A 72089-nucleotide genomic window follows, 5' to 3' on the forward strand; every position below is an offset into this window, starting at 1 on the left:
TCACTGTCTGAGTATCCATACAGCATTGTTTTATCATCGTATGGATAGAAAAGACTGAATTCCATTATTCCTTTGATGTACCTGAGGATTTTTTTTTCCAGCTAGCTAGTGTGATTCTTTTGGTGCTTCCATGTACCTGCTTAAAAGCCCAACACTGTAGACGATATCTGACCTTGTGATTGTGAGGTACCTTAAGCTTCCGATTTGGCTTTTGAATAGGGTTGAGTCGACGTTTCTTCCTTCTCCATCTTTTGTGAGCTTCGGGCCTGTTGTAACAGGTGTATTTACAGCTTTATAGTCGACCATCTGAAACTTCTCAAGAAGTTCCTTTGTGTACTTCTTCTGAAATATGTAAATGCCGTCGACTTGTTGCTTCACTTCAATGCCCAAGAAAAAAGACATCAATCCACCATCAGTCATCTCGAATTTTTTAAACATAGCCAGCTTGAATTCTTCAAACATCGCTTGGCTGTTCCCAGTGAACAGCAGATCATCAACATATAAACAAGCGATAAGCATATCACCACGGGCATTCTTTTTTGCGTAGATGACATGTTCATACGGACATTTGACGAAACCATTCTCTTGAAGATAACCATCGATCCGTGTATTCCAAGCACAGGGAGCTTGCTTCAACCCATACAGGGCTTTCTTCAGCCGATACACCTTGTGTTCCTCCCCTTGCATGACAAAGCCTTCAAGCTGATCAACGTATAGTTCTTCTTCGAGTACCCCATTTAGGAATGCGGATTTCATATCCAGTTGGTAGATCATCCAACTGTGATGAGCTGCAAGGGAGATAATCATTCTTACAGTGTCAAGACGAGCAACTGGGGCGAAAACTTCTTCATAGTCTACCCCATATTTCTGTTTATAGCCTTTTGCTACGAGCCTTGCCTTATATCGTTCGATCTTACCATCGGCATTCCACTTGATTTTGTACACCCATTTGAGACCAATGGTCTTCTGGCTTTTGGGGAGTGAGGTCAACTCCTATGTTCGATTCTTCTCGATGGTATGAATCTCTTCTTCCATAGCATTTCTCCAACATTCTTCATTCATAACCTCCTCAAATGTGAGAGGCTCGTGGTCCGCATACAAGCAGAGTAAATTTACTTCCTCAGTTTCTGCATAGATGTCGTTGAGGCTTCTCATTTTAATAAGAGCCAAGGGTGAAGGAGAACCGGATGAAGATGTGCTGGATGAATTCTGATTTGATGAAGTACTTCCAGAAGAGATGGAGCGTACTCCTGGACTTCTGCGATCCGAAGGGGGTGATGTGGGTGTCTGCTCTTGCTTCTCATGTCTCTCTTCTTCGTATTCTTCAACCTCGACTTGCTTTTCTTTAGCTGAGTTTCCCTCGTTCCATTTCCATACTTCTTCCTCACAAAATACCACATCTTTACTCACCACCAGCTTATTGGTTAGTGAGTTGTAGAGCTTGTATGCCTTTGACTCTTCGCTGTAGCCGATGAAGATGCACTTCTCACCATGATCATCAAGCTTTTTCCTTCTTGCTTCTGGAACTTGAGCGTAGGCGACACACCCATAGATCTTAAGGTGTGTCACTCTCGGCTTGTATCCACTCCATGCTTCTTGCGGTGTTTGGAATCTAACACTCTTAGTCGGACACCTATTGAGCAGATAGGCAGTATATGCAACTGCCTCTGCCCAGAAATTCTTTAGCAGACTTTTCTCCTTCAGCATGGTTCTTGTCATATCGAGGATGGTGCAGTTCTTCCGTTTCACAATTCCATTTTGTTGTGGTGTATACGCTGTAGTATGTTGTTGCTTAATGTCATGTTCCCTGCAATATTCTCAAAAAACATTTGAGGTTTACTCCCCACTTCTGTCAGATCGAAGGGTTTTGATTTTAAGACCACTTTCTTTTTCAATAAGGGCCTTAAAATTTTTAAAAATAGTAAAAGCAGCAGACTTCTCTTTGATTATATACACCCATAATTTTCTACTGAAATCGTCAATGAAGGTAATAAAGTATTTATTACCTCCAAGAGAGATTGGATCTAATGGTCCACAGATATCAGTGTGAACCAACTGCAATGGTTCTCTTGCTCTTCGGGATACTCCACTTGGAAAGGAGTTCCTTTGTTGTTTCCCAAGTGTGCATGCCTCACACACATGTTCTGGAGCTTCAATAGTAGGCAAGCCATGGACCATGCTTGATGAGGACAGAAGTTTCAGGCCACTGAAATTTAAATGGCCAAACCGAAAATGCCGCATCCAGGAATCATTCTTTGCTTTTCCATAAAAACACTTCTCAAGCATTGTGTTTATATGGAGAGGAAACATACGATTCTTCGTCATCTGGACTCTTACAATCAAACATCTATGCATATCTCTAATGGAAAGAAAAGAGTTCTCCATGTGTATGACATACCCTTTTTCGAGGAGTTGTTCGAGACTCAGTATGTTACTTTTCATGTTAGGCACATAGTACACATTGGAGATATAGTTTGGAACACCATTCTTCTGAAAGATTTGGATTTTACCTTTACCTTTCATAGGTATTTTTGATGAGTCTCCAAACGTTATATCGCCATGAACTCCTTCTGTGAGTTCTATAAAGAGTTTCTTGTCGCCACACATGTGATTACTTGCACCCGTGTCGAGATACCATACGTCCTGCTGATCACTACCTTTCTCTTGTGCAAGGAGAAGTGTGGAGCTTTCTTGTTCATGACCTGATGCTTCAACATAGTTGGATAACTCGTCTTGAGTCACCGGCTTGCTCCAGCAATCAGATGCATAGTGGCCAAGCTTGTTGCAGTTATAGCATTGGATGTTCTTTGTACTTCCTCGTCCACGCATAGATCTACCTCTACCATTTCCTCTTCCACGGAAATTGGTATTTTTTCACTAGTTTTGGCAATGGCTTTGTTGGTATCCGCGCCCTCTGCCTCTTGCTCGATTGTTAGCAAAATGTCCACCACGTTGTGAACTTCCACGTCTACCATTGTTATTATTCAGAGTCAATCTTGACTCTAAAGCTTGTTCCATCGACATGGAACTGGTATTCTTCTGCATTCGTTGCTCATAAACTTGCAACGATCACATTAACTCCTCAATAGAGAGTTTCTCAATATCTTTTGATTCTTCAATCGCCACAACCACATGCTCAAACTTGGTTGTGAGGGATCGAAGTATCTTTTCAATAACTCGGACATCTTCAATCTTTTCACCATTTCTTTTCAAATTATTGACAATTACAAGCAAACGTGAAAAATAATCAGTAATATTCTCACCTTCCTTCATGTGAGTCACTTCAAACTCGGCTTTTAATGTTTGAAGGCGAACCTGCTTCACTCGATCTACACCCTTGAAGATGGTGCTAAGGGTATCCCGTGCTTGCTTGCTTGATATTGCTTCAGCAATCTTTTCGAAGGTGGATTCATCCAACTCTTGATAGAGGAGAAACAAAGCCTTATTGTCTCTCTTCCTTTAATTTTTTAGAGCGATCTTTTCTTCATTGGTGAAGGTGGCTTCTTCTTCCATAGTGGGTTCTTCATACCCATCGGTGACGATCTCCCATAGTTCTTGTGACCCGAACAATGCCTTCATTTGGATGCACCATTTTTCATGGTTGTCCTTTGATAACTTAGGAACCTACGGTTGGATGGTGCTGGCCATCTTTTCCTATTTTTAAAAAAATGGTTAATTTTATTTTTTTGGCTGAAACAGTGGAGTCGTGAACAGATTCTTGGCTGAAACGGTGGAGTCTTGATTTTTTTTTTGAAAACAGATTTTTTCAATCTGATTTTTTTTAAAACAGGTTTTTTTCTCTGCTGCAATCTGATTTTTTTTAAAACAGTTAAAAAAAAAAACAGATTTTTTTTTTAAAAAAAAAAACAGATTTTTTTTGCAATCTGATTTTTTTAAAACAGTTTTTTTTGAAAAACAGATTTTCTTTTTGCAATCTGATTTTTGAAAAAACAGATTTGGAAAAAAAAAAATTTGTTGTAGCTGAAAACTTGCTAGAAAACTTTTTACTGGGAAGCTCCTTTTTTTGAAACTTTTCTTGCTGGTTTTGTTGTTGGGCAATTGCAGACACCTAAAACTGGTAGAGGTACAGGACCTCCTTCTTACGGCTGATGAGGCCCAAGGATCAGCAGCTCCTTCTCACGGCTAATGAGGCTCTCACGGCTGAAGAGGCCCAAGGATCAGTAGCTTTAATACCACTTTGTTGGGTTGTAAACCCCACCTTTTGCTGACGAGTGGCTGTAGCCACCACAAAAATCAGAAAGCTTTAAAAACTGAAAGAAGAAGAAGAGCCTTGAACTGCTGTATTGGAATTGAATTAAAAATCGTATTACACTGTTACCTATTTATATGCTTTCTTATTGTGTGAAATTACTAAACTATCCCTGTCTAGATTCATCCTAGGGGTAGCTAAAGAAAGAAAAAAATAATCCAGAAAAATTTAGAAAGAAATCTACACAACTAGCAATCTGATCTTAGAAAAAAATCTAATCTAACAGCTTGCTCATAAGATATGCATACGGTTTTGGATTTGCAGAAATCACCGTATCCAACATGCACCTCAAGGTTTAAGGCATGGCCTGAAACCAATGCCTATCAACTGCGTCCATTACTATATTTGGCCGATGTGGGGTGATCCAAGCGCATCATCTGATGTCAAAAAGCTACCTGGGTAAGGATTTTGAAAAGAACCTCTCATTCGCTCACATCATGATAGGTTAACATAATATTTAAATATTATTAGAATGAATTAGGATGTTATTTTAGATTAAGATACTATTCCTCTCTTGTTAGTATGTCTATTTGCTACATTCTCTGTACATCTCACACAGATTTTTCATATCTTCTATATAGTCTTTTTTTTTTTAGAGAAATAAATAATTTTACAGATTTCATAATATAGTCTCTTGCAATTTAACGCCATTAGAACTATGGTAAAATTCTCGCTTTAATTTTATCTCTTTACATTCCTTATTATCTTTAGCAACGACATCATTATTGGACTGGGTAGCACCACTACATCTCCCCCATTCATTTCTTCTAACGACGATGGACTCACATCACAGCAATGGTTAACCCACTGCATTTTAACTCGACAGATCTCATTGTTGTTGTTATTGGTTACCATCATTGTAAACTGCTCCAAACCAAAGGGGTCGTTTGGATGATGGTAAATGAGGCAAGTTGTAAATCATTTACAACTTACGTTTGGATGCCCTAAAATGCTTGTAAATCATTTACTAATTATAAATAATTTACCACATTTTTTTCCTTTTTCATTTGCTAATAAACAATTAAGGTTTCATTTGTTAGCAAACTGATTTACCAACAAGATCTTTCATCACCTTGGTCACTTCAAATATAGCATCGCATGTAAGGTGTTTATTTGTGGAAATGAACCATTAGCATCAATAAACGTATGAGCAATTGAGGAGTAAATTCAACTATGAGAGAGCTTTGAAAAAGTAACTTAAACATGACGCGTCAAAGGGACTCAATTCAACAAGTATCGTGTATAAGTTCATACTCTCTTTTCTTGTGTAAGATTGAAGGTAAGAATTTATAACATAAACTCGAATATATTCTTGTTTAGGATCTAGAATCGGGCCGAATTCACTGGACATAAGTGCATATATGTTAGTATTTGTGAGGGTATTAAGAAGATCTAAACATAGGTCTTTGGAATAGGACCAAGGTTGTTGGTTAGCTGATAGAAAACTAATTAAGTCTCTGAAAGGACCTCCGACGGAAGTGTACGTTAAGTTCTTGTGTAGGACTTATGTCCTTGAATAGGGCTGTAAAGATTAGAAGTAAACCTGTTGAAAATATTTGATGATGAAAAACGATATATTCAAAGAAAGTACGTTCACTGGGAGTAGAGTATGGTTGTGTTTGAGATTATCATTTGAGCATATTTTTAATTCTACTTATTTAAATATTGTTTGGTTAAATTATATGTATACATGATTAGATGAATAATGAGAATTGAATAATTAGTACATCTCACACACATATACACTATGAATTATATACTAGTTGTTTAAATTGGAATATCATATGTAGTCTATGTAATTAGACCCACTATTAGCTTAGAAGCCTTAGTATTAATTGACTTAGTTTAATAGGCAATTGAATTTTTAATTGGTAAAATTTTAAGTGGTTTTATTCACCCCCTCCCCCTTCCCGCGGACATAGTCATTCATTACTTAGCTTCGCTAAGTTTCCGTACAAATAACCCACGTGGCCTACCAACTTGCATAATTTTATTTACATGTTATCAAAATACTATAAATTATTTAACTAAAATCCAAATAGACAAGTTGTAAATAATTTATAACCTACAGTAAATCATTTATAACTTAAACCATTTACCACCATCCAAATTACCCCTAGCATTATTGTTGCTACTCTGGCAATCCATCTTGCATGTTTTTAATAAAACCTCTCTTAAAGTGATCGAACCCTTGCATAGACTTCTTCAACAACGCCATCAAAATACATTTGACATCCTACACCCAAGTTAGCCCCACACTCTTGACAAATTCAACCCTATTGCATTCTGATATCTAATACAGCAGCTTAGAACCTAAAATCCTCTCTTCTCCTGAACCAACAACCATTAAATTCGATCATAATGTTGTTCGATCATTATCCGCTGCAAGTAGTCTCTTCTTCTAATCAGATCTACCTATCAAATCATGTTTTTATCTCCTATGATGCTCCTTGGATGCATCAGTTTTGATGCTCCGCATAAGCATTTTCGATAGTGCACTTGCCTTGTCTCATTAACCTCATAGACATTGATCAATTATATATTTTGTATACATTCATCAACGTATCTTTCTCATACCAAGTCTTTTGAGAAAATGTATTTTATATTTGTGTCAAACATTTGTGTTGGACTTATTATTTTGTCAGGTTTTTGGACAAGATCTATTACTATGTAAGGTGTTTGTACCAGACAATTTGGACTAGACTAGTTATTATGTTAAGCGTTTGAATTGAGGTTGTTATTATGCCAGGTCTATGGACACACTTGTTATTATGCCAAATGTATGGACTAGACTTATATTTTACGCCGGGTGTATAAAATAAACTTATTTTTTCTTTATTATGGAAAAAGGGCAATAATTGAACTCCCAACCATAGAAAGTATGTATCCACCAAAAGAGTAATGGTCAAAATTCCATCTACCAAAAATGTCATTCGATCATCCATCATTTATTAAAAGTGTCAATTGTTTAAATGTGAAGAGCTCAAGCATGCATGCTTGCCTAATAATATGCATTGTTTTATTATCACATCATTATTAAATGTTTCTTTTACTTTTGAATAATTACGTACTATACCTTTCAAACTCAAGTTACTCATTTCCTTGTATATTAAGTTTCAAGATGTTAGAGTAAATTAGGATAATCTTTTACATTAATATATTCTATTTTGTTAACATATGTACGTATCTGTTAAGATCCCTCCATCTTTCATACGGATCTCCCACTTCTTTTGTATATTTTTTGTTATTTTTAGTTAAATACATAAGTTACCGTTTTCACAATGCAACTGTAATTTTACAAATATAAAATATTAATCTTCTTTACACTTAGAAAGAAAATTCTACTACATGTTGAACAAATTCTATCCTTTGGGATCTTTATCTTGAGATGATATTAATCATATGCATATGCAACATTGACCTTTCAACATTAGGAGCCCAAGTGAATGGCATGACCTTTCATACATCTCATCTCGTACACATATATACACTGTGTATGGAGATTTCGTACTTGATAATTAATGCATCGCAGCGAAAAGTTTTAGCTTATGTGGAACGCTTACATATGGTACTGATGCCACTAATATTGTCAATGGCATGGACCCACATCACGTGCACATACTACATCCAACCTGTCCAATGTGCTCACTCTACTGTTGAAGATTAACCCACACAAAAATCAGTAAAATCCAACCATCAGGTGGGCCACACCATAAAAAAAAGGACAATTACCCAAAATATCAAAAGTTTGTGTCCGAGAAACTGGACGATTGGACTGGCCTGATTTTGTACCAGGTGATCTTCATGCTAGGAGAACCTATTGATCAGGCTGGATCTCATAATCCCATGAGATGGGCCACATAATAACTCAATACGACCACTAATGAACGTGGTAATAGGACCATGTAAACGTTCCTAGAAGTAAAAATGCCCTAATACAACCTTCTTTTTTTTAATACCATGGACGGTCTAAAAGGATAGGTGGTCCACAGTCCACACCTTCACAATCACTAGAGATGAAAACCATCCGCACATACAACAGAGCACAGTGTCAATATCAATGAACAACCAATGGTATAACTTAGTGCATTGGTAGGTTAACAATACACAAGGAACCACCCGAGGCATGATGGACGCTCAAGATTAATGGAAATAGAATGGGTGGCTCCCATTGAAGTTAAGGACTATACGAGGACACTATTTTGCATTAGAAATTCATATGACTCTCTCTAGAACATACCTCTAACCTTATTATGACGGAGAATGTAGAAAAATGCGATGTGAATTAGAAGGATGGTTGAACTTGGGAAGAACGGGCATGCTGTCTAGGTGCCATGCATCACACTGCCCCTCCATGCATATGCCATCTGTCCGCTTGGATGAATTGCACATGTGCTCTGGCTCATGGTGAGGTTGGATGTGGCAGCAAATGGCTGGGAGACGACTATCAAATTAGACCAGGATGCCATGCCAGCCACATGGGGCCTATACTGCATTGGCCTGGTCCAATATTCAATGAGTAATTAAACCTGCCTGATTTTTTGTACCGTGTGATACCATGGTCTGGCCCACCTTTTGAGCGGATGGTATCTTTTGAACACATGAACTTTTGTGGAAAAATGGGGCCGGTCGTACTGCAAGCCCCGGAATCTGATCATTTCATGATGAAAATGAGCTGGTAGGACTTTGCTGGCCTCACAAGCGTCATGTAAGTGTCAGTATTTGACCCCAAAACACGTTGCTTTGAAATATCTCGGTTGATTACGATACTCTGTGACGTTTGTAGAAGAAGCTTATTCTACCACTCCCCTTGTGGACCCACTATTGTTTGTCTACGGAATCAAACAAAGACCATAATGGTCACACCGCATAGAAAGTGGACACCAAAAATTAAGGATGATTCAACCATTATGCAAGCTACCGTATGAATTTTGAAAAAAAAAAATATTCATATGAACCGTTACATGAATAATTAATAAATTTTTAAATGAATGTATATTATCTTTTATGGTGTGGCCCACCTAATGATCACATAAACTTAATTTCTAGATCATCACATCATCATAGTATAAATTACTTAAAAGACCCCACACAAGTGCAGCCGAGTAAGTTCTTCCCATGTTAATAACCTTTGCTAAGCAAGTGGAAAGCTGTAGAATACACCTGGCATGGTAACGCGGCAATCCAGCTGTCCCGATTGCTGGCCCAACTGTAGTTGGAGCATAACTTAAAATTACACAGAAGATAGCATTAACGGTCAGATTATCTCTTCAAATTTGGACCACTCGTTATTTTACTTTTTTAACCTTCCTTAATTGGATGGTTAGGACTTAGGATTGATCAGTTCAAAATGGACCACAATTTGGAATGATCTGGATAAATAGACAACAGTGTTGGATGTGAGGAGGCCGAGTCACCACCATTTCTAAACAGTGCAAAACTGTGACAGGAGTTTAGCCCAGATTTTTAGAGGAGCAGATTAGGTGTGACCCGGTAACACGTCAGTGGAGTTGCCCTGACTGTGCGGCCTCCCTTGATGTGTGTCTTTTACTTGAGTGTATTGCATACTGAGTAAACTCTGAGGGGCCAATGTGATTTATGTATTTTATCCACTCCGTCTATCTAGCTCGAGTAGGCCACACCAGAGAAGAGAAACAGTGTGAATTAAACATCTAATGTCGAAATTTTCTTGAGGGCTACGGAAGTTATAAATCAAGCTGATATTTGTGTTTTCCTTTTATCCATGTTCGTGTGATCTTATGAACACGTCATATGTAAATAAACATCATTGTAGCCCTAAGAAGGTATCAACTGTGGAAATTATTAGTCCCAGTATTGTTTCCCGTGGTACAATCCACTTTAGCTTTGGATATCCTTCAATTTTGGACTCATCTCCTAAAATGACCTCCAGCAATGGATGGATGCCATGGATAGACCACATGCATTGATCACAGTTGGCCTAATCGGATTACATGTCTTACTTGCTGTACATCAGTTTTTCAAGCTCATTTTAGAGCATGAAGGAGATCAAACTCTCAAATGGACCACACGGTAGGGATGAATTCCTACCATTAAAAACTTCCAAGGAATTACAAAAGTTTTGGATCAAGCTAATATTTATGTTTTCACTTCATCAACAGGTCTGCGTTCAAGGACCGTTGTCTGTGCAATAACATCTACGTGATGTTATCAACAAGTTGGATCGCCAATAAAAATTAATGTAGATTGTAGGAAATTTTTAACAGTTGGCATTCAATGACAACTGTCTCCTGTGACGTGGTCCACTTGAGATTTGATTCCACTTATTTTTGGGACCACACCTGCAATGAACTTAGAAAAATTAGTAAACGGCGTGGATATAGAACACATATAAAGGTGGGCCCGACGGTCGGGCAACACCCATTAAATATTACCCCGGTCACACCGGATGCGGATGGGGTACCACTCCAGCCTGTTTCCAGCTCCCAACAGGCTGGGTCTTTGAGTGGCCTACAGTGATGTATGGATTTATCCACACCATTCATCCATTTTTCAGTATCATTTCAGGGTATAATTTTAAAAATAATATATATCTATTGCCCAATTGAACCACACAAAGGGGATTGAATTCCAACCATTAAAAACTCTTAAGGAGCAGCAGAAATTTAGATAAGCTGATATTTATGCTTTGCCTTTATCACTGTGGGCCTAGGTAGGTTTTAATGGTAGACATCATTATCACTGTTGCTTCCTATTGTGTGGTCCACTTGAGCCTTTGATCTACGCCATTTTTTCATCTTATACGTTAAAATGATATATTAAAATGGATGGACGTTGTGGATAAACTCGTACATCACGTGGGCCCTCATAGCCCCAGCCTGCTCCATCCAACCCCGCAATAGGCGGGGTAGTACCAAATCTGCGTCCGGACACACCTAACTAGGCTGTCAACGGGCCGAGCATGGGTAAGTCTCTACCCCGATTTCGAACTATTCGGGCCGGGCCGTCGGGCCAAAATATTTAAAATTCAGACATTTCACGCCCAAGCCAGCCCATTGACACCCCTACACCTAACTCGCTCCCGTTTTTTACGGGAACGGATTGGCTACTCCCCTGCCACCAGCCAATGGCTGATAGTCGGTGCTCTGTGGGCCCCAAAATGTTGTATTTGTTTCATCCATTCCGTCCATCTATTTTTTCCTATCATTTTATCTTAAGATACCAAAAATCAGGAATATCCCAATATCAAGTGGATCACATCAAAGGAAACAGTGTTCAATGAGCGTCAACCATTAAAAACCTTTTGGGGGCCATAAAAGTTTTGAATCAATCTGATCTTTATTTTTTCCCTTCATCTGGGCCTGTATGACCTAATCAACAGATCATATACCAAATAAACAGTACAGTGGGCCTTAGGAGGATTTTAATGATGGATATCCAATCACTATTGTTTTCCTGTGGTGTGATTGATCTGAGATTTATATCCCCTAAATTTTGGCATCAACACCTAAAATGATCTTAAAAAATGGATGAACGGAATGGATGAAATACATATATCATGGTGGGGCCCACAGAGCACTGACCACAGCCACGGGGCTGGTGGCAGGGGGAGTAGCCAATCCGTTTCCGTTTATTACGGTACTTGCACGGACGAAACGGGAAGGTACGGATTAGGTGAGGCAGGGCTGACAGCTTCGTTGGTGAGTTCCTGATCATGGGACCCACTTAGATGTATGTGTTGTATATCTACGCCGTTCATCTATTTTCCCAGCTCATTTTAAGGCATAGTGGCAGATCCAAATCTCAGGTGGACCATGCTACAAGAAAACGTTGGTGATTGAAACCGCCCACGATTTAAAAAAACTTCTTACGGCCCGCTGTAATGTTTATTTGCTTCTATACCAAAAAAAAACTCTAACGGTAGTAATCCAATCGTTATTGTGTGGTCTATCAGATATTTGGATGTGTCTCATTTTAGGAGCCATGCCTTAAAATTATTGGGCAAAACGGATGAACGGCATGGAAATACCACACATATGTGGAGGTGGGCTCCATGGTCAGGGCGTCACTTAAGCTAGTAGACCTCTGTCTCACCTAATCCGCGGCTGAAAACGTATGCTTACGTGGCAGTGCGGGTCTAATGAAATCCCGCTTTCTCTGATTTCCCCGAAATCCCGATTTTCCAAAGGCGCGTGTGACGGGAACGGATTGGCTACTCCCCCTGACACCAGCCCCGTGGCTGGTGTTCAGTGGTCTGTGGGCCCCTTCATGATGTATGTGTTTCATCCATTCCGTTCATCCATTTTAAAATATCATTTTAGAACTTTATTCTATAATTTAGAGGATATAAATTTTAGGTGGACCACACTACAAGAAAACAATAGTGATTGGATATCCATCATCTAAATCCTCCTAAGGCCCACTGTACTGTTTATCTGACATCCAATCTGTTTATTAGGTCATAAAGACCCAGATGAAGGGAAAAATAAAAGATCATCTTGATCCAATACTTTTATGGCCCCTAAAAAATTTTTATTGGTCGACATTCATTAAACATTGTTTCCTATAATGTGGTCCATTTTAGATTGTTATATAACTCATTTTTGGTGTAATGCCATAAAATGATCTACAAAAATAGATCGACGGCATGGATGAAACACATACGTCATGGTGGGGTCCACAGACCACCGAACAGCAGCCATTGGCTGGTGGAGGGGGAGTAGCCAATCCGTTTCCACGTGGACATGGCATGGGGCAAATAATTGAAGTGATTTACGGCGTGCATGGAATGTACGTGATATTTCACATGCAGCCTGTCCATCTCTACCATTGTGTTACGTGTGTTAGACATCCTAACCGTACACCCATGAAGATCACCCAGCAAGATAATCAGTGTGATCCACTTGTTATGTGGGCCCCACCCATGCAACGACTTGAATCATCAGCTCTCCAGTAATTTGATGGTGTGGCCCCCGTTTGCAGAGCTGGGACGTCCAACACACATGACACGTGGGTGGAAAAGACGGTTCTGCACACGTATATGAGACCAGAATCCTCTACAACACCCAAGTTATGCGCGGCCATGTAAATCCACTCCGTCCATCAGGATATAGCCATTATTTGAACGGTGTACACTAAATATCTGCCCGATAAATGGACCACGAAAAAAAAATTGTTAAACAGCTCATAAGAGCTCTGACTTCACACAGCGTGGTATTCGGATCTGGCTGACTTTTGTATTTTCACTTCATCTGGTAAGTTACACCCGGTTAATGGGTTTGATGTAAGATACGAAATCGGATTGCGTACCGAGTTACTCGTAGGCTGCTATTGTATCGAGTAAACTTAGTTGGGCCCACCGTGAATGTATGTGGTTTATCCATGCCGTCCATCCGTTTTTTCAGATCATTTAATGAGTTGGGCCCTAAATTTAAGCATGTCCAAAGCTCAAGTGGATCATAACACAGGAAACAATGGGAATAATGACTTTCACCGTTGGAAATTTTCTTGGCCTCACCGTTATATTTACTTGTCATGCAACCTGTTCGGAAGATCTTACGGACATGGATGAAGGGAAAGCACAAATATGAGCTTGATACAAAACTTCTGTAGCTCACGAATGGTAGATGCTCAATTCACACTGTTTCCTGTGGTGCGGTCTATTTAACATTTGGATATACCACATTTTTTGGTTCAAGTAATAAAATTATTAGATAAAATTGATGGACGGAGGAGATAAAATACATAAATGAGGCTGAAATTTACAGAGTTTACTCGGTACGCTAATAGTAATGAGTTACTTAGTAAGCAATCCGCTTCCGGAAGATACACACCATGGTGGACCCACACACAAACCAGTGGTTGTCAACCCATTGCACTGTTCCCTGTGGTGTGGCCCACCTGATTTTCGAAGGTCGCTGATTTGTTTTAAGGCCCAGAATCGAAGAAAGCACCTGATGGACGGAGTGGATTTTACATATACAACATGGTGGCCCCATAAGAATGGGTATTTTGCCCATTGTAGGGTATTCCAGTCCACATGCATGGGATATGATGCATGTGATCACTTCACGATTTTTCTGATGGGAGACGGCCAATTTGTATTAATTTGCTCAGAAAAGACGGCAATTAAATGGTTTCTCAATCTTAAAAATAATATATATAAAAGTCAAAAGAAACCTCGTGGTCATTAATTAGTAAAATAGACATTTTCCACCAGTTATTTGATACTCTGGTACTGCATGCGCCTTCATACACAGGCACTCGGAAGCTTTACATATTATAACTCAAAATAATGTAGATTGCTGTTCTTGAGCCCCACTCTTAAAAATCAGATTGCTTAATAATACTGGCCTTTGATTCGAGGACAAGTTCGTTTGTTGAAATAGAACCGTTGGATATTTTTCATCTTATACATCCGATGACCAAATGATAAAATATTCATGATTTTTGGTTTATGATACATCTAAATTAAGATTCATTGTTTGAGCAGCCTAATTTGAACTACGTGTTGTTAAGATGCAATTTATGATTAACTTCTAAAGTGCTGAGTATGGCCGTGTGCCAGAGTATTGGTTTTTTTTTTTTTTTTCCCCCTCTTTTCCTTATGCTAATGGCATCAGAATCAGAACAGTGGAAATATCTAAAACAAATCTGCTATTAGTCAGAACACTAGATCTCATGAAAATATTACAAAAGTCCCGTTTCATTCCTACCGTTCATGTGCTTTTCTCTCTTTCCTCAATTCAACATGGACTGCGACGGAAAGTTAGGTGGGCCCAACATGATATTTGTTAGAAATCCACTAGCTCCATCTGTTTTTACAGATCATGTTAGGATGGATCCAAAAATAATGCAAATCTAAAATTCAAGTGGACCGTGGACCCCAGGAAAGAGAATTGAACGTCCACTGTTGAAACATTTGTGCAGCATAGAAGTTTTGGACCAGGCTAATGTCCTTATTTTAGCTCATCCTAGTAGAAATGACGTTGTGAACGGTATGGATGGCATATAAACATTACGGTGGACCCCAGGTAGTTATCAACTATAGGCATCTACCAACCCACCTTTTCTTATCGTTTGGTCCACTTAAGTTTTGGATTTGCATTATTTTTTTGCCAATATCTTAACATGGTCTGTTAAAATGGATGGACGGGATGGATTTTGCACAAACATCAAGTGCGCCCCAAGTAGCTTCCCATCGCTGGAAGTTCTTGAAAAAGGCTTTTGCGAATCATCTTACATTTTATTTATGTTGCGTGTTGCACCAAATGTTATGAAATATCGTGATATTTTGTGATTAATCGCTCCGTGCACACTTTCATGTTTTTCGTCGTAGAGATATGGTCCAACGCTATCCTAAAATACTTTGATGGTTTAATCCATTGATCTAGACTGTTCATTGGGTGCATGTTTCATGAACTATCATGCAAACATCACACTGATTTGACGAATCTTAACCATTTGATTTATAGCTTTTAATATGGACGGTCAATATCATTTACACAATATAGGTTTAATCAGTACTATGATCCATCTATTTTTGTAGGGCCCACCATCTCTTGCTTATGATTCTAAAGAATTACTTTTATTAGCCAATCTTAATCATGCCATCCCTGCACGGAAAAGGGTGGCTATAGACAAAAAGGCTAAATCAAGGATGAATTAGGTCATCTTATCCGTACAATTTTTAGAAGAGAATGATGAAATGTGTTCTGAACTTAACCGAGAGTTCAGATCGATTGATTGAAATATTTTAGCAACCCAATGCAACGAAAATTGCTGTTACTTGTAGTGCTCTAAGAGCATGGTAGCGTTTCTCTTCATTGAATAAGGTCGAACCAAACGCCGCCTTAGAGAAATATCATTCCACCACGTATTTCTATAGTTGTAATTGTAAAAAATTAATAAAAAGCTATCTGCTTAATATAAAAATTATATTTTGATACGTTTTCTAAAGTAAATCTCAATCTCATTAATTTAACTAACATACCAAGAGTACCTCAGGTCCACCGTGCTAACAAAGTGTCAGCGGCTTGCATGGGTCCCACCGTGATGTTTATGTAACACTTCAACCACCGGGTGCTTCACTCCATCTTAGGCTAGGAAATTAAAAATCACATCCATCCGTGATTTAGTTAGACCACATGATTAGAAACAATGCATAAGGCAACCCCAGTACTCCCAACTATTTTCCTTGGTGTGGCCCACCTAAATTATAGATGGGCCTGAATTTTAAATCATGAGCCTAAACTTTGGTGTGCTACTTAATGATTGAGAATGATTTCATATAGTCATCATGGTGGGCTTAAAGTTGAATTTTACACACCCATCTTGCACGCCGTAGCATGGCAACCCCTCTCCCAACTGTCTCAGATTTTCCAGATATATTAAGGAAATTTTACGACACCTACCCTTGATCTTTGGTAGGGCCCACCTGTTGAAAAAGAAGCAGTTAAAAGATCGCAACAGACACATCATCCATCCATCGAGACGTAGCTTGTCTTTATCATTCGTTTATTAGAATTTCTTTTCTTAGTATATTTCTTTTTGAATAAGGGTTGAATTATCTTTTTGCTTGCTATAATTTTAATATAAAATAAAATAAAGGTTTGAGGGCATAACTCATCTCTCTCTTTTTTTCTCATTCAAGCTATCAACATGATATCAGAGCAATTTCGATCCCTCCTCATCACCACCACAGCTGCCTTGCCACCACCTACCTTCACAGCCCACCATGATATGTATGTGAGATACATTTTAACCATTAGATGTATAATTTCACATGAAGTGTATGGCAAAAAAAGTTAAGCTTACATGTGATTCAGGTAAGCTAAGCTACGCAAAATGAAAAAGTTGGGAGACAGGCTTCCAGCTTTGATTTTTAAGGGCCAATTGTGATGAATATATGAAATCCATTACAACCATTAGATGTTATATCAAAATTTTGGACAGGAGCAAAAAATAGGTCATTTGATGATTTAGGTGGGCCACGTCAAAAGAAACAAATTTGAGGGTGACCATGGCCTTTATACTATTTCCAAACGTGGGCTACACGTGAATCACTGGTGAACCTAACATTAGGTGACACATCTGGTAGTCCGCATATATGTCACATGAACAACACGGGTCAACAAAGCTTGAGTGCTTTACCCACCACGTCCTCTTCTGGTTCCCACGGAGGATGGTGTTCCGTTTGACATGCCACAGGCTTTCTCCCCTCCCGAAGAACTGTAGTCATACAAGCTAATTTTTCTTCAGCGCTTGCATTATGCAATTGCCAAAGACTCAGATTCATGCTGGAGGACCAGATTACTAATGCATGTACACCGTACGTTCCACCTGATGAACGGCCTGGCACTTGCCACATTTATGGCAGTACGCAGCCTTTGAGGTGCAATAGAGGTGGGGAGAGCAGAATGGGGAGGAAATGGATTGCCTGGTGACCTGGTCATGGGATATCCGTGGTGACGTGGTATGGTGTAATACTCACACCTGCAGCATTCATTCATGTAACAACTTTCAAACATGCTTGTAGATGGTTCTATTTTTGACAGGGGTATGTTACTCAATAAAATCCTGACGTGTTCACCAATCAATCCATTCCCAATCAAATACCACCATATGTGCACTTTTCTATGATCTAAAAGATATAAATGGCATCGATTACTACCTAAGATATTATTAAGCTTCCCACGACTTAATTTCCATACACATGACACATATTTATGACATCTGAGCCGTGCATTGCATGATGGGGCATATCCCAAAATCAGATTGCTTTGATGACACTAGCCACAGGTTGGAACTCTTAGGATAATGATTATTTTGATCTTCTTCCATCTAAAATCTATTCTTAGAAAAAAATAGAGTAGAACAGATAGAAGAAAAGCTTTGCCAATTAGATCTTTGGATTTCCTTAAAGCTCTAACAAATCTAAGAAGAACCCATCTCGAATTTCTTGGGTTTCTCGCCTAAGAAGTAGATCTCAAGAGATTGAAATCATACTATTGTTGGAGCTGAAATGAAAACTGACGTGCGACTAGCAGTGGGTATAGAAAGAGAAGAAAGGGAAAGGGAAGGTGGTGCGTGCGGTCCGATAGAGACACTAGGGTTTGTTTTTTATTTTTTTATTTTTAAGTTTAAACTTAAAACTTATATATGCGCGGACACATACAATATATATATATATATATATATATATATATATATATATATATATATATATATAAAATATAATATAATATTTAATATTTAATATATTTATTAATTGAGCCGAGTCGAGTCAAGTTCAAGTCGAGTCGAGTTGAAATGCCCCTTGGTCGAACTCGGCTCGAACTTAACTCAAGCTTCAAATAATTACATTTATGGCAGTACGCAGCCTTTGAGGTGCAATAGAGGTGGGGAGAGCAGAATGGGGAGGAAATGGATTGCCTGGTGACCTGGTCATGGGATATCCGTGGTGACGTGGTATGATGTAATACTCACACCTGCAGCATTCATTCATGTAACAACTTTCAAACATGCTTGTAGATGGTTCTATTTTTGACAGGGGTATGTTACTCAATAAAATCCTGACGTGTTCACCAATCAATCCATTCCCAATCAAATACCACCATATGTGCACTTTTCTATGATCTAAAAGATATAAATGGCATCCATTACTACCTAAGATATTATTAAGCTTCCCACGACTTAATTTCCATACACATGACACATATTTATGACATCTGAGCCGTGCATTGCATGATGGGGCATATCCCAAAATCAGATTGCTTTGATGACACTAGCCACAGGTTGGAGGACTCTTTAGGATAATGGATTATTATTATTATAATTATTTATTCTTTTTTAAAGTCCGGCCCAAGGAGAGAGATGGATAGCTATATATGTCCTTAGAATTCCCCATTTATAGGCCCACTTAAAACTCACCAACCTCAAGCCAAACTCAACCCAACCCATTTAGTTGAAATTGTGTTCAAGGTTCGATATATCTTAGATGCCGGTATGTATCGATACGTGTTAGCTTAGTCAATGGACCATATGATTATGGCTTCATTGGCCTGAAACACCCTGATACAAGAGGCGATGTGACCCTCTTTTAGTGGTGAACAAATCAATATGTAAAACTCCTCCAAATCATGCTTGAGTCAGCTCACCCACCCAACCCAAAATAGCACTGCCCAACTTAAGTTTAAGAATGAAATATGGAGCTTAAACGCAAGCGCAACCTGACCAACTCACTTAGAATGTGTTTGTTTTTTCAATTTACATTATACATAAGGTAGGCATGTTTGGGACGGTTCTATGTTAAAGTGGATGAAAGAAGATTTTTACCCACTAAGATTTATGGGGCCCACTGTTATGTATGTATTTGATCCATGCCGTCCATTTATTTTACCTCATCATTTGTCCATTTATTTTACCTCATCATTTTAGAGCATGAGCCAAAAAATGAAGTAAATCTAAAACTCAAGTGGATTGCATCACACAGGTAGGGCTGTACATGAGCAAAGTTAGCTCGGTAGCTTACTCGACTGGACTTGAAAAAGCTCGATTTGACTCAGTTCAAAATTGAGTTCGAGCCAAGTTGAGCTGATTTCTTGAGCTCGAAAAAATTTCAAACCGAGTTCGAGCTTGCCCGAGCCCGACTCGACTCGGATCAAATCGAATTGGAATTGATTCAGCTTGGTGACTCGATTACTTTGATATTGTTGTTGATCACCAAGTGTTTGATGAAATGACTCAATGAAGTGTGGTTGGTGGCAAAGAAGGTACGTATATGAAACAAATACCTTTTTTTTTTAATTTTTATGTTGATTATAAGGTATTTAATAAAATATTTGTAAAACCATTATTGTTGTTTTATATACAGTGAGATTTTGAAGGTGTAGACGATGTGCTTGTGAAAATGCCGCACAAGCAAGCTCATCTCGATCTTCGCATGAACTTGGCTAGAACTAGCCCGAGCTGTTGACTGAACCAAGCTAAGCTGGCCAGTCAGGGTTGAGGACCGAACTGAGCCAAGTTCAAGCTGGGGTCAACAAGTGGCCGAGCCAAGTTGAGCTATACCAAGCACGACTCAGTTCAACTTGTGTACACCTCTACACATAGGAAATAAGGAGAATTGAATGACTACCATTCAATTCTTTTCGGAGTTAAAAGTTTTGGATCAAGTTGGTATTTGTGTTTACCTATCATCTTTGTCCACGTGACCTTATGAACAAGTTCGATGATAAATAGAGGGCTAAAAGTCAGGCAGGTTGGGTCGAGTTGGTGCTCAACCCTACCCCAACCCAAGGTTCTTGTACCTCAACCCTAACCCAACCCAACCTAACCTCGGGCTGGGAATTCTCGACCCAAGCTCAACTTAAGCGGGCTCGGTCGGGTGGATACATGATAATATTTTCATTATTACATTAGTCTATTATATTTCAATACATGTCTTATTTTTTGTATCTATAATTTTTTTAATTATATATGTAGTTATTTATTGTATATGACTTCATTTTTTTCTAAACAAACAAGTTAAAATATAAGACAACTATTTCTTTAAAAGTCATGTTGTGTAGATGCAATCTATTTGGGAGAGAAAAATCTGACAGATCTTATTTGCGTAAGTCATCAAAAATGATGTGGACCAATGAGACCCAACAACACTAGAATTTCTTATGCCTTCTTCAACACAAATGATCCACACTATTATAATTTATTAGTAACTTATATATTGATTGGGGTTGGGTTGGGTTGGGCAACCCAAGACCTCAACCCGAGGCCGACCCAAGTTTTATCGGGTTGGTGTTTGTATAGCCCAAGCCTAAGATCGAAATCGATACATCCTGCCCGAGCTCCACCCAATGTCGGGTTGGTCACGGGTCGGTCAGGTTGAACCTGCCCAACTTTCAGCCCTATTAAGTACACATCCATGTAAGTCATAAGCTTATTTCGACTTTCAACAATAACTACTTAATTACTCTCATTTCTTATGGTGTGGTTTATTTGAGCTTTGGATATATCTCATGGATGGACAACGTGAATCAAATAGATGCATAATAGTCGCCCCCTATAATTTTTGCAAGTGTAGCTCTAATTATAATGCATTTATGCCTGCGTTTTCAAGACCTAATGACCTTGTAATTCTCTCTCTTTTAGTTAGGTGTGTGAAGTCATCTTTACTCATTTACACTTATATAGCATAAATTTAAAAACAAACAAGCCTTTGATGAATGCATATATTAAGGGCATGACACATGCAAAGGAAGAGTGATAGAAAAAGAGAGAAGGCAAGGTGGGATGGAAGGGGTGTCGTACGCTGGCCTGCGCTTTAGTTGTAGATCTACCCAGCTTTTTAAATGACATTCTATCGTAAGCCAACACAAGCATGTCCTGATGACTTTAGAGAGTTGTTATTGTACATTCTCTGTTATCTTATGCCCCTCGGGCTACCTGAATATTCTTACACTTCCGTGCGGGCCACACCAAACCAGGAGAAAAAGTAGATAGGCTACATATGCAAAGAAGAGAGCAACAATTTTTTAGAATCCAAGCCACTGTATTGGCTGGAAAAATATCTAGACCGTCCTTTTGTGAAGGGCTACCTTTTTTAAATGAGGATTTTGCCCTCAATGTGAAGAATACATCCCTCTCCTATGCTTCCACAACGGACGCTCAAGAATCGTCCAAAAACCAATATTATTTCCCAAAGGGTTAAAAATTTTAAATGACGACTTTGTACACTGTGAAGACTAAATTCCTCTGATGTCCTCTCATAATCAAAGCTACTGAGACAATCAAAAACTAATATCAAGGGTAATTTTGTCCAAAAATGAGTTTTTGTTTTATTATTTTGTTTTGGACTTTGAGTCAGTCAAGAAAATCTAGCCAGATCATTGATAATATACGGGTGGATCAGATCGGTTTGTAGCACTCGGGCCCATCTAAGAAAAGCGGGTCTGGTCAGCAGAACTTCGGGCGGACCCGATCCATCAACTTCCCTTGCGTATCCTCCGGTAAAGAGAGAAAGAGACAGTTACCAAATGCCGTTGATGTGCTCTAACATCCCAACACGGCACACTTGTGTGAGATCCAATCAGTTCGTCAGGTGTCCCACCATCCAAAATCCTGGACTAAGAATCGCATACAATCAGATCATCCAGTGGACCCCACATCGACTTTTGGTAAGTTATTAACCGTCCATTTTTTTTTTGGACACATGCAGCTCCTATAGCGAGCAGATCAACCTCATTTCCGAGACAGGCCAACTAGACAGTGTTTCCCGCCTGATGAACGGTTCAGTATCTCGAGCACGTGTGCGACACTAATACACGTGAGCCAAGAGGGCATGAGGAGTGCAGTCGCACGAGTGCACTGGAGCGCCCTCGTGAAAAATATTCCACCATCACGAATTCAATACCGAGGTTAGCGGTTATCCTCGGTTGCCTACGCAAGAAAACTCACGTGAATCCACGTGTCACTGCTCGTCTTTTTTTTTTCCTTCAAGGCATTGCCCGTCTTTTTCACCGAAAGGAAGCCACACGATCGCCTCGCAGGCGCATGTGCAATGCCGCACGCGCGAATGCAAACGTGTGGATGGAACGCTGATTTTCCTAGCTAACCACAGAAAAAGAGTTTTAAACACGGAATCCGCGCTCCCGTAAACAAAAATCCCAAAAAAGCGAAGGAAATTACTCATTTTCCTCAAAATAGAGAGAGAGACAGAGAGAGACAGAGAGAGAGAGAGAGTCTTTCAGCAGCAACTGCAACGCGCTTCGCTACTCCGTCGTCCCTTCTTCCCCATGGATTCTCGTATTCCCAATTTACCATGAGATCCACTGCAATTTCCACCATTTGAAGCGCACGTTAAGCCTCTGCGCATCGCCAATCCACGTTAGCTTTTACCCTCTTCCTCTGCGCATGCCTCCTACCGTATTTATCCTCTTCTCTTATCTCACATGCACTGAATTTCAAGTACAGAGATTTCACTGAGAAATCCTACGCCTGTGAAAACGTAGCTTTTCTTCCGCTTCGAATCCGGTCATTCACTCGACAACGACGACGACGACGACGACGACTACAATCTGCCGTCCGTTCGATGATGCCAAAGCACCGGGACCGGGCCTTGAAAGAGCTCTACGATCTTACCGGCAAGATTCGGGGACCTGAGGCATGTAATTATGCTGCCTTTCTTCTCTAATTAGGGTTTCCGATTCCGCCCGGTGTTCTTACTAGAGTTTCTGTTGACTGGTTGTGTTTTCGATTCTTTGATGTGGTCTCCGATCGGATTTTCTCAGTTTCCTTATCTTCGATCTGGCTACGGATTCGGATTCGCTGAAATTTCTTGTACTTGAATCAGACCCTTCTCATTCGATATCTTAGTAGTATTTTTAATTGAATCGAGTTTTTGTTGGGTCTGTTTGCTAGTGAAGTGGAGGAAGTCCCATTTTATGTTTTCAGAATCTGCATTTTGTTTTTGCAGGTATTGATTGTCTTTTAATGTTTGTGGTTTTTTAACCTGATTTTAGATCACTCCAGTCTTGAGAGGGAGATGCCGTATACAAGGGCCTGTGGAGGAGACCGACCATGGCGTTCGGACAGTTAAGGTAAGGCGGATTTTCAGGTTCCTAATATATGTGTTCTTTATATTGCCATTGATTCAATCTGTGATCCTAAATCAAGAGCTGCTTATGTATCTGTCAGGATTTTCAGGTTCCTAATATATGTGTTCTTTATATTGCCATTGATTCAATCTGTGATCCTAAATCAAGAGCTGCTTATGTATCTGTCATCAGTGATCCACTATCAAGATTTCACCATCTTATTGCCCTAGTTTGTAAATCATTCGTTTGTCATAACAAAGCAGTCTTGAACATGTCGCATATTTGTATTCAATACAGTATAGGTCTCCTTCCCTAGTTATATGAGCGTTTGCAGCGTAAGACATGCCCAACCATGTTTATGCAGTTTTGTTTGGCAAATCGCCCCAACAAAGATAGTGTTCCACTAACACCGAGCACTTGGTTTTCCCCTTTTCTTTCTTATTGAAGCGTACCTGTTAATTATTAGAAAGAAGAACACTGTTCAATCTAATCAAAATGACAGCAAAGGTCTAACAAGTTGTAAAACAGAAGTAAATGATACTGATGTAAATATTAATAATAAGCTTGGTGGTAGAAAACCTCCTAAAAAGGAGGATGGTGATTCCTAATATATGCATAATTTGTATGAAAAACACAGAGTTGGTTAACCATCTTTTCATTGTGCCTTTGCGGGGGATTTGTGGGATGTGTTCTTGGGTCTGTTTAATGTTTCCTGGGTAATGCCAGTGTCAATAGAGGTTTTATTTTATTTTATTAGTTTTTTAAGTCCTGCACGGGGGTGTAGGCAAAAGAGGGAAGATTCTTTTGAGGATGGTTATGGTGGCAGTATTTTGGGCCCTTTGGAAGGAGAGGAACAATAGATGTTTACAATATAAGAGTGGGCAGGTTGCTGAGGTTTTCAGATGGGCTAAGTCGGATGTAATTGGAAGGGCCTCCAATATAAAGGCCCTTGCCAAGTGTTCTCCTGTGTCCGGCTCTTGGTTGGGGTTGTAATTGCCTTGCCTTGCTTTTTCTTCATTTTTATAAAATCACCACCTTTCAAAAAAGAAAAAAAGAAGTAGCTTGGTTGTATTGCTAAATTGAAGAGTTTGTCATAACTTGAGTTTGTATAGGCATTGAGAGTGAAATCCCATAGATGATAGATGGAAAATTCTGTGGCATGCTTCATACAGGCTGGGGATCACATGTAGTCAATGAGGTGGAGTGCTTGTCACTGTGTCTACACTTGTGATTTTTCTTCCTTTCTTTTTATTTTTCCTTTTATTTTTGAATGAATAAATGAGATTACTTGTAGGCATGGCCATATGGCAGGCTTAGTCCGCGTGTACTATTAAAAAAAAAAAAAGAAGCTCGGTCAATGTGTCCCCTTCCCCCTGTCTGTTAGGAGAGTTATCAATGACTTCTGGAGGCTGTCTCTTAGTAGTGGCCAGTGGACAGCCCCTCCCCATGGTCGGTGGAAGCTAAATGTTGACATGACTTCCTTAGGCAATCCAGGGTGTTCCGTATTGGAGGCGTGTTAAGAGACGAACCTCGATCAAATTTTGTTTAGGTCAGGCTGGCTGGCCAGCTCCAGTTCTTCTAATCAGGCAGAACTGCTTGTCATCAACTTTGGATTGGAAATTTTTGCTTGTTGGGTGGATGAGTCCTTAGTAGTGGAGGTGGATACTCAAAATGTGATCACCTGGGTGTCTGGAATTAGTCCTGCATATTGAATCTAGCTTCTATTTGCAACAGCATTAGGTTGTTTTCCCACACATTCTATATGAGCTTTCACCATGTTCCTAGGGTGGATAAGTGTAAGCTGTCAGCTGATTCTCTTGCAAAGGGTGGAGCCTGTCAATCTTCTCTTTGTACAGGGGATTCTTATCCATTGCCTGATGGATCGTTCTTCTCTTTAGCCCACTGGGATTTTTCTCAATAATTTTTTTTTTTTTATAATTGATTAAAACAAAAGTTAGCCGACATGTCAACATTCTGGTCATCCAAAATGTCCTTATGGTTCAAGGATGCTTGGGAGCAGAAATTTCATGTTAATACCAATATACCCTCAACTGTCAATACACATGCGCAGCACCCGCACACATATCAACGCACTGCATATCCATGGTATTTTTTCTTTTTTTGCTGCTCGAACTGATTTATTTTGCATGTGATTAAAAAGATGCCTCGTATGGATGTCTTTGGAGACATGGGAGGATATGTTAAGTATCTATCAGCATTTGGTTATCCGTTGGTAGTAAAGTCATATCCCATTTGCACTTATATCTTAAAGGAAGACTCTGATCAACTTAGTTTCACAATCCTTCTAGCCAGGTGATGCTCCCGCTTCCACTTCCTGAGTGCTTATGCTTGCTAACATTTTGCTTCCCCACTCCCGCACCCGAATTTGTTGCCGCTTCACCTTTCATGCAACTATGCTCTGATGTAGTTTCACTTCTACTCCTGTTTAGTGTATCGTAATTTTCAAGTATTAAAATTTCAATTGATAGATCTCAAGGCTACTTTGGAAAAATATGGTTATCATCATCATCATCGTCGTCGTCGTCATCTAAGCCTTATCCCAACTAACTGGGTTGGCTACATGAATCCTTTTCCGTCATTCCACTCTATTAAGGTCCATAACTTCAGTTAGACCATAGGCCATCAAGTCTTTTCTTACTACCTCCACTCACGTCCTGTCAGGCCTTTCCCTTGCTCTTTTAGAGTCTTCAACTTGTACCAACTAACTCCTAATGGGCGCAGTTGTTGGTCTCTGTTGCACATGACCAAACCATCTAAATCTCATTTCGCTCGTCTTACGATTGGAGTTACTCCTAATTTCCCATAAATGGATTCATTTATAATTTTATCCTTCCTTGTCTTGCCATTCATCCATCTCAACATCCTCATTTCAGCTACACGCTCATCCTATGAACATGTTCCGTGACCGTGACTGCCCAACATTCTGTCCCATTATGCATGGTAAAATTTCCTTCCAGTTTGAGTGTTACATGACAATCACATAAAACTCTAGAGGCACATCTCCATTTTCCCCGCCGAGCTGGAATTGGACAACATCTTTATCAATCTCTCTACTCATGAATTATTGACCCAAGATATCAAAAGTGGTCATTTTGGGGTTATAGTTACTAAATTACTGATTTGTATTGTTAGACATTTGTATAGCAGCAGTTGAGAAGCACATGATATTATATTCTCTCTTTTATCTCATTATCTTCTCCAAATTTGATCTTTATTGCTTCTTCTTCATTTTTTTTTTGTCAGCAGGAAGGATCGCCATCTGAAAAAAGAATTGTTAAGGGTGCCATTAATGAGAATTTTCATATGAGATTGGAATCTGGAACGTGTAACGTTTGTGCCACTCCTTGCTCATCTTGTATGCATTTGAACCAAACTATATCAGTAATGGAATCAAAGATTGAGGGTGAGTTTTCAGATGATGCTGATATGGTACCACTTTCCAAGAACAGAGCATGTGATGGCAGGCAACGTACAGCTAGCGAAGCCAGTAACTTAGTCAGTGCCAGTTCAAGTCATGATTCATTGTGTGAAAATGCTCAAAGCAAAGCGACTACGAGGACCTGTGATGCGCCTGATGGGTTTGAAGATGTTGAGATGCTCCCAAAGTTGTCATCAAGTAAAACCACTGTGCAAGATGTGCTCCTTAATGGAGGACGTGATATTGCTTCTCAAAGAACCTCAGGACGGCATGAGGAGCAGCACGGATTAGAATGTCATGGTGATAACATATCATGTGTTACTGGAGCTAAAGGTACAGAAACATCAGTTGGTAATATTGGAATTAGCTAGATCAGAAGGATGTGTCATTTAGTTCTTCAACTATTATCTTTCTAGTGACAGTCTTTGAAAAGGATTCACTTTTAAACTACTCCCGGTTGTCTGACTGATTTTCTTTGTGAAACAGAAGAAAGCCAGCATGGTACAACAACTAAAGAGTCTCTTCAGAAAAAATGTTCTGGTATTACTTCAGAAACTGCAGATATTTCCAACAAGTCTGACCCATTGGGATTTCCACCCTCAAATAATGTCAATGCACACAATAATTCACCAAAATTGCAGCTTCCACATTCTCTTTCTCAAAGAGGCAATTCATTATTTTCTCGTGGAGATTCTAAAGATTTGGAAGACAATTCAAGTTCCCAGCTTATGGCAGAGACTCCTGAATGCTCCATAGAACACACTGATTCTTCATTGGCAGAACCTCCGACAAGTAAGGCTGTTGATGGCCAGAAATCTGGTGGACTTCCACCTGTTACTATCGTTCCAAAAATTGAAGGTAGTAAAGCAAGTCTCATCAAACGTAGTTTTTCTTCATCCACTGAAACTGGAGGCCACAAGGATGGTAACCCACCAATGAAGTCTATAAAATGTTCAGATAATAAGCAGCAATCTGGAAAGTCAAGTGCCTCTTTGGAAGTTTCTGATATGCAGGAACAACCTCCACAATCTCAGCCCATCGCAGAGTGTGAAAATTCTGGATCAGACATTCTAGAGGATGATGTGAGTATTAATTGTCTTTATGTATATTATTTCTGAAGTCTCATAAATCTAATTGATTTCAAGCATGGGGCTCAAGCTGGTAGATCAATGCACTTTCTGTGCTCTGTCTACCTCTTTGCTCTAGTAGAGGTTCTCTCTTTTTAGTTCATTCATACTGAACATAGAAAAGTGGTTGACGATCCAAGTCAACACTAAATGAAACTGTCACAATGAGAAAGTTGATGTTTAATCAAGCACGTGAAGCAGTGGGAGCCAAATGTAGCTGGTTCATTTTTGTGAAAGATAAATAGAGCTGGTTCATTGTTTTTCCAAAAGAGTTCATGAGTGCCTGAAGCTTATACACCTTCATATTTGTTTGAATCAATTGGTACATTTGGAGATCCCATAAGCACACAATAATATAATGTGGTGAAAATTTGTCTGACCTTACATCATTTATTATATCCAAACATATCACCATCTACCAGTACCATTGGCATAGCTTTCTGTTGAGCCGCTGAGAAATTCTTTGATAAGCTTGTGTTGGTAAGTGGCTTAACACGTACGTTCTACAAATTAGATCATGGGGACATCGTGAAATAACATGTGAATGTCCAACATACCTTCTGGAATATCCAGCACACCCAGTGGGAGTATTTTGAGGTCCTTCTTGCCCCATGTTATCTATTATGCGTGCTTTTCTGCCCGAAATGTTTCTTGCATCTCCTATGAAACCTATGTAAAAAAGAAAAAAAAGAAAAAAAAATGCTGTTTATCTGTGTTTTTGTTTTAAAATGAAATTTATGGATGTTCAAGTTTGTCTGTTGCAACTTTCTAAGAAAAGCGATATTTTACACCCTTCTCTGATGTCACTCAAAGAATCTTCCTTGAAAGATTTGAAGGTCAAGCTGTTGCTGCTGTAGTCATAACAGAAGCCATTGGATCACAAGAAGCTAAGCATTCATAATTAAGCATGATGTCTCCCTGCAAATTTGGAAAAAAAATATATAGTTGCATGTATCCTCAAAAGTAGAATTTCTGTCTAACCAATTGAATAAATAATTATATGATGAAAGTGATTTGATACAATTCTGTTGTCCCTACGACACTTCAGATACATGCATATAATGGCTGCTTCATTTGTTTTTGGAACATTCATTTCATGACAACTCTGTATCTGATAATCTTTTTTTGCCTGTTGCATCTTTAAACAGGTAAAGGTCTGTGATATATGTGGAGATACAGGCCGGGAGGAGATGCTTGCTATTTGTAGCAGATGCAGTGATGGCGCAGAGCACACGTAGGCCATGCTAAATCTTTAATTTTGAAAACTGGATAATAACCCTTAGCACCTAGTTTAGGTCCATTTATTGATTTTTTTTCCCTGTAAGGTAACACAACAATGTTCTGTTTACTTTCAATCAGCTATTGCATGAGAATAATGCTCGATGAACTTCCAGAAGGTGATTGGCTATGTGAAGAATGCCTCCTGAAGGAGGATGCTGAAACCCAAAATGTGGATAAAGTGGAGGGGACATCAGCAACTATAAAAGCACCATCCTCAAATGAAAAAAATCAAAACCATGGAGGCACCTTCAATCCTAAGCTTCTCTCTAAGTTGGATATCAAATCTCAGGAAACAGAGGGAAACCAAGCTGTAAAAGTAGCCACAAGTCCACAGCTGTCTGCTAAAAGACTAGCAGATAATCTGGAAGTTCCTTCAGTGTCAAAAAGACAGGCCATTGAAATGAGCACTGGATCACCAGGGACTACCAGCCCTGGCAGAAGACCTGCACTGTCTCGAGAGAATTCATTCAAGAACTTCGATGTGGGGAAAGTCAAGCCGGGCCATTTGTTACCTTCATCTGCAAGTCGCTCGGGCAACAGTTCTCAAGAGGTTCCCCGCTCCCTTACTTCTCCAGGTCCTAACTCATCCAGGATGCAAGCACTCCTTCAGTCACCTCGAGGTAAGATCACATACCTCAGTTTTGCCTCAGCATCTTATTTTGTTCAAAAGATGGCAGCAATGCAGATTGTCGAGATCCTTTCTAATGCTCCAACTCTGCCGTCATTCATAGGTGTACTTTCTAAGTCAGCTACTTTCAACAACTCAAGCTTGAAACCAAAAGTAAAACAGATATTTGAAGATGTTGCTCAAAAGAAAAAAATGGAAAGACAATCTTCTATAAGTAGCACAAGAAAGGAGAAATTGAATAGAAGTATTGACAGATCTATGTCATTCAAAACCACAAGCTCAGGCCACTCAAATGCCAATGAATCAAGAACTAAATTGCAATCTCCAAATTTATCTCGTGCTGAGGATCCAAGAGGCTTGAAGCAATCAAAAGAACATAATCTAATAGAGAGGAAGAATTCTTTTAAATTGGATTGCTCATTGGTTAGTTCATCACCAATGGCCAGTCCAAAGAGCATGTTCCATGATGAAAGTATGTCATTGCTTGGCTCCATGAACAATTCGCGTGATCCAAAGGCTGCACGCCACGACAGGAAATTAAACACTCCATCTGACCCTGCTACTTTCCCTGCTAAAAGAGGATCAGAAAATCCAACTACTCCAGGTATAAAGCAGTTCCTTTTTGGGCTGTTATTGCTAATACCTGCTTTCGTTATTTATCATTCAACCCTTACTGTTTTTATTCTCATGGTGTTGCTTATTTCTGCTATTGGGTCTTCGATGAATGTGGTGTAGTGAAGAAGCAGCCATCATGCTTATCCAGTGGTTTTGCTGTTCCATCTTCAAATGGGAAGTACAGTTCTGAGGGACAAAAGCCATGCCAAGTTGGCCCTAAGGAAGACACAACAGTTTTTTCTCGTGCAGCTGATGGATTGTGTGGTGGTCGCGATGTAACTTTGCAAGATGGCTTGCTTCGATCACAGGAATCCACAAACCAAGATAGAAAAAGCAAGGAGCCTTCCTCTTTCAGCTTGTCTGGGCAGAATGTTTCATCTGGAACTGCAAGTAAACATGTTCGATGCCAAAGATGTAATGAAGTGGGTCATACTCTACAATTTTGTCCAGCTGTGAGCCTTCGTGTTTCTGCTCTCAAGGCTTCTGCTGTGAGAAGTTCAAGGGAGGTGACCCACAAAAGCAACAAGTGGAAAGATGCTGTAGAAGCAGCCATGACAAAGACTAGGCTACATAAAAGTAATAGATTGCCTGATCAATCAGAGGAATTATCTTTGTCAAGTACTGATTTGAGCTTTGAAGTAGCTTCTAAAGATCAATTATCAAGTTCTTCAAGCTGTTTGAGGAATTTTTCCCCAGAAGGCACATTTGATGAGCAAGAGGCTTTGAGGAGCTCCACTGCTGATTCTCGTGGAACTGCAGCTGCATCTACTATCAATTCTAATCAACAAACTGCATATTTGAAAGAAATAGCATGTGCTTCCAGAGAAGAGAACTTGAATGGTCCTCTTTTGGATGCAACTAAACCAAAGCCTTACATGATAAATTTGCCAAATCAAGCTCCTACACTTGCCAACCCTTTCAGAATTTCAGCCATTCCGGAGTATGATTACATATGGCAGTATGATCCTCCTTTCTCTTTGTTTGAAGTTTTGAGTTGTAATTTATTAGCGGGCATGTCAATTCAGTCACACTATGCTGTTTTTCTTGCTTTTCACTTTTGGAATGCATGATATGCTGAGTTCCACTGCCGCAGGGGCGGCATTGAGGTGCAGAGAAGTGGAAGAATTCCTGACTTCTGTGATGGGATTCAAGCACACCTGTCAACTTGTGCATCACTGAAAGTTTTTGAAGTAGTGAAGAAGTTCCCTTGTAAACTCCAGTTGGAGGAAGTTCACCGATTGAGCTCATGGCCAATTCAATTCCAGCACGACTGTGCCACTGAAGATAACATTGCTCTCTACCTCTTCGCTAAAGATATGGATAGGTTTGTTCATGTGCTTTTTACCTTTTTCTTTTCCCTTTTTAAGCTGAAGTAGCAGCTTTTGTATGCTGATGCACTTCTTCAATTTTGCTTTATGTTTTCCATGGAACAGTTACGAAAGGAATTACAAGAAGTTGTTAGAAAATATGCTAAAGAATGATTTGGCTCTTAAAGGGAACTTTGAGGGAATTGAGCTTCTCATATTTCCATCAAACCAGCTCCCTGAGAAATCCCAGCGTAAGAATGATATTTTGCACATTCATGCATTACCTTGTACTTTATATATATATTATACTGCACTACATGTTTGTCCTTTCCATTTACTGAACATGTCTACAGACATATGAACATGAATGCACTTCCTTGCACTTTGAATCTGATTTCTAACTGTGCATATATTTGAGAGAAATCCATGTTAAAAGATGTATTTTGCTTTTTGCAGGTTGGAATAGATTATTTTTCCTTTGGGCCGTATTCAAAGTAAGGAGTACAGATTGCTCAAAATTGAATCCTGGTTCTCAAAAGAAGATCTGTGGAGCTAGTTCGGATCTGGACCCTTTGGCCCAAGATTTGGCCCGCCCTGCCATGACTGAGGCTGCTATGTCCCAGAACATATGTTCTTATGGGCATATGGATCAGGAATTGTCCAACCTCAGATCACCCAAAGCACCAGAAGTAATCAAATCTACTTCTGTGGATTTGCCGTTTTTATCGTCTTCTGGTGAAGGGGATGGTAATACTTACATAACAGGATCAACTCTTCATCCAAGGTCCACTTTTCATGAACTCAAAGAGTCAGCAGTTGATGACACACATTCATCTGACAAGAACACTTCGTGTTTATCGTCTTCTGGGAGAGGGGATGGCAATACTTACGTAACAGGTTCAACTCCTGATCAGAGACCCACTTTTCATGAACTCAAAGAGTCAGCAGTTGATGACACACATTCATCTGAGAAGAACGCCTCATGTTTAATTCATGGATTTCATCCATCGGCGAGTGTTAATCAGATGACAAGTTTATGTGAGACCTGTTCTTCATCGAAGATTCCGATGAAAAGTCCGCAGTTGTGCTCAGAAGTGAAAAGCAAATGTACCTCTTTGGTAAGCTGTTCATTTTCTTGCCAGCATGCTCAAGATCTAATTGGCATTTTGCTATCAATTTCTTGGATTACTTTAGAATCCTTATCAATGGGTACGCCACATATGAGTCTGAGCCAATAGTTAACAATTTTACATTTGAATGCATGTACTATAGCGAACTTGTGTTATTGTTGTGGAACATTTTAAATGGAGGGGCAACAGCTCCTCGAAATTGGAAAAAATAAAAAATAAAAAAGATGCAAAACGATCAAAGGAAATGGCAATTGTGTTTCTTCCATTTCAAGTTTGATAAGTCACATCATCAATTATGGAGATTCCAAGGATGTCCAGTTCAATTCAGGGCATAATCACATGTCATGGATTCATTAATTTCTCGTCATTTTCTTTTCTTTTCTTTTTTTTTTTTTTAAAAAAATTACTGCCATTCCCACATTGCGGATGTTTTAGATTCTGAGTTTTTTTTTTTTTTCTTCTACGAGTCTATTTTTCTACATCTTCATGTGAATGTATCTGTTGCTTGTGTCTTTTCCTGTCTAGGCTATGGAAACAGATAGGTAAGAAAGATGAGAAACTTCTAAATATGGCGTTGCATAGTTTGCGGGTACAGGTGATGGGGGATTAGGTATTGAGTGGGAATGGGGATTGCGATTTTGGGAAGATTTGTGGGTAGGTGAAGAGGTCCTGTCATTAGGTACCCTATGTACATGGACTAGTGTCAAGGGGATATTAGGCAGCAGTTGGAATAGCATTTCCAGCAACAGTGGACAAGACTATCAGTCTTGACCGTCTACTGCAACAGGCAGCGAATGGTTTCCAAATGTATCAGCAAAATATTATGTCCAGTGAGTCATATGGTCATTTTTTTTGGGGTGTATATGTGTTAGTTTTATTGTTAAAAATAATTTCTCCTACAAATCCTGCACACCTGCTTAAGTAGATCTTCAGTTGTTTATAACAAGAATATCTAGCGCACTAAATTAGTAGGTTCTTAAGACGTCTTGCTTACATGGTTAGTATCTTTTTTCAACCCCCTTTTCTTTCTTTCATATTTCACTAAAATCACATGTCTAGGTATCTCATCTAACCCCCAAGAGCCAATGTGGTACCTCAAGTAGAGGGTCCGAAAAGACCATCTACAATAACCAGCTGGGCACACAGGAGATGAGCTCCATTTGGTATAACGATGGCTTACTCTAATGTGAGATTATACTAAGGGTGGTGGAGGAAGACATCTGATTACTCAAGTGGATCCCACAGCCAGCAGAATTGGCAGGTCTGGCCATCAAATCTGACCGTAGGCCTAAGCAATAGTTTCAGTTACCATATGAGCCTTGTATTTGCAATTGGATGGTCTAAATAGTGTTATATCACTTGGTGGGCCCCACATTTGATCCAACATGTGTGAAACTAAATCTAGGTCAAGCCATAGTCTTCTAAAGTCTATACAGTTGAAGAGTAATGCTACGGCGATTCACCCTATTATACCGGCATGCGTCATCTGCTCTGAATGCTGAGGCAGTGGGTGTGACATAAATACCTATGGGGTCCATCATGATGTTATCTTGAAATCCACCATGTTGATCATTTGTGAGAGATCATTATAAGACTTCTCCCATAAATTAGGCCCATCCAAAACTCGAGTGGGCCACACCGCAGGAAACAGTAGGATAGGATGCACGCCATTGAAATCTTTTTGCAACCCACCAAAGACTTGGATGACTAGATATTTGGTTTTTCCCTACATCCTCTATGTTGTAACCTTATGAACGGGTATCTCACACACACACACACACACACACACACAGAGAGAGAGAGAGAGAGAGAGAGAGAGAGAGAGAGAGAGAGAGAGAGGAATGTTCAGCTACGCCCCAGTTCACAAGAGTTCTCGTGAGAACTTTTTGGGAACTCATTTATGGTGATATGAGCTCAAAATCTGAACCGTCCACCTAATGCAGCACCCCATGAAACCCGTAGGGACCAACTTTTACCTTGATCCAAAACTCTGGTGGGCCATGATGAAAGAGAGGCAAATCAAGTGAGGAAACTATTTCCTTTTGCCATGGCCCACCAGATTTTTGGATCAGGATAAAAGTTGGGCCCTTAGGGTTTCATGGGGTGCGGCATCAGTTGAACGGTTCAGATTTTGGCTCATATCACTGGAAATGAGTTCTCAAAAAGTTATCATGAGAACTAGTGCGCAGCTGAGCATCTCTCTCTCTCTCCTCTCTCTCTCTCTCTCCCTCTCTCTCTCTCTCACACACACACACACACACACACATACACACACACATATTGAAGGGCCTCCTATTTATATTAATAATAAGCAAGTGAAAAACACCCTTAAGTAACGAAAGCAAAAATTCACCTTAAGTCCTAATCTAGTTTATCTAAAGAATAGACAAGAGGTGCTAAGTGGGCTGTACGGCCCACATCTATATCCATTAGGTGGGCTGCACAGCTATATGGCCCATATTTCTCATGTGTTAAGTCAGGTTTATCTTATTATTAGGTAGTTACCTTTTGTTACAAGTCTTTGTTAGAGTGGAACTTTGCTTAATCGATAAGCCATTGTACATACATATACATTTATGTATCACAAATAAAGGAGTACTGGTATTCGGCTGAACAAAAGCAATTCCTTTTGTTTCTGCGAGCCAACAAATGAGATTCTTCCAATTTTTCCTCGGCTTTGCTCTCTCTTTGCTGGTGTTTGAGCACACAAAAATATTGGAGAAGTGAAGTGACAAGTCACTGCAACTTGCTGCTTTCTTTCAGATTCTAATCTCTTATTCAATGTAAGCATCTAAATCAATCTCATCCTGAAGCTAACATGGAGTTTGATTTTCAGAGGTTTTCTGTCAGATGGCTTCACCGCACTACCAATGCATGAATGGATAAGAATCCACCCTATCCAAAGTGTAGATCTATGGACCTCCTTCCTTTGCTGGAGCTCAGCAATACAATCATCCTCTAGGCCTTAGGAATTTAATGAAAGTATATTCTTGGTAGACCTCTTTTCATCTTTCTTTTTTTCTTTTTTTCTTTTTTATAACTTTAGGTCATCTAAAACAAGAGATAAATCCACTACACCTCCCAACACTGAAGCAATTACAGACGCCAAGTCTCCTTCAACCATCAATGGCCTACCAAATGGTTTTAAATATCATCTGATATGACTTGATATCATCCGAGTTATATCGATTTGGTCCAAAATGATGGGAGTCACCACAAAAAAGGGGACCGAGTTGGTCGAGTTATACCAATTTCGGTGCCTAGGTAACTCGCACTCTGAAATCGTACCTAAATCCATGAGTGATCAACTCGATCAGCAAAGATTGCCACCCCAATTTAGTAGCTGACGATTTTGCCCTATTCGAATTTCTGGTCACTGCAGGCCCCAAGAAGGTTAAATTTGATGACACGTTCTTGTCCTTTAATACTTGACTCCTGATGCACTTGGGTTGGCACAAGGAACTCCCATCCACATTCAGCCTCCAATGGCCGCACGAGGGAGGCATGCCCTACTTTAATGGGGACACGTCAAGGCACATCTATGACTGTAACTCCTTTGCATTTACAGAGAAGATCACATTGGGACCCCTCCAAAACATCTGAGGCACTACCCAACTTTCCAATGATACCATCTTGTCAACTAGGCTTGCCAGAATCCATACTGTCTTCAAATATTCTTTTGTTTATTTCCTTACAACGCCGTCTTCAATATTCTTGTTTCTTTCCATCCAAATTCCCCAGAACATTTTCCACATAATCTTACCCCGAGGCTCGAAGGGCCCTGCCATTCCAATGATCCATGAGCTCCATAGTCGATCCTGGGAGGACCCAATTGGACCCAATTGATTTCAAACAAACAGAAGAAAGTGACCCCAATGAGCCATGCTACATCACACTGAATGATGAGGTGGTCCACTGATTCCAAATCTCTTCTACGCACATAGTATTCATTGGGCATAGACCAATTGCATTTTTTAAGGTTACAAGCTGTAAGAGTAGCCCCACCCTATATTAGACTGTTCTGATTATTAGGCCACCATGTTTACACGGTAGGTCCCACCCAGTGAACAAATGGAATCTCAACAAACTGGCAATGTTGGCATGTCTGGAGGTGTCTTCCCTGTGTGTATATCTGTCTATTGCATGGATACCCTATTAGTTTTCCTGTGATAATTTTGTGGCAAGTGCATTTTAGTACTCGTTTTGGGGACATTTACCCAAATTTCATCTCTGCTTCACTGCAAGCAGCAGCAGCTTGGAGCAAGTGTGTCTGTTTTTCATCAGTCTTGGGTGCATCCTACTTATCAACTGCAATTCTTGTATCCTTCAATCATTCACTCGTTTGTTTGCATTCTGCGTGTAGAAAGAAGTTTATAGAGATTCCCAAAGCGGAATGGATGTGAGGCTCGAACCTTCTGTTCAAGCAGCAGCTGTGCAAAGTGTTCTTAGTAAAGGTAAAGCAGCGCCAATGTGCTCAGACAGTTCTAATGGCAGACAAGCAGGCCTAGCTTCAGGCTCACGAGACAGACAAGATACTTCATCTGTCTCATCCAAGATACTTCCAGTCACAACTCATGTTCCAGAAGTAGCTGCTGTGGGTGGCAGAGATCAGGAGGAAGTGGACTCGGACAAGGAGAAATTGATGCATTCTGTAACTTCCTTGGAGGTGGATGTTTGGAGGGAGCAAACAAAGCAAGAAGAGAGCACCTGGGAAGTGAGGGCTGGCAGGAAACGCTCACACTCAATTTCTTCCGAGACAATCTCAGAAGCTTCTGGTGAAACGTCGATGAAGACTAGTGAAGCGATGGTGCACAAAGAGATGACCGATTGTGTTCTGGTTGATGGAGAAAAGCAAAGGAAGAAAATGAGGACAGGTTCTCATGAACAGATTTTGAGGGATGGATTTTCTCCTGAAATAATTGAGCTGGACTCTAGCATCCTAAAGGAGGAGCAGAAAGGACATTGTGCTGATGACAACACCATTGTCTCCAAGAGCTCCAGAACAACCGAAAGGTACTTATTTCCGGTGAATTCAGGTCCTGTTAGAGACTTAATATCCGGCGACTCCATACCATGTCATATAGTTTCGTCAGACGATGAGGACTTGCCTGATTCTGACCTCCCAAATCTCGAACTTGCATTGGGGGATGTAAAGAAACCATCGAAACGGGGGATCTTGCCTTTGTTTGTGCCATTGGTGGATGAGAAAAGCAACCAAAGCAAGCTTCAAGATCCTATGAAAGATGATGGGTGTGATGACGTGTCAGCTTCTCTTTCTCTCTCCCTTGCTTTCCCTTTCTCCAGAAAGGAAGATACTGCAAATTCTGCTCCGAAGAAAGACCAGCTCCTGCCTGAGAGGCACAATCATGTCAGCACGTCGCTGCTGCTCTTTGGTGGCTTTCCTGACACTTGAATCCATAGAGGGACGTGTGCCTTGTACATTGATCACCATCACTCCATGGCATTGTCAGCGTATACTGGGATCATTGAGCATCAACTGTGAGATTGATAAGAGCCCCTCCATTTGTTCATAACCACACAAAATCCACAAGTCATCTTTTTCTTCTTCTTCTTTCTTCCTCCTACTCTTCTTTTCGGGCTACAGAGTCGAGGCTGTTTGTACATATCAGAGAAGGCCGCGGTCCAATTTCATGCGGGTCTCTGGACAGGTGTCTGTAAGTTGAGGGGATCACACATTTTCCTTACATCCTTTATATCTATGTTACTGTCAGCATATAAATACTCCAAATTGTGTACTGTTCCACCAGGATTTAGGTTGGTAATGGGAACTTGCTTGTGACATCAAAAAGAGCTATCGGCGATGGAAGTGGACCACTGCGCAGCATGCCAAGAAGCCATGCGGTGAATCTACGTCCTCTGCCTAATCAGATCTATGGTATGTAAAACTAAAGCCTGCTGCCACTGCCTTACTAGCATCTCTTGGTCTACAGGAGCTAGTACCATATGTTAGGGAAGGATTCCTTGGCTTGTTAAGGGGCTATGGACTGAAAATGTTCAATTCTCCGTATCTTGGTTTGCAAAAGCAATCACTCATCTAAACTGTTTTCTCCAAGAGTGTATCAAATGCATTGAATGGCAGGAAGTAATTAGATTGCGGGTCCCATTGGACGGCCTAATTACTTTTGGCAGTGAAGCCTTGGGGCGGTGATTAAGATCATGGATCTAACTCAAAGATTAAGCATATGCCACCACTCTCCCATACTCTGCAGTGCCCTTGAAAGCTATTTGGTCCCCCTAACTATCGATGGAATGAAGCATGCATCTATAGATATGGAGATAGACGTGGATTATCAAGATCCTTTGATGTGATTATCAGGCCTGTTGAAAATGATGGTGCACTATGGAGCTTCCCAGGCAGAATGGGGAGGAATTGGATTCGATCCAACTGATTGTTAAACCATTGCTTTGGCATCAACCATGTTCTAATAGCCTGTGCACAAGCTCTTCTTTATTATTATTATTATTATTATTATTATTATTAATATTTTCAATCTATTTTATTATTATTATTATTGACAGTTGTGGGATGTGTATTCTTTCACCACCAACACATGACATTCTATTTTGCTTTTTCTGTGATCGAATGTCATGACACGTGGAGACTGGAAGTGGTTTGCAAGACATGCCATAGAGGGAATACCCAACACCCATCGGGTGTGGGGCCACCCAAAAGTAAACAATTGTAATGGGACATCAATCATATCTGTGTGGGGGGAGCTCACAATAATCTGTTCCATCTAACCTGTTCATCTGGTGTTAATAACCTAGATGAAGAAATTCCTCATAAATCAGTTTGATCTAAAAACTCTGAAGGGCCTGTTTGGTAACGCTTGGAATTTTTACTTAATGCGGAGTTCGAAAATCATTCTACGTTTAGTGTTGTTTGTTAACACCGAACGTGGAAAGCGCTCCATAATAATTGCTGATATTTATTTATTTATTTATTATTATTATTTTTTTACAGCAATGGAGGCCTGGCTTAATGCTGAATCCAGAATGCATTCTTTTTGAAAAATTCAAAATTGCCCTCAGCTTTCTCCTTTGCACAATACATCACCCAACTTTTAACGTGTGACACTTCCTTGGGCCCACTATAATTTGTGTTAGATCCACACCGCCCACCAACCTTTCTATCTCATCCTAGAGCATGATCTCAAAAAATGAGGCACATCCAAAGCTCAAGTCGACCACACTATAAAAAGTAGTGGGAATCGAAGGACTACCGTTAAAACCTTCTTAGGGTCCACTGCAAAGTTTATTTGTCATCTAACCTCTTGATAAGGTCACACAAATCTGGATGAAAGGAAAACACAAAAATTAGCTTGATTAGAGGCTCATATGGCCCTAAGAAAATTTTATGGTAGGCACCCAACTCCCAATATTTCTTGTAGTGTGGCCCACTAAAGCCTTTGATCTGGCTTATTTTTTGTCTTATTCCCTTAAAATGATATGAAAAAATGAATGGACGGTGTGGATAAAACATATACATCACAGTGCGCCCCATCCAGCCCTTCGACATCCATCTCTAGGTATATCCAAGTGGGGTGGCACGCGATCCCACCCGGTTTGGGGGGAGCGGATTAGGTGAGACCCTGGATACACCGAGGTGGGTGGGACCTCAAACTATGGGCCCACTGAGATGTATGTGGCTACATCCACACCGTCCATCCATGTTAAAAGCTCATTTTAGGGCATAATCTAAAAAATGAAGCAACTCCAAATCCCGTATGGACCATTTTTACAGGAAACAGTGGCATTTAACCATTAAAAACTTCTCATGGGGCCACAAAAGCCTTGGATCAAGATGATATTTGTGTGGCCTCTTCATCTAGGTGTTTGCATCCTTATCAACAGGTTGGATGGTAAATAAACATTTTCGTGGAATCCATGAAGTTTTTAATGGTAAGAATTAAATCATGATTGTTTCCTATGGTGTGTTCCATATAAAATTTGCGTCAGCTTCATTTTTGGAATAATGCCCTAAAATGAACTTTTTAAATGACTGGATAGTTTGGATTTAAGGTGCACACATCATTATGAGCCCCACAATAAGGGGTCCCACCCACGTGGGTGGATCCGTGATCTCACCTAATCCACTCCCGAATTTTGGTGTATAGCAGATTCCACGCCACTGACTTTGGTCCTTACCTTGGGCCCACCTTGATGTATATATTCTATATCCACTGCGTCCATTCATTTTTTTCAAATGATTTTAGGGCATTATACAAAAAAATAATAAATAAATAAAAATAAAAATGAAGCAAATCCAATTATCAAGTGGGCCATATCATAGGAAACAGTGGTGAGTAACCATTAATCGGCCACAAAAGTTCCTGGCCACAAGAGATTTGGATCATCCTCATTTTTTGGATCATTACCTAAAATGATTTGGCAAATAAACGTTCCTATGGAATCCATGAAGCTTTTAATGTGTCATGACTGGTCAACAAGGGCAAATGTGTCAAATTAACATATTCCAAATATTTCATATGTTAGTTAACAAATGGGTTGTTCTATATTCAATACTATGTTTTCGACTTCATATTCAAACTTTAGATACATATTTTAGATTCAGAATTCAGATTTAACAAACAAGCCCTAAAAGCTAAAAAGGAGAAAAAATCGTGAGCGGTTTTCACGTCCTAGCCACACTGACTCATTCAAGTAATAACTCGCATCAGAGGCGAGTTTGGACTCTGTTTAGCCATGAAGAGAGAAAGTAGAGAAGGAGAAGGTAGAAACTAGAGAGAGAGAGAGAGAGAGAGAGAGAGAGAGAGAGAGAGAGAGACGAGTGTGGCGCCGAGTTTGGACGACATCAACTCGTTCAAAGAGTGACCGAGTCACGATGGCGCAACGTCTGACCAGTCCCAGAAGGTCTGAGCAATGTTGGAGAAAGGAAGAAGGAAATGTGTGTGTGTGTGTGTGTGAGAGAGAGAGAGAGAGAGAGAGAGAGAGAGGAGAAGATACTTGGTGTGCAGCAGGACCCGACTCGTTTGGAAGATGAGTCATTTTGCTGAGTTGCAGACTGAGTTAGATCAATGGCTGGGTCTTTAGCCAACTGGAGAAGAAGGGAGAAAGGGAAAGAAAAGGGGAGAGAGAGAGAGAGAGAGAGAGAGAGAGAGAGAGAGAGAGGGTAGGAGAGAGATTAGGGAAGGAAAGAAGAAGAAGAGTGCACTGAACTCAACTCATACCAGCCGAGTTGACTCAGTCACCACTTGAACGACACCAACTCGACCCAACATGGCAGCCTTCCTCAGAGCAAATCCAGTCCACCCACACCATAAGACGAAGGTAAACCCGCAACATTGGAAGAAGTTGGGCAAGTTAAGCCTCCCAATCAAGTGCAATTGGGGATAGAACTTATCATCACATTGTGCCACTCCGATTATAGCAGGAAACTTCCATTCAAAGTCAATCCAAATCAACTGTCCCACTCCTATCAAAAGGGAAATATTCGATCTTAAGAAGTACCTGCACCATCTAAGAAAAACACTATTTAGCGAGCCAATGCCTAAGGTGATAACTTCTTCCCCTTGAGCTTTCCTCTTTCATGTTAGCTTAAGTAATAGTCTAATGTATGATTACTTGTGCTAGTTATTGAATCTGATTATCAAATTATATGCTCAACATTTATCTTATATGAACATTTGTATGTTGTACTTGTGCATCTTCTCATGCTTGTGGATTGCTTAATGGGCCGACTGTTGGAAATGCCCATTCTCTTATTTAATGGGCTGACTGTTGGAAAGGCTCATTCTTTTGGTTAATGGGCCGACTGTTGGAAGAGGCCCATTTACTTGCTTTATGGGCCGACTGTTGGAAAGGATCATTCTCTTGCTTAATGGGTCGATTATTTAGAAAGGCTCATTCTCTTGTTTAATGGGTCAATTGTTTGGAAGGCCCATTTTCTTTTTTAATAGGCCGATTATTTGAAAAGCCCATTCTCTTGTTTAATGGGCCGACTGTTAGAAAGGCCATTCTCTTGCTTATGGGCCGACTGTTGGAAAGGTCATTCTCTTGCTTATGGGCTGACTGTTGGAAAGACTCATTCTCTTGTTTAATAGGCCGATTGTTTAGAAAGGTCATTTTCTTATTTGGGACAAGCCGACTGTTTGAAAGGCTCATCCCTATTTATAAATGAGTCGACTGTTTGAAAGTCTCATTCTTTGCTTTCGTGAGCCAACCATTTGAAAGACCCTCTATCTTACTTGAGCGGATCCACTATTTGAAAGACTCGTTTATTTGCAAGTTGAATGAGTCGACTATTTGAAAGACTCATTCTCTTGCCTAAATGGACCGACTGTTTGAAAATGTCCATTATCTTATTTGGAATGAACCGACTGTTTGAAAGACTCGTTCTTTGCTTTAGTAAGTGGACTATTTGAAAGACGCACTAGCTTACTTGAGCAGGTCGACTATCTGAAAGACCCGTTCCTTTTCAAGTTGAATGAGTCGACTGTTTGAAAGACTCATTCTCTTGTTCGATAAATCGATTGTTTGAAAGGTCTATTCATTTGACCAACTACCAGTGCATCCCCAGTTGATGCGTATTTACGTATCCATGTATGTAAATAAGATTACATTATGTATTGTCTTATATGTATTCTTGTTAAAATATGTTTAACTAATGCAGCGGTATGTAATCTTGAGGGGAATTCACACTGACCTATCCACTCATCCTTTGAATATGCAACTGTACAGGTAGTGCAGGTGGTTTTAAATGATATTCATGTTCAGGCGAATGAGGAGCAGGGTATAATGTCTACCCTAAGAGCTACTGCACAATCTTACAGTTCAAGATTAGTTAAAATATTGTTTTGTTTCATGTATCAAGTTGTTCATTCATTTATTTGTAGCATTGAGACATTGGTTTGTATAAGTCTTCAGGCAGCTGCTACTTGAGTATTTGAATGTTATAATCGGACTTCCCTTTATGCTTGATTTATCACTCTTCCACTAAATTGCGAACCTTAAAATAAAAAAAATAAAAAAAAAATGTGAAATTTGGTTATCTGTGAAGGCCAATACTTAGGTTTTTAAAAAACGAATCATATACTCAGGTTTCAAAAATCGGGATGTTACAGTAATACACTATGAAAGCAGAAATTATAAGAGATAGTGATAATACCCAATTCAAACAAGCCTCGAATCTTTCCCTTACAAGCCCTTGAAAACCCAAGGAACGAATTAGAAAGCTCTAATTAGAATACTCACTATTCTCGATTTCACCTTTATGACTTTATGAGAATCACAATCAAAATATGAAACAAATTCTGTAGATACGCAACTCTATGTAACTTTACGCGATAGTTCGCTGGCACTTTTGATAGGACTTCGATGGCATCAGCAGACTGTAGATGGCATCAAACCCACTTCAATGTCGTCGAACTAAACTTCAAAACATTCCAGCGATAAATCGTGGATTTTATGGATTTTTCCAATGGCATCGAGCAGGCCTTCCATGTCATCGAACAGCCTTCGATAGTGATGTAGAGCGAGTCGTAGACAGTTTCATGGCCAAGATGGACCAGAAAAGGCCTGATCGCAAGCGGAAGTAATCTGAATCGTCAAGACCTTAAATCGGGCATATCTTGCAATCCAGAATGAGTTATTCGACATACCATGTATGATTTTGAGGTAGGATGAGCTACTTTAGCCACCCAACCCACTATGTTGGGTTGCCCACGCCAAATTTGCGAAATACCACCAGATCAACTATCGAAATCCCATTTTATATCCGTTTTTACTATTTATAGTAAGTTTTAGTTTGAGTATAGCTCTTCATCCATTGGGCTTTAGGAGTTGTGCCCAACAGGAAAAGTGCTTAGAATAATTAGGAGAATATCATGGTTCGGCCAAATAGGACACTTACTATTTTTGGCCGAAAACCTTGCGTACTAGTGGAAATCACGGCCGTCTATAAATAGTAAGTTTATTATTTATAGTAAGTCACGATTTCTAGGAGTTTTATTTGTAGTTTGATTCTGAAACTTCTCCCATGGCTTAATATCCCTATTTAAAGGGTTGTGAACTCGTTTATTTCATTTATCAATCAAATTATGAATTTATTTTTTATTTTTGTTGTTTTTTTCCTCATGGATTCAAGAAGTCTCTGTGAGGAGTCCAAAGAAGCTCCGTGGATTTTGCATCATATCTAACTGATTCCTTACATCATATCTAACTGACCTATATATATACACATAGGGAAATGCTCACCTGCGCACCAGTTCGCAGGGAACTGGTGCGAACTTTTTTGAGAACCCATCATACGTGATGTGGATCTAAAATCTGAACCGTTCATGTGAAGCAGCACCTTGTGAAACCCCCTGGGCCCAAGTTTTACTTTGATCTAAAACTTTGATGGGCCATGAAAAATGAAAACAATTTCCTCCCTCGATTTGCATTTCTCTTTGCTATGGCCCACCAGAATTTTAGATCAAGGTGAAAATTTGTCACATGGGGTTTCATGGGATTCTGCATCACATGGACCGTTCAGATTAGACACCCATGACACGTGTGCAAAGGTGCAAACATGCGTAGGTGTGCAGGTGAGCATGACTCTCTCTCTCTCTCTCTCTCTCTCTCTCTCTCTCTCTATATATATATATATATATATATATATATATATATATATATATGAGAAATGCTCACACACAACTAGTTGGACAATTGAAATTGGTCCAACTAGCTGTGTCATTTAATAAGTAGTTAATGTTAATAAATTTTTTTCATATAATGGATGAAAAGAAGTTATTTGTTTGGGTGGGCCCCATTGTAGCATTAATTTAAAATCCACCCAATCATCAGGTGAGTTACTGCATGTTAGACCCAATGCAAAAAAGACCAGCGCCATCCCTTATTCACTTGAACCACACAGTTGAAAAAAGTGTAGATAAAAAGCTTATCCTCTAAACTCTTTCTCTTGGTGTGACCCACTTGAATTATATATGAGCCTGAATTTTGGATACAAGGCCTAGCATTTAGTGGGGCATCTAATGGTTAGAATAGATTTTACATTCTCATCAAGGTGGGCTTTGTAGAAATCAAGATTGGACGTCTCTCCCAACTTTTTCAATTGATATGTCATTATCACCGCTGCTTCCATTAGTTTGATCCACTTGAGCCATAGATTTGCTTGTTTTTTGAAAATGTATCTTAAAATAATATAAAAAAACAAATGGACGGTGTGAATGAAACTCATGGATCAAAGTAGCCTCTCGGAGCTCATGCCTGTTCCTAGCCAGGGATAGGCGGGATTAGTACATAATCCACTTTCCTGGGCAGCGATGGAAGCATAGGACGCGTCTGAAGCCGTCACCAGAAACTTCCTTGGATGGGAAGCTAGGTGGGGTACACCGTCATGTTTGTGATAAATCTATCCTGTCCATCTGTTTTTCGAGATCATCTTAGAACATGGGAGGAAATAATGAGACAGATGCAAAACTCATGTGGACTGCACGACCGGAAAAAGAGGGTAGAGGAATTCCCACCGTTGAAACCTCAATGAGTCCACCATGATGTATAATTTTCATCCATATTATTCGTGAGGTCATTCCTACTAGGATGGACTGAAATTATAAATATATTAAAAAATAATAATAATAACATGAACCAAAACTTTCGTGGCCGCATGGATGTTTCAACGGTGAAAATTCAATCCTCACCTTTTCTTGTCGTGTGGCTCACTTGAGTTTTGGATCTATATAAATGTTGGGTCCATCTCTTAACATGATCTAGAAAAACCGATGAACGGTATAGATTTATCACAAACATTGGGTGGACCCCATCTCGCTTCCGGTAGCAGCCGGATACATTGGGCTTTCGTTTCCAATTACTAAGGGAGAGAGGGATTAAATGAAGAGAGAGAGGAGGATGATGAGGAAGCTTGTACTAAAAGAAAATGGAATGTTTAGATAAGTTATACACTTATGATTTACTAGGGCAATCTATCGTACGTGTAACAAATCTGGTCTGCTAAACAGTTATTATGATCCCTTACAAATATATAAGCATGTGAAATATATAAAATATTAATTTTTCATAATTAATAGTAAGATATTCTTCATCAAGAAAATTAGGTGGTTAGAAATTCATTCTAACAATTCATATTCAACTTGCATGTGTGGCTGAAGTGATTAAGTATCATTTACTAATATTTTGTAAATAAAATTGAATTAGTATGTCTTATTTGATAAAGGAACTGGATATGTAACATGTGTTCCTATCGTACTTTATAAAACTTAATGCCATGCACCCTCTCCCTCTCATGAGGAGGTATTATATGTGAATCAAAAGAGGTGTTTTTTAATTTAATACATAGCTAGTTGGACCAAATTGAATCGTCCAACTAGTTGTGTGAGCATTTCTCATATATATATATATATATATATATATATATATAGGGAAAAGGTACTATGCTCTCGACCTCACAAGTCCGTCCCATGAGGTCGAGCTGTGTGGGCCCCACCGTGATGCGTTTCGAACATCTAACCCATTAGTCAGGTGCACCATTCCATCGTGGGCCTAGGTCTCAAAAATCAAGTCAATCTGTGACTTGTTGGGCCACACCACATACAAAAGTGAGGAGGGGCCGTGCACCATTAAAACATTCATAATCCATTTTTTAGGCCCATTGAGATGTGGTTTGCGAATCCAGCCCATCCATTATGTGTGTCCCACTTGCATGAGGGTTCAGACCAAGTTTCAGCAGCATTCAAAACTCAGGTGGGCCCCACCAAGTGCTTTTAGATGTTTTAATGGTGTTTCAAATGATTTTAGATGGTATGGCCCACCTAAGTTCCGTATACGGCTGATTTTTGGCTTATCCCATAATTTAGAGGGTACCCATCAAATGCACGATGTTGATGGTCAACACGCATCACGGTGGGGCCCACACAGCTCGACCTCATGGGAGCTAATCTTGAGGTCGAGCACATAGTACCTTTTCCCATATATATATATATATATATATATATCATGCTCACCTGTAGGGCCGTACACGAGCAGATTTAGTTCGGTAGCTCGCTCGACTCGACTCGAAAAAGCTTGACTCGACTCAGTTTGAAACTGAGTTCGAGCTGATTTTTTAAGCTTGGAAAAGTTCCAAGCCGAGTTCAAGCTTGCCCGTGCTCGACTGGACTGGACTCGGTATTGGCTCGAACCTAACCCAGTTCAACTCGGATTGAAAACCAGGTATATTAATAATATAATATATTATATATATAAATACTCACTCTTTTTAAAAAAATACTAAATCCCTAAATCCCCAAATCCGTCCAGCATTCGACTCTCTCTCTCTCTCTCTCTCTCTCTCTCTCTAGAGTCCAGCGTCCGTCGATCCAGAAATCTCTTCTCCAAAAACACTGAGAAGAGAGAGAGGAGATGGCAAATGGGATCGTCGGGGCAGTTTCATCGTTGGATAGACAGTCACCTGAGGTGACCCTTCTGCCTTAGGTGACCCTCTCTTCTTCTCCCTTCTCCCTTCTGCCTGTAATCACCTCTCTCTCTCTCTCTCTTCTTCTTCTTCTTCTTCTTCTTCTCCTGTAATTTATTTTTGATGGGTATGCACACCTCTTATCGGGGCTTGCTAGGTTGTCGGCTGGGGTGACAAATGGGATCGTCGGTGATGCTAGCATCCAGTAATTTATCTCTCTCTATTCATTTTCGGCTCGAACTTAGCTCAAATTGGACCGAGCTGCTTGCCGAGTCAAGCACGAGCTGTTGTTCCAAGCTCAAAGGCCAAGCCAAGCACGAGCTGTTGTTCCAAGCTCAAAGGCCAAGCCAAGCACGAGCTGAGACTCAAGCTGTCCGAGCCGAGCACGAGATGGGCAAAGCTCGGCTTGGCTCAACTTGTGTACACCTCTACTCATTTGTGTACCTTTTTAGTTGAGCAACTGTGTGCACCTTTACACATGTGTCATGGGCACAAAATCTGAACCGTCCATGATATGTGTGTGCTCCAGACCTAGGTGAGTAAAATTAGAATTATGAATAGGCCTGGTCCAATAGGCTCAAATCAGGCCCAAACCAACCCAGCCCAGACAAGCTGGGCACAAGAACCGTGTGGTACACTCATCAGGTGAGCCACCTATGTTGGAAAACTATGAAAGGTCCAGGCAAACAAGATAATCACTTCGTTTTCCACGTAAAGGCCGGGCCTAAGACTATGATGGGCCCATATTTTGAACGGCTTGAATTGGGCTGTTGAGATCAGGCCCCACTCATTCACACCTCTATCTGCCAATGTATCAAATAATTCTCACTGATCAGGTGGATACAATTGATCATGGCAGCAAGCCAGCCGTCAGATTAGGTGGGTCCAACAGATGGTAGATCATCTATTAGGAATGGCGTAGATTCATGTGCACTTGCCAAAAGAACCCCACATATGTGGATGTGGCAAGCGTTAGCTATTCATTACATGGTTGGGTAGCTCGGAAGTTGTGAGGGGCCACTGTGATGTATAGATTAAATGTCCACCATTAAAAACCTTAAACGTCGAACATGTTGATTAGGTAATTTTTAATGGTGGGTGTTCAATCAATAATGTTTTTAATAATGTGGACCACTTTAGATATTGATCTACCTCATTTGTAAGCTTATGCCATAAAATGATCTTGGAACAATGAATGGATGTCGTGGATGAAATACATACATCATGTGGGGCCCACAGAGCATCTATCACAAGCGTTTTATAGTAGGAGACATTCACAACGGACGCGGTTTGGCTTTTGACCCCAAAACCAGCCAGCAATCTGATGTCTATTTTTTTTATCCATGCTCAAAAATTGAAGCAGATACCCACAGAAGTTCTGGATCAAGCTAAGGTTAGATGGGAAATAAACAAGTTTTCAATGGTGGACATTTAATCAACACAGTTTAATTTCCTCTGGTGTGGTCCACCTGAAATATAAATCTGCCTCATTTTTTGGCATGCCCTGAAATGAGCTAGAAAAAAATGGATGGGCGGCATGGTTTAAATACATTCATGACAGTGGGGCCCACAGCCTATCTGATAATGAACGTCAGATCGAATCAACGGAATGCCCCGGCGCCCTCGGCAAGAAAATATTAGACACCTCCTCAAGCATAAAGAAAATAAAAAGACGGATGCTTTAAATTAATAACTATCAAAATCCAAACGAACAAACATCATTCCCATGACACCAAAAACAAAAATAAAATTGCATAAAAAAAAAATCTAAAGGAGAAAGAGACCAGGACCCACCAGAAGACCCCTCTGAATGGATGAACTTGGCTGATGATGCTCACATGCAACCTTTAGTTCTACCCTCATCCATCTCGGGATGGATCTCATGAATGCAGGCTGGATGTGCTGAGCGGGTTCTTAGCTATTGCGATGGAGATCTTTACCTTGAAACGATGTTGGTGGGTCAACCTGTTTTGGGAACAGATGGTGGAACCTGTAGTTCTTGGGCTATGGTTGGTGGAACATGTCGTTCTTGACTGGCGACACCGAGCAGGTGTTCCATCAGATGCTTGGCGCGCCGCAGGTGCAACATCGGGTCCTTGACGGGCTTTGATTACAACATCGGGTCCTTGGCGGGCTTCGATTGCAACATCTGGTCCTTGGTGGGCTTGATAGGCAGCGGTTGCAACATCTGGTCCTTGGCTGGCTTCGATTGCAACATCGGATTCTCGATAGGCAGCGGTGGAAACAACGGGTTCTTTGTGGGATCGAGTGGCCATAAAAGGAAGGTTGGCTTTTTTGATGTAGTTCTGATAAAGACGATCAACTTGGAGTAGGTAAGCAATAGAGAGTAAGAACATTACCAAGAAAACGGCCCAGATGAAGCAGGCCAGCCATTCAAAGGGGATGAGGAGAAAGCCAACACAAACGACATAGCCTAGGATGATGATGATGAAATGAGATTTGGTTAGAGGACGTGACTTACGATCAACTTGGAGTAGGTCGGCAACATCGAGTAAGAACATTACCAATAAAACGGCCCAGATGAAGCAGATCGCCCATTCATAGGGGAGGAGGAAAATGCCAACACAGGTGTCGAGTAAAATGCCAACACAAAGGAGATAGCCTAGGATGATGATGAAATCATCAGATTTGGTTGGAGGAGATGAGTTTCGTGATGAATCCATGGGTTTTAAGAAAATCAAGAAGAGATGTTTGGCTGTACAAGTTGATAACTACTATTATATATTTGTACGCGTTCGTCGTATCCAAGCCCGTCTCTACCCCACGAGCAGCGTACTTCGTTTTGTTTCGTACTCGGACGCGGAGTGCGTCCTACCCCGCCGCTCGAACGGTAATCCGTCCGGGCAGGGTTCTGTGGGGCCCATCGTGATGTAAGTGTTTTATTCAAGCCGTTCATAGTTTTTCTCAGATTATTTTAAGGTACGAGACAAAAAATGAAGTAGGTACAGGGTTAAAGTGGACCACTTTGAACTGGGTATTGAACGTCCACCATTTAAAACATCTTGGGAGCTGGAAAAGTTTCGGGTAAAGATGATATTTGTTTTTCACTTCATCCATGTCTACATGACCTTATGAATAGGTTGGATGGTAAAAAAAAAAAAAAAAATCACGGTGGTGGCCATTAGAAATGTTTCAACGGTGGGTGTCATTATCACTGCAGATTCCTTTGGTGTGGTCCACTGGATCTATGGACCTGCTTAATTTTTATGATTATATCTTAAAATGATCTGCGAAAATCAATGAACGGCGTGGATAAAACACTTACATCGCAGTGGGCCCCACATAGACGCAATCCGCTTCCGAGGAGCCACATGCTGATTGTTTAGATTATCTGAACCATCCATTTAGGGGAATGCATCCCATACGTGCACATGTATGAAACATACTTTCAACGGGTAATTGTGGCCATCACTATCAATCGATGAATCTAGAATTTGGACTGTTCAAATCATTGGAACATGTGGTTGTGTCGAAGCTCTGTGCGCCCATCATGATGTATATGTTTTATCCAAACAAGGTATATCCAAGGCTCAAGTGAACCACACCACAGTAAATAGTGGCGTTTGTACACTTGCTGTAAAAGGCATCTTGATGACCATAGAAGTATATTAGATAAGCTGAAATTTGTGTTTTCCATCGTCCCATAGCAACTCATTTTTTTAATGGTGGGCATTTCAGTCGTAACTATATCCTATGGTGTGGCTCACTAGAGCGTTGGATCAGACTTATCTTTTAGAATATGTCCTAACATAGCAAGTAAGAACTGATGAATGGAGGAGATCTTCCACATCTGCTTTAAAAATAAATAAAATCACTGACGTGCATGAGCACATCGCTGCTCACACCCAACTTCCGCCCGAATATTTCTCTCCTCTCCAGTCCTTCTTTGCGAAGCGTCCTCGCGACCCGAAGCAGTCTTGCACGATACCGGACGCGGATTTCATGCTGAAGCCTGCACAAGGATGCTGGATGGGGCCACTGCAACTTATATGAGAAATCCATTCCGTCCATCAGTTTTTCGAGCTCATTTTAGGATATAAAATGACTTGGATATAAAACTCAAGTAAGTCACACAAGAGGAAAAACGGGGAAAGAAATTTCCACCATTAAATCCTTCTTGGGCTCCACATTGATGTTTATATGTTATCCAAACGGTTTATAAATTCGTTCCCAATGGGATGAAGTGAAACCACCAAAATATGTCCTGATACAAAACTCTTATGTCTATAGGAATGCTTCAACGGTGCTCATTGAATATCCACTATTCCCTCTTGGGTGTCCCACTTGAGTGTTGGGTACACTTCATTTTTCGTATAACATTCTAAAATGAGCTCTCAAAACACATGAAAGGAGGGATTTCTAGGGAACGTCTAGGTGGACCCCACCCAGCATATTTCGTAGGAACTTCGTGCGAAAGGCTTTAGCAGGAAATTCTTGTCCGCACGATACCTATCACATGAGACCACCTCACCGATCCGGGCTTTCGGAAACGGATGGGGTACTCCCCTGCTACCAGCCAAGTGGTTGGTGGTCGGTGCTACGTGGGCCCCACCATCATGTATGTGTTTCATTCATTACATTGGTATATTTTTTCCGGATCATTTTAGGGCTTGGTCTAAAACATTAGAGGGATATAAATCTCAAGGGGACCACATCACAAGAAAATAATTGTGATTGGATATCCATCATCAAAATCCTCCCAAGGCCCACTATACTGTTTATTTGACATCCAATCTATTGATTAGGTCACACAGACATGATTGGATAAAACGAAGATCAGCATGTTCCAAAACTTTTATGGCCTGACATGTTTTTAATGGTTGACATTCATTCAACACTGTTTCCAGTAATGTGGTCCACTTGAGATTGGGATATACTCATTTTATTTTTTTTTTGTCTCATACCATAAAATGATTTAGAAAAAATAGATGGACAGCATGTACGAAATACATATATCATGGTGGGGCCCATGGAGCACTGACCACCAGCAAGGGGAGTTGCAAGCCGTTTCCCGGACTTCCCACACGCGGATATCCTGCGCTGGAAACTTAGGTGGGCCTACTGTGATGTTTGTGATAAATCCACTCCGTCCATCCTTTTTTTTTTGAGCTCACTTCAGGACATAGGGCCAGAAATGATCCGGATGCAATGATAAGATGAGCCAAAAACGTGAGGACTAAACATCTACAGTTCAAATATTCATATAGCCACGGAAGCTTTGAATCAGGCTAATATTTGTGTTTGACGTTTTAAACGGCATAGATGGCTTGTAAACATCACTGTCGACACTAGAAATGTTTCAATGGCGGGAATTTCTTTACACACATTTTCCTTTAGTGCGGCTCACTTAAGTTTTGGATCCGCCCACTTTTGGTTTAAGTATTAAAATGAGCTAGCAAAACGGATGGACGAGATGGATTTATCACAAACATCAAGTTGAGCCCCACCTAAGTTTCGAACGCAGGAATTTCTTTTGCAGGAAATCCGCGTCCCAACTTTCCATCGTTTTCCGATAAACTTGGACGCGGATTTTCACTACAGCCCTTTGCAGGAAGTTCCTGCATAAGGATGGAGTGGGGCCATTGAGAATTTTGTAAGAAATCCACCCGTCAATCCATTTTTCAAACTCACGCCTAAAAATGATGCGGATCAAAAGCTCAAGTGGACCACACGAAAGGAAACAGCTGGGGTTCAGAAGGTTTCAACGGGGGAATTTATTTCCTCAATTTTCCCTCTCTTGTGACCCACTAGAGTTTTAGATCCACCTCATTTTTAGTTGCATATCCTAAAATAAGCTCCAAAAACGGATGGATGAGATAGATTTCTCAGAAAAATCATGGCGGCTCCACCCTGCATCATTGCGCAGGAAATCCGCATCCATTAATTTTGCCGGCTGAAGTCACCTCCACCATGTATGTAGCCCATTAGAAATCCTGATCATTTCAGTTTTCAAGTTCTTGACCCAACGTCATTCTGATAAACTGAGGAACGGCTTAGATTTTCTCTTGCACCACCTCATTGGACCGCACATAGGACATGTCTGTTAACACTGAAAACTTTCACTTAATACAGAATCGTGTTGGCTGACGCAGAATAAGGAAAGCGCTCCATTAATGGTAAATCCAGAAAGCGCGCAAATATATTTTTTATTTTTTTAAAATCCGCCAAACAAATATTTTCTTGTTTACGAGTCCTTGCTATTGCTCGACACCTGGTCAAGGGTTCGCGTTGGGTCGTTTATTACGTAAACAAGAAAATATTTTTTTTTAATGAAGTGAAAACACCAAAAATATATCCTGATACAATACTCTTATGTCCATAAGAATGCTTCATAGGTGGTCACTGAATATCCACCGTTTCCTCTTGGGTGTCCCACTTGAGTGTTGGATACACCTCATTTTTAGTATTACATTTTAAAATGAGCTCTCAAAACATATGGGCAGGGTGGATTTCTCAAGAACATCTAGGTGGACCCCACCCAGCATCTTACGCAGTAACTTCCCGCGAAAGGCTAAAGTAGGAAACTCGCGTCCGCACGATACCTATCACATGGAACCCACCTCACCAATCGGAACTTTCGGAAACGGATTGGCTACACCCCGTGGTTGGTGGTCGGTGCTCAGGGCCCCACCATGATGTATGTGTTTCATATATTTTTTCTGATCATTACAGAGCTTGATCCAAAAAAAAAATAGAGGGATATAAATCTCAGGTGGACCACACCACAAGAAAATAATAGTGATTGAATATCCATCATTAAAATCCTCCTAATTAAGTCCCAATGTACTGTTTATTGACATCCAATCTGCTTGATTAGTTAATACAGACCCACATGAAGGGAAAAAACAAAGATCAAGCACTGACCACCACTGTTTCCTGTAATGTGGTTTACTTGAGATTGTATTTTTGGTCTCATATCATAAAATGATCTAGAAAAAACAGATGGATGGTATGGATGAAACACATATATCATGGTGGGGCCCACAGAGTACCGACCACCAGCCATTGGCTGGTGACAGGGGAGTAGCCAATCCGTTTTCAAACTTTCTGGGCGCGGATTTTCCGTAAAAAAGGAAGTTCCTGCGCTGAAAACTTAGGTGAGGCCAACGTGATGGAAATAGGATTGCGTGCTGAGTTACTCTGTATGCTTTTATCTTACTGAGTAAACTCAGTTGAGCCTAGTATGAATGTAAGTGGGTTATCCACGCCGTCCATCCGTTTTTCAAGATAATTTTAGTGGTTGAGTCTAAAATAAAAGTATTCCCAAAAACTCAAGTGGACCACACTATAAGAAATAATGCGAATAATGACTTCCACTGTTGAAACCTTGCTAGGGCCCACAGTGATTTTTATTTGTCATCCAACCTGTTCATAAGATTACACAGAGATGGATGAAGGTAAAAAACTAATATCAGCTTGATTCAAAACTTCTGTGGACCCCAAGAAATTTTCAACGGTATAATTTCAATTCACACTATTTCCTGTGGTGAGGTCCACTTGAGATTTGGATATATCTCATTTTTGGGATCAAGCCATACAATTGTCTGTTAAAATGGATGGACGGAGTAGATAAAATATACAAATCACGGTGGACCCCACAGAGTTTACTCAGTACGCTTAGCGTACTGAGTTACTCAGTACGCAATCTGCTTCCAACGTGATGTTTTTGATAAATTCATCCTGTCCTTTTTTTTTTTTTTTTTTTTTGAGCTCATTTTAGGATAGGACCAAAAATAATCTGGATCCAATACTCAGGTGGGCCCAAAACGTGAGGATTAAACGTCTATAGTTGAAATATTTATGTAGCCATGGAAGCTTTGAATCTGGCTAATAGTTATGTTTTCATTTCATCCGCGTAGGAAATCCTGCTCACTTTTGGTTTCAGGTCCTAAAATGAGCTCACAAAACGGATGGAAGGGGCGGATTTATCACAAACATCATGGTGAGCCCCGCCTAAGTTTCCAACGCAGGAAATTACTGCTAAAGGCTTTCCTGGTAAATCCGCCTACGTTTTCGGAGTTCCTTTTACCACCTACGTTTTCGGAGTTCCCGCGCAAGGATGGGGTGAGGCTTTCGGAGTTCCTCATAAACATCACAGCAGCCCCACCCAGCATCATTGCGCAGGAAATCTGCCTCATAAACTTTGCCTGCTAAAGTCACCCCCAACGCTTATGTAGCCCGATCCTTTCAGTTTTAAAATTCTTGACCCAACCTGATGATAAAAAACTGAGGAACGGCTTAGATTTCCTCTTGCCACCCAACGCTGAAAACTTTCACTTAATACGGAAAGCTTCCCAAGTATTTTTTTTAAATCCAATATTGCCCCGTGCAAACAATTACTTTCTTGTTTACCTAATAAACAACCCAACTTTTAATGTGTGACACTTTAATGAGCCCATCATAATTTATGTGTTACATCCAAACCGTCTATCAACTTTTTTATATCATTCTAACGCATTATGTTAAAAAATATGCGCATCAAACGTTCAAGTGGACCACACCACAAAAGTAGTGGGAATGGAATGACTACCGTTAAAACCTTCCTAAGGTCCACCGATGAGGATATTTGTCATATAACCTCTTTATAAGGTCACAGAGACTTAGATGAAGAGAAAACATAAAAACGAGCTTGATCAGAGCCTTCTGTGGCCAAAAGAAGTTTCAACAGTAGGCACCCAATTCCCACTGTTTCCTGTAGTGTTGCCTACATGAGCCTTAGATCTGCCTTGTTTTTGGTAATATTCCCTAAAATGATAGGGAAAAATGGATGGACGGTGTGGATAAAACATATACATCATTGTAAACCCCACATAGCCCTAGACAGGACTGTCTGTCTCTAGCTGGACCCTGATGGGCAGTACCGAATCCCCGCATTTGCACCATTTTGTGTTAACGTCTCCAAGTTTTATGGGCCCAGCATGAAGTATGTGTTATATCCACACCATTCATCTATTTGGGGAGATTAGAATAGAGCATGAGCCTAAAAATGAGTCATATTAAAAGATCAAGTGAACCACGCCACAAAAAGAAGTGGGAACCATTGAAACATTCATATGGTCCACCATGATGTTTATTTTCCATCCAAATTGCTCATAAGGTTATACAAACCTCTATCAAGGGAAAAACCAAATATCAGATGGGTCCAAAGCTTTTGTGACCTCCAAGAAGATTTCAATGGTAGATGTTCAGTCCCCACTCCTTTTTGAAGTGTGGTCTACTTGAGCTTTGGATCTGTCTCATTTTTGGGATCAGGCCTTAAAACGTTCTCACCAAATGGACGGACAATTTGGATATAACACATACATCATGGAAACGTTCTCACCAAATGGACGGACAATTTGGATATAACACATACATCATGGTGGGGCCCACTAAACTTGTTGATGTCAACAAACAGGAGAGACCACCCAATTGGCTCCCCACGCGGATTGCCTACTGACGCTGCAGTAGGGACACGGCCCCTACATGATGGGAAGCGGATTGGCTGGTGTACACACACCAGCTATATAGCTGCTGTAGGTACGTGTCGTGAGAAGACGAGCACTGGCACTCCTCGAGGTCCGAGTTGTACAAACGGTTCAACGGAGATCAAAGTTACGTGGCCCCCACAGTGATGTATTTATTATATCTACACCTTTCATCTATTTTTAGAGATCATTTTAGAGCATTATTCAAAAAAATGAATCATATCCAAAGATCATTTGGACCACACCACAAATAGCAGCTGAGATAATGATTTTCACTGTTAAACAATTCATAGGTCCCACCATAAGGTTTATTTTCCATCCAATACGTTCATAAGGTCACAAAGACCTGAATGAAGAGGAAAAACAAATTTTCATATTGATTCAAAACTTCTGTGACCCCAAAAAGGGTTTCAATGGTAGACGTTCAATCCCCCACTACTTTTTTTTAGTGTGGTCTACTTGATAGTTAGATCTATCATATTTTTTGTCTCAAGCCTTAAGATGAGCTCGCCAAATGTATAAACGGTTTGGACATAACATATACCTCATAATCAGACCCACAGAACTTGCTGAGGTCAATAGAACAGCTATATAGCTGGTGTGAGGTACACCGGTCAATCCGCTTCCACCGTAATGTACTAGTTTTATCCATGTTGTCCTTCTATTTTTCCAAATCATTTTATGCCATGAACTCAAAATTGAGATATATCTAAATATAAAGTTGACGACAACAATAGTTATTGAACACCCATCATTAAAAACATTTTGTTTTTGGGTCCTCACTCTTACTCCAGTGGTAGACTCTAAGGAGTTTCAACACCTGGTCAAGGATTCGAGTACCCATAGGTGGTGAAATACCACAAAGGCGTGAGTGTGTGGCGGTGTGTATGCGTGTGTTTAAAAAAAAATAAAAAAAAATCATATAGGTGGTGAAATCCCACTACTGCATGAGTGTGTGGCGGTGTGTATGCGTGTGTTAAAAAAAAAAAAACATTAAAAGTTTTTTAGGGCTCACTGTAATGTTTATTTACCCTCCAATGTGTTCATTAGGTCACATGGACCTAGATGAATAAAGGAAAACACAAATATCAACTTCATCCTAAACTTTTGAGGTCCCTAAGAAGTTTTTAATGGTGGGCGTTCAATCACCACTCCACATGAGATTTGGACCTTCCTCATTTTTGGGATAATTCCCTAAAACGATATGAAAAAATGGATGGACAGCATGGATAAAACACATACATTATTATGTGTGCCACACAACACCATCCAATAGCTAGGGGCTACTAACATCTTCAATAAGCAATCTGGATCCACTTAGGTTAATGCTTGTGACTACATCCATGCTGTCCATTCGTATCGAAAGCTCATTCATAAGCATGATCCAAAAAATGAAGTAGATCCAAATCTCAGATGGACCATCTTACACGAAACAGTGGTAAATGACAATTAAAAATTTATTGTGGGCCACAAAAGCTTTGGATTAAGATGATATTTGTGTGGTCTCTTCATCTGGGTCTTTTTGACCTTATCAATAGGTTAGATGGCAAATAAACATTTTGGTGGAATCCATCAAGTTTTTAATGGTAGGGATTCAATCAAGACTGTTTCACGTGGAGACGGGCAAATGTGTCAAATTAACATATTTCAGACATTTCAGACAGTAGTTAACAAACAGTTGTTCCAGACTCAATACTTAATTTTAGGCTTCAGACTTCAGATTTAACAAACGGGCCCTAAGCAGGCAACCAAACATATTAATGTTTGTCCTATAACTTGACACCATCCCTTATATTGTGGCCTACCAAAATCTTAGATCGGTCCAGTTTTTGGGTGCACAGTGAAGATGAGGGGCTGCATCTAATGGAGGACTGGATGTCAAACTAACAAGTGGGCCCATAAAAGCTTGGGTATTATGTTAGTGCAATAGTTTTGTGACTCCCAAGTTGACTCAGACTCAGTTGGAACTGATCCAGTTTGATACCACAAGTCACCCTTTAACCAGAGCAAGTCAAGCAATGCAAGCCCATTTAGAGTCAGTCCTGATTCGACTCAAGCCAGAACTGAATCACTGAATCTTGTAACTATGGTTCGGGCTTTAGGTTGTCGTAGAGTATTAGGGCTTTCATGTTTCAGGTGTGGGTAAAATCTCCAACATTTTCTTGTTTCTTAGGAAGCCGGCAAAATCTAAATCGTACTGGTCTGAAGCACAAGCCCGGGGCATCATTGTAAATTACATAAATATCCCTTTTACTTAAAAATCGAATTGTCCATAAAAACACCCATCACTGCTATTCGCCTTGTACGTAGTAGAGATGGAAGTGGAGATTTTGAGGCCCCACCTGCCAGTGCTAATGTAAAACATGGGCATGAGATCCAAAGCATCCATCAGGTAGGTCCCACTGCATGCGCATATGCACTTTGCCCAAGTAGATCGCCAAAGTGGTAGTTTGTAAAAATAGATAATGGCAAAAAAAAAAAAACTATCTTTTGCCATGGCATCTTCAGTGGAACCCGCCTTATGGAATGCCTAGATCTTGCACCCATGTTGCTATGGCACAGGTGGCTGCATGTGCAATTAGCTAGCCTAAAGAACTACAGAATAAGAGAAGGAACTTTGAGATTGGGATCGGGATCGGGGTAGACCAAGAAGCTCAAGCGCAATAGATTCAACCATCCAAATCAACCAGAAGTAGCCGCTCAGATTCTAAGAATTAGTTTTCACCTTTTTGAGGAAAACAATAACCCCATTGGAGCCTACAACTAGACGGCTAAAGAAAGGAAAGGTTGTGTGGTCCACATTCAATAACCTTCCTCACCCAAAGCCAGTCCAAAATTCTTGTCACTTTGCGACTCCAAAAGTGCTGAAATGCCTCTGAAGGTTTCAAACCTAAATCCTGGACAAGCATCACAACAAATACATAGCCAAGAAGAACAAAAAAGAAGACTTCCAGCAAGTAATTCTCATATGCAGTTTTAGAGACAAGGTGGAACTTTAACATCCAACACAGGTGATTCACGTATGTTAAATTTCAACTATCATAGCCGTTATAAGATGCAGTGATCAACACACCATGATTTTTTTTTTCTATATTGTAGCTTCTACTTCGGAATCGATTTCAGTGGGCTCCTCAGGTACGTTATTCCCACCTCTCAACCGTGAAGAAACATTGTCGATTGCCGAATTCAGTTGACTTATCTTTGCATTCAGTGTCTGTCGGGTCTTCTGCTTTTCAAAACACAGACAGAAAAAAGAAGAAGAAGAAGAGACGGTAAATGCACAAACCAATGAGCAAACATGTTGTGAATCAAAAGAGTGGAGCAAAGTCAAATGGTAGTGACCTCTAAACCATCATCGTAATATATAGGTCGCTTAGCCCTCCGAAATCCATATTCGTCTTCATTCAGTATGGATCTCCTGATCTGCTTAAACAAGGGAAAGAGCACAACATGTCAAGACAATTGAGATGCAACTGGTAACCGCACACAAGCAACAAACTCCTGGCATTTCAAACAGGTGCGTGGGTAGCCACGTATCTGTGAGCATAATAAACCTACAGATGGTGAGAGTGGTCTTGTCCCTTTGGACTGTTCAGTGGGCACAACAAACCTACTGCCATCATCCTAGAGTACACATACATGGACTGATCAGTCTGGTTCTTGCCGGGTTTTGGTCCTTCTGGGTCTGGTCACTTTCTCAAGGACCTGGCCTGGACCCATTGGGTGCCATCTGGTCTTTGGACCTTGATTTTGAGTTGGGTTCAGGTCAGGTCAGGCTCAAACAAGGGCATTTACAAGTTCAGGCCCACCCGGCGTATTGGCTAGATTGCATAAAGAAGTGCCACTTTGACATGTGAGTGGTGTGGAAACAGGCTCTCTTAAATGTGCATGGCTGAGCAAACCTCGTCAGAGAGAGAGAGAGAGAGATGCACACACATACACACACACACACACACACACACACACACACAATCGGAGCCCAACTAGGCCCAACTTTTAACCAGGTCTAAAATCGTGGACCTAATCCCAACCCAATTTCTAGATGGGTCCAAAAAAAATTGGACCAGATGCATCAAAATTGGGGCAAGTCCAGGTAACTGCAGATCAGGGTAGCCATTGAAAGCCCTAAACAAAAATCAGTAACATTAAAAGAGAGCATGATAGGGAAAGAATCCTGTCCAGATGTAGCAAAAACAAGAAAGAGGAGAAAATAGGTGCTCAAATTGGTAGGGATAGGCAAGTCACGGAAGCTTAGAAATTGGCAAACCATCTAATACATAACTAATTCTGAATGAAATGGATGGGTGAAAAACAATGAGGAGAAAATAGAAGCTGAAATTAGAAAGGGATGAGTGAGATGCTAAGATATTGGCAAACTGCCTAATGCCTAACCAATTCAGAAAGAACTGCAGGAACTCAATGACTGATTAGCAGAATGACATTGTTGAAGACGTCTCCAAATCTATAATCAAAATCATCAGTATCTAAACCTTATCCCAACAAATTGGGGTCAGCTATACAAATCCGGTTTTGCCAATCCACTCCATCACGGACAATATCCAAAGTTAAAACCATAGGTCTGCTGGTCATTCTTACTACCTCCACCCATGTCCTTTTGGGCCTTCCCCTTGCCCTTTTAAAGCCATCGATGTAAACCAAATCACTCCTAACCGGTGCAGTTCTTGGTCACACATGGTCAAACCATCTAAGTCTACTTCCTCTCATCTTATTACCTATTGGTGCTACAACTAAGTTCCTTCAAATATTATTTTCTAATACCATCCTTCCTCATCTTGCCATTCATCCATCTCAACATCCTCATTTCAGATACACTCATCTTATGAGCAGGTTGTTCCAAAACTGGCCAACATTATGTCTCATAAAGCATGGCGGGTCTTATAGGCATCCTATAAAATTTCCCCTTTGGCTTGATAGGTATACAAAGATCACATAAAACAGATCCAAACCCAACAGGAGAGAGAGAAAAAGAGAGAGAGAGAGAGATTGCAATAAATAAATGTCCCAACAGGTACCAACATAATTAATGAAGCATTGATGCCGAGTACCATGGGAGTACCAAGTGTGTGCTGTGAGTGGGTTAGTCCATCGGAGGATGATCTGCAGATGAGGGGGTAGTATCTTGAAAGTTAGCACAATCACTGATTGACTGCAAACACCATGTGGAAGCAGGTTTCTTTACCAGCGGTGGGCTCTATGCATTTCCTCCGACCATCTTGTCGGATGGAGGCTCTAATGCAGGGGAATTTTCACATTGGGCTCGAGTGAGGTCGCCTGTGGGATGCAAGGGCACACTCAAGGTAGGTGACCCATGTGATTTGGGGCCCATGGGGGAAGTCTCGCGTTCGATACTCCTCACCAAGGGTGATTAATGCGCGTTTCACACCGGGCTTGAGTGGGGTAGCCCGTGGGATGCGGGGACACACTCGGGGTGGGCGGCCCATGTGATTTGTGGCCCACGAACGAGGTTCGGCCGAAGTCCTAAACCCATAAGATATGGGGCCTGGGCTATGAGATAAAGGGATTAATTCATCATACTCTAACAGTTCGAGCTTTTAGAGCAAGTGGTTAATTGTCCTGCATAAAAGTGGTATCAGAGCGGGAGGTCTCGTGTTCGACACTCCTCACCGGGGGTGATTAATGCAGGGGCATTTTCACACTGGGCTCGAGTGGGGTCGCCTGTGGGATGCAGGAGCACACTCAGGGTGGGTGACCCATGTGATTTGGGGCCCGAGAGGGAGGTCTCGCGTTCGAGACTCCTCACCAGGGGTGATTAATGCACATTTCACACCAGGCTCGAGTAGGGTAGCCCATGGGATGCGGGGACACTTGGGGTGGGCAGCCCATGTGATTTAGGGCCCACGAAGGGGGTTCGGCCGAGGTTCTAAACCCATGAGATGTGGGGCCTGAGCTACGAAATAAAGGGATTAATTCGCCATACTCTAACAGCTCGAACTTTTAAAGCAAGTGGTTAATTGTCCTGCATCAGGCTCTCTCCATTCAAACTCAAAGCCAGCAAGAAGGAATAAAAAGCCTACTGTTGAAAGCTTGCAGATTAAACCAAGCACGTCACCTAAAGAGGACCAGGTTGGTAGGAGCAAGGCTCAAAGACTATGCTAGCCGGTCTAGAAGAGCATACAGTAGAAAGCATAGAGACAAAAGACCTAGCTATGAAGTCCTCTCACATGTTGTTAGTATCTCGAAAGAATGAGGCCTCCTCCATATATAAGCGGCCAGGTAAGGTATCTTTGATGTATAGGAACAGGCCACAAGCCATGTTTTCCAACAGTTTGTCAGCCCCAACAACTAAGTGCATCAGCGTTGAGATAAGGCCCAACATGCTGTCAACAATAGAAAGTAAGGGCCATGCATATCTCAATAGAAAGTGCTGAAATTGCCAAGATGACCAAGTGCCCATGATAATTCAAGGGCCTTGAACACAGTTTCCTTGGGAAGACAAAGGCCACCTGCTAATGTCGTCAAACATGGTGTGATGATGACTTCACCGAGCAGGCAAGGGTGCAGGAGCCTGCTAATGTCATCAAACATGGTGTGATGATGACTTCACCGAGCAGGCAAGGGTGCAGGAGCACTTCACAGAAGTCGAAGTTGGTTGTATTAAATGTCTGAATCCCCTCTTTCGTCAGCGCATGTGATTCAAACAAAGAGAGTAACTTCAATTCATAAGAGAGAGAGAGAGAGGGAGAGAGAGAGAGAGAGAGGGAGAGAGAGAGAGAGAGAATTCAAGCCTAAGATAAGTCATAGTACATCGGAGCCTCATGCACCTTTGCTCATTGGTCAGCAAATCAGGGTATTGCAACCAGTGATCAACTAATCGATGGTATCGACCGATATTATCAGTGTCACTTATAGGGGATATGAAATTTCAAAGCATTCGCAAAATACCCACTCATTGACAATAAGATAGCATGATATTTACAATATTCCACAAATATTGTGCAATCTTTTGCTGATATATCTTTGACATTTTTCCAATAGTTGCGATTTTTTCAATTAAAACAAGGGCAAATCAGTAAAATCCGAGAAAAAAAAAAAAAAAACAATGTTTTGCCAAATTTTTGGGACTCTCTCTGGTTGTGTTTTAACAACTCCACTTGAGTTGTTCCGCATCAATGCATCTTTGGTGGAGAAATTGTGATCGAAGAGGGGATTTAGGAGCTAGATTTGTCCAATAGCACATGGTTTTATGCCCTAAATAATAGGAAAACTGTTGTATTTTTTTAAGTAACACTTTGAGCCCTAGTCCTACATGTGCAATCGTGTGTTTGTTAACATATCCTAAAATTTCACTGAAAAGTTCCACCACTTTCCTAAAGTTTCCCCAATGTTTCCCTCAAACTGCAATTCATTATGCAATACTAGTGCTACTTCCATATGTTTCCCACATATTTCCATATCCCAAGGATGCAATACATAGTGTGATACTGATACTCCAAACACTGATCACAACATGCAAAATGGTTTGAATGTTTTAAAAAAAAAAATGCTGCATCTCTTATCCATCTTATTTGTAATAGTACCATGTCAACGTTAAGAGTAGTTGTTTTGTCCAATGCTCTATTATGCATCTTAGTTTGCAGCAGTACCATGTCAAGTCAATGCTAAGTAGTACCGAAATACTAACAGATGGAAGCATGTCAAAGTGGTCATCCCAAAATGTATAATCACCTGTGGGGCAAAGATATATGCTAATGTCCCAAAAACTGCTCCTCCTAGAAGGAAGCCAGCAAGAAAATCACCACCTCCTCCACCTCTAGAACCATCACTGTGTACAAAGAGGAAACAAGAAAATAATAATAATAAGTGCGACAGCCTAAAAACTAAAACTAATAATTGAATAGACAAGATTGACACTTCAAATGCTAATCAAAACGTGCATGGCTGAAACATTTTTTTTTTTTTTTTTTTTAAAGATAACAGTCTTTACTTCTATTTCAGTTCCACCAAGATAGAGCCTACAAAAGAAGATAAGTGGAAAAAAAAAAGAAGAGTTTTTCCATACTGACAAACAGTTGTTAAGCTAATAAAATAAACTCCCAAACAAAGTACAAATAACTTGAGATAGAGGTACCAAACCATACAGTGCATATTATGCCTCATGGTAGGTATGGTGGTGCTCTAGCAAAAAAAAAAAAAAAAAGGAGCTTCTTGCAAGGTCAGTTCATGAAAGTTTGCATCATTATGCGCTTGCCAAATGACCATGCTTTCCATCACCTAAATCGAGGTGTTCATTTTCCCTACCAACTTTGATCAGAGATAGGTTCTTCAAAATTGTTTTCATGCCCCTATAAAGGTTGGTTTAACCAGTACCATGACCTCTTCTTATTCATAATTAGATGATTTACCCTTACACTTTGCAAACCCCTCCACAAATTCAGAAATTTTTAGTATAATCAACTACTCCCCTTTAACTGCCAGTTATCATCCCATTCACCAAAGTATTTACCTCTTTCTTTAGAAAACATTCAGCAATTTCTTCTGACTTAATTTACTCAAAAAGGGGGGGAAAAAAAGCCCTCACCCTACTCATAGAAAATTGACAATTGATTAGAATGTGTGCCATTTGAAAGCTGCTCCTCAGTAATACATGTGCGAAAAGCTATAATGAACAATAATAATGATAAATGGTAAGTACAGAAGTAGCTCCACTAATCAGCTTATATTTTACAGACAGGCAGAATGTTGGGCAATTAGAAGGCAACATGAGCTGAGATTGAGCGTTGTAAAGATGAGGATGTTGCAATGATGTGTGAGAAACTTAGGTAGGATAGAATTAAGAACAAAGTCATCCGTATGAAAAATATAAAATGGAGGTAAATTGTGATTACTCAGTAGTGTTGTCAAAATAGACGGAGGACAGCTCCTATAAGGAGGGACAATTTATTCAGCTTGAAGAGCCTGGAAGAGAGGATGAAAGGAAACCTAAAAGGACTTGGAGTGGTGGGAAGAAGGGATATAAAAGCATTATCCACTTACCAAGGATAGGGTCTTATTGATTGGTGAAACAGGATTCAAAAACCAATGCCAAATAGTTGGGACTTGGGACAAGGCTACAACAATGAGAAGTTTATAAGCTTCCATTGGATGAAAAATAGGGGATTCAAGATAGAATTATAGGGGATTCTAGATAGCTTTTTATTTGATCCATCGGTGACCCAGGCTTTGTGGGCATTGGGGAAATTTGCAGTATCAGAGGCAGGATATTGGCTGATTTTTTGGGGTCTATTGCAATTACAGACTCCAACTTCACTGAAGATGTGTCTCTTCTGCAGGCCATTAAAGTGGCCGCTGACTTTGAGTTCTTCCCGATTTCTGTTGAAGGCGATTCTTTTATTGCGATAAGCTGGGTTAGGGGTACCCATGGCATCTTGTGGACCTTTTGGAAGAAGCAAAGATATTTGTCAGGGCACGAATTTTCTCTCTCCTATATTCAGAGAGAAGCTAATGCCAAGGTGGCCAATCCAGTGGGCTAGTTTCCTGTCTTTTTGTGTGTTTTTGCCTGCAGGTTGAAGGCCTGTGCCTGCTGTTGCCTGTATGTATTCTTCTCCTTCAGGCGGTTTTTTTTCTATCTATTTAAAAAAAAAAAAAAAAATCAGCTTCCTTATGCACACACGCATATATAGATATACATACGTATCTCTCTCTCTCTCTGTGTAAACTGAAAAGAATGGAGGAAAAGAGAGTCGTTATGGCTGCATTTCGAAACACAAGTGACTTTAATTGCCGCACTTAGTTTATCAAGAGACAATGACACAATTAGTGATTTTCCCTAGTAACCATGATGAGGAGGAAGTCCTCAAATTGCGTACCTTTCATGTGCAACTTGCAAGTAATGCAGTAGCAATTTGGATGTTAGGCCCTGAACATGAATGATATGTAAAGAAGTTGCAGTTTATTTTTTCTACTTCATCAGAATAATTGCAACTCAATTCATGACTACATCTAAACACACCCTATATTGTTAACTCAAATTATCATCCTTCCATCCAAATATGCGTTATAGAAATGATATAATGGAGATTCGTAGTATGGGACACAAACATAATAAGAAAACAAACAGGGTAAGAAATGAAACCAAACAAACTTCCAAATTCAAGGTGCATTTAAATGCTCAACTGAAGTGAATTGCAAGAAAACTAAATGAAGTGGAGCCCAAGGCCTTTCGAAAAGGTTCAAGGATTTTTAGTAGTCTTCATTGCAGCTTTGCCAACAGAGATTTCATCCTTCCATGGTTCATGGATGTGGAATCCACAGGATATGGAAATTTATGTATTCCTAAAGGAAATATATGAGTTTGGTTTGCACTGATGTTTCCATGCGCTTGTGTAGAAATGTTAAAAAGTCAAAAGTCAATTTATTTCCACATCCACGGTCACTTTATTTCCTTTAGGTAGTTGGAAATCAATTTGTCAACTTTCTTGGGGACATTGATTTTTCTGTTTTCTAAGGCTTGGATTGGAAATGAAAAATGGATTCCACCCCATTCTTTTCACAAATTGAGTCAAAGTAGAATTTTACTGATATTGTTTTATTTTCAAAAGTACTGTGGAAAACTAACCACACCCTTAGGGCCAAGGGCAAGGTCATTGGTTGGGTAGTGAATCTCAAATTATGTAAGCAAGATCTCATGGGCAGGTGGGGGAATTCACTGCAATTGGGTAGGGGATGGGTTGATGCAAGATGGTCTCTCACCTCCTCCTTGTGTGATTCTATTCTTGTTCAGTTGGAATAAATTGATTGTTACAATTGAGAGAGAGAGAGAGAGAGAGAGAGAGAGAGAGAGAGAGAGAGACAGAGAGACAGAGAGAGAGATTATCTTCCAACTATTATCAAATCCATGAGATCTCCTCCAGGCTAAACATTCCATTTACCCATGTGAGTAGAGAGGCTGTCCTTGGCCAATTCGTTGGCCAGGGAAGGTTCTAATAGGCCAAGTCTCTTTAATGGGAATCCATTCCCTCTTCTTTTCTTTTTCCTTTTTATCTTAGTAAAATTTGTATCTTTAAATGTGTGTGTGTGTGTGTGTGTGTGTGTGTGTGTGAGAGAGAGAGAGTTGCAAAACTCAAGCCGATAATGATGAAACAACCAACATGGAGCCACACCATTCAAAATGAGGTTCTAGTCTGAAATTACCTTTATGATCACTTCCAGCCCGGCATGCATGGAACTGCAATTGGGGTTTTCTCATTATCAATCAATGTCCCTCCCACTTTGGGCATTTCAACTTTATTCAATTGGTTTCTCACAATATAATCCAAATGAGCATCAAAACGTGCCATAAGAAAGTTATACAAATATTAACTCATTGTGAAAGCATATGATGGCTACTAAAAATACAAAGGTGATTATCCAAAAATGCCATCTTGTCTTCAAAGTGAATACATGTAGAGTTAAGAATTGAAGACTGTAATAGGGAAGTCGAGCCTCAAATAAGAACTAAGATATCATTTGCAACCTTAAGGAGAGTATATAACTACTTTAGGATGCATTCCTCCTCACACCATGCAAAAAATAATAATAATTGATCTTGGGATATAATTGTTAGTATAATCCAAAAATCATTAAAGGATTATCATCAGGGTATGAGCTCCTTTCCAATACAAAAAGAAGCCCCATTCACAATTTTAGAAAATTCTATTAGAAGTAGAAATTCCAACATCACAAATTATTTTTCTCAACTCTGGAAATGGCCATGACACAAACCCAACCTTAATTGTTATTTAAAAGCACTAATTCCAATACCTTTGACCCGACTTTGATCTTTTACTATCCCTAATCTCACACCTTCAGGTCATAGAATTAGATGGGACGACTTCCTAATTTTCTTTTCTTGATACAGAAGTTGAGAATATCATACCTGTATTGTGCACGAATGGAGAGACTGGGTCTTGAGTGATTTGATTTCCGTTGAAATGCAAGTCTTGATGGGTGTGGAAACACATTGAGCTTAGTCAACTGAACATCGCAAGATTTTAAATGAGTACCACCTACACCCAAACAAAAGAAATTACTTAAATCAGGAAGACAAAGAAGAAGCAGAACAAACGAAAGAACAACACTCAGATATCCAGAGATCGAACAATTCTGGTAATATCATAGAAAGATATCATTTCATGGAATCTTATAACAAAGAAAAGGGTGCTTTGGAAGTATCCCAAATTGCAAGCAGAACAGAAATTGCAGCGAACTAGATAGTTATCCTTTCAAATTCGTGAAATGGGAACTGCATCACAGAGGACACCATCTTCATGAGGAATGATTAAATACGTTTGAATATATGGGGCCCACCCCTGATGTGTCTGTAGAATCCAAACAGTGCATCTGGTGTGCCCCCTCATGTTCACTGTACATCCAAGAATCATCCCAATCCAAAACTCAGGTGGGACACACCACAGGTAGAAATATAAATCACGCCTAAAAACTACAAATTCGCTTGTTGTGGCCTACCTAATTTTTAGAATGGATTGATTTTCTGTGTGTTTCTTCATCCAGGCGGGGCACACGTGATGAATGGATTGGATGACACATACACAACACGGTGGATCCCACGTTCCATCTTGAAGTTTCTATAGTGGGCTTCCCCCTCCCTAAGGCATGTTTCAAGCTGTATTTTGGGATTAGGGCCTAACACAGGGCGTATCTAATGTACGGGTTAGATCGCACTCGCACATCACGGTAGGCCCACAAAGCTCGAACGCATGGGAAATTCCAATTTCCTGCCATCCAAATCAACATCGAGATTGTTCTGAAAATTTCTGGAAGCTAATTAGAGAAGAAATGCTCGTAGCAGATGGAATGTGAGTAAGAGCGTTTGAGAGATTTCGAGCATGAAAACCCTAGAAATGCTGACGGCGATGCCAAAAGAGGGAAGGATTGAGTCATAAAAAGGTGGTGATTCTGTGGGTATTACAGGAAGAAAATTTACCTGTGATGGATAGAGCAGCTGAAACAGACGCCATGGAAATGAGGTGACCGAGAGTGAGAGGAATGCGAGCTCGAAATTAAGGAAGGAGGAATTATATGAGGGGTTTTATTAGAATAAACCTCGACTGTTTATATGATGGACGTTGGGACTTTAATCCTTGTGTCCAGATCATCTTTCATTGATCCAAACCGTTTATATGTTGGGAAGCTTATTGTATGGATGGATGGCCAGAAAATAAAATCTTTTATATTAGAACATTTCAATCCCTCAAACATTTGACATTTTTCTTTAAATGGACGGTCGTTTTTAAGCTTTGAATAATCAAGGGTCCAAAATGTTTTAGTCTTCGAGTTTTCATGTGCATTCCCCATCTACTGTGAAGCCTATCATATAAACGGTTGGGATCATTGAAAGGATCCAAATCCAACGGCTAAAATCTTGACATATTTTATTGTAATTCGTCGGGATGTATCCTAGCAAATTACATTGTATGATCCGTTGTCGTGGCCAGGATAAATTATATGATACACTGCCGGCATCTCTGCATCGTATACATGCTTTTTCAGTTCTAACAAGTGGAGCCCATGCGTTGGTGATCCAGACCACTCGTCTGTTAAGGCCCACCGTTTATGTATCATTTCTAAATGATACTTCAGATTGTAAGATCTCATTGAGAGATATTAGCCATTTTTTAGATTTAATGTTAGCCATAAATCCTACTGTCCGTCTATCCCATATGTACTGGTACGTTCTAATTGATTGTGTGACTTGACTCCGATCAAATAACTTTAAACCCAAGTGCCAAGATAAGT

At 40.3% G+C, this 72089-nt stretch overlaps 2 protein-coding genes across 12 annotated transcripts; one reads left to right on the forward strand and one right to left on the reverse strand.

Moving 5' to 3' along the window:
• Positions 1 to 22950: 22950 nt before the first annotated feature.
• On the forward strand, positions 22951 to 39830 carry LOC131248183 (uncharacterized). 11 transcript variants are annotated; one of them, XR_009172162.1, is made up of 13 exons: positions 22953 to 23411; positions 23770 to 23847; positions 27109 to 27616; positions 27770 to 28365; positions 29559 to 29644; positions 29770 to 30311; positions 30423 to 30923; positions 31055 to 31892; positions 32028 to 32258; positions 32368 to 32492; positions 32698 to 33359; positions 37735 to 39046; positions 39140 to 39830. XR_009172162.1 is itself a non-coding variant. In XM_058248288.1 (13 exons), the coding sequence occupies exons 2-13, from the start codon at positions 23340 to 23342 to the stop codon at positions 38782 to 38784; spliced, it is 5289 nt and encodes a 1762-aa protein (XP_058104271.1). In that variant the 5' UTR covers positions 22953 to 23134; positions 23222 to 23339; the 3' UTR covers positions 38785 to 39495. The 11 variants fall into 11 exon arrangements, 10 of the variants coding, with proteins under 10 accessions (XP_058104280.1, XP_058104271.1, XP_058104273.1 ...); XM_058248288.1 differs by having other exon boundaries at positions 22953 to 23134; positions 23222 to 23411; positions 37735 to 39495; XM_058248292.1 differs by adding an exon at positions 26006 to 26157 and having other exon boundaries at positions 22954 to 23415; positions 27112 to 27616; positions 37735 to 39495.
• Positions 39831 to 61261: 21431 nt separating this feature from the next.
• On the reverse strand, positions 61262 to 71431 carry LOC131248184 (uncharacterized). Its single transcript, XM_058248298.1, has 5 exons — positions 71278 to 71431; positions 70210 to 70339; positions 66021 to 66117; positions 61656 to 61736; positions 61262 to 61539 (listed from the first exon to the last, which is right to left on the reverse strand). Exons 1-5 carry the CDS (start codon positions 71309 to 71311, stop codon positions 61402 to 61404), a joined length of 480 nt encoding a protein of 159 aa, XP_058104281.1. The 5' UTR covers positions 71312 to 71431; the 3' UTR covers positions 61262 to 61401.
• Positions 71432 to 72089: the final 658 nt, after the last annotated feature.

This window comes from Magnolia sinica, chromosome 6, assembly GCF_029962835.1.
Source record: "Magnolia sinica isolate HGM2019 chromosome 6, MsV1, whole genome shotgun sequence".
Taxonomy (NCBI): Eukaryota; Viridiplantae; Streptophyta; class Magnoliopsida; order Magnoliales; family Magnoliaceae; genus Magnolia; species Magnolia sinica.

Bases quoted from the DNA above. Each gene is read 5' to 3' on its own strand.
- LOC131248184 (XM_058248298.1), bottom strand. From the start codon at position 71,311: ATGGCGTCTGTTTCAGCTGCTCTATCCATCACAG. The intron at 70,340-71,277 runs GTAAATTTTCTT...GTTTGGGTGTAG, and splicing joins AGCTGCTCTATCCATCACAG to GTGGTACTCATTTAAAATCT. The intron at 61,737-66,020 runs GTGATTATACAT...TTGTTTAAGCAG, and splicing joins CATATATCTTTGCCCCACAG to ATCAGGAGATCCATACTGAA.
- LOC131248183 (XM_058248288.1), top strand. From the start codon at position 23,340: ATGATGCCAAAGCACCGGGACCGGGCCTTGAAAGAGCTCTACGATCTT. The intron at 23,412-23,769 runs GCATGTAATTAT...ACCTGATTTTAG, and splicing joins GCAAGATTCGGGGACCTGAG to ATCACTCCAGTCTTGAGAGG. The intron at 29,645-29,769 runs GTAGGCCATGCT...ACTTTCAATCAG, and splicing joins AGTGATGGCGCAGAGCACAC to CTATTGCATGAGAATAATGC.